At 43.7% G+C, this 72,089-nt stretch overlaps 1 protein-coding gene across 2 annotated transcripts; it reads right to left on the bottom strand.

Annotated features, from left to right (window-relative positions):
• Nucleotides 1–7,198: 7,198 nt before the first annotated feature.
• Nucleotides 7,199–42,704, bottom strand: LOC141098890 (cathepsin J-like). 2 transcript variants are annotated; one of them, XM_073586857.1, is made up of 8 exons: nucleotides 42,606–42,704; nucleotides 42,310–42,413; nucleotides 38,358–38,500; nucleotides 30,968–31,147; nucleotides 30,703–30,885; nucleotides 15,058–15,217; nucleotides 12,401–12,515; nucleotides 7,199–7,418 (listed from the first exon to the last, which is right to left on the bottom strand). In XM_073586857.1, the coding sequence occupies exons 2-8, from the start codon at nucleotides 42,410–42,412 to the stop codon at nucleotides 7,316–7,318; spliced, it is 987 nt and encodes a 328-aa protein (XP_073442958.1). In that variant the 5' UTR covers nucleotide 42,413; nucleotides 42,606–42,704; the 3' UTR covers nucleotides 7,199–7,315. The 2 variants fall into 2 exon arrangements, with proteins under 2 accessions (XP_073442958.1, XP_073442957.1); XM_073586856.1 differs by lacking the exon at nucleotides 42,606–42,704 and having other exon boundaries at nucleotides 42,310–42,427.
• Nucleotides 42,705–72,089: the final 29,385 nt, after the last annotated feature.

Consider the following 72,089-nt stretch of genomic DNA (forward strand, 5'->3'; position numbering starts at 1 on the left):
CTAATTCTAAAATAGAGAAAAAAACAAACATACATAAATAAATAGAAAAGAAATTAATAAGAATAAAAAATGAAAATTAAAAAATAAATAAAAAAAAAGAAATAAACTAATTTTGCTGAAACAAATTCAACACAAGGAGAACCTAGAGACAAATGGAATGGAACAAAGGGCTTCACAAAAAGGAGGCAAAGCTCAATTTTTCATTTAGCCCATAGAGGGCCATGGAATCCAAGTCAACAATCCACTTACATTCGGTTTGCGCCAATAACCATTTGATATTACCCCCCCTACTACCGCCATGTATGTGATCAATCCCTATGACTCGTAGACCAGTAGGGTCACAATTATGCAGTATCCGAAAATTTTTCGGAAGGGTTTTGAGGGTGCTCAATTATTCTATTTTTCGAGTGTTAGTGATGTCCCTCACATGTTCCCTTACTTGAATGCGGAGTTGATGTGAAGTCAACCACATGTAAATTCTGGAACAAGGACATGTGGCCACATATGACATATGTACTACTACAATTTAGATGATGCCGAATCCTAAATGTCTTTTTACCATTAGATGACATACATTGTGTACTTCTAATAAAAATTTTTTGTACACACGCCAGGCAGTCACCACAAGGATAAAATCCCCATGTTGGATGTCTGTTATTAGGATTTAAAGGATTATTAACTTTAGCCACATAGTGGCTCTTGACTAAATGGTCCTTGATACTTTTACCCCGTTTTACTGTAAAGTACGGTTTTTCAGGGATATTCTGAGCCAAAATAGGGTCCGTCAAAAGGACCGACCAATGTTTGCCAATAAACCCACTGTGTCTGCACACATCCATCACCCTCACTCCCCGTACTCTGTCCACATACATTTTTCACATCACTACTCATACTGTGTCCACATACATTCCCCCGTTCGCTCCCCATACTGTCTGCACCCATCCCCACTCACCATACTGTGCCTGCACCCATCCTCCTATACTGTTCCTCATACATGCCCCCATTCCGCCATACTGTTTCCCCATACATGTGTTAGGAGTCAGGTTCCTGCGTCTGCTCTGCAGGAATCCAGACCCTTACATCCTGCGGTCTCTTGCTCTTTATCTACCACAGAGGAGATTGCCTTGCAGCAAATCTCTCCAGGGGCTAAGTCCCTCTGTCCTCCTACTGAGCATGCTCATGAGACGGTTTCCCATTGGAGATCGGGAGTCTTGTGCTCAGGTCCTGCTCCAGATCTAATTGGTCCATTTTGGAGATCTGGAAGCTTCCGGAAGGTCCCGGCTGCTATAAAAAGCGTGCATGGCCGTTCCGCCATGCGCTAGTATAGCCTATACTGCTATGTGTGAATGGTGACGGATGTATGATTCTGGTGACTGACTTATTATGAAACCCCTTCCCTTTGATATTACACATGTGGTTAGGGAATTAGTTCAGTAGTCTGCGCCAGTCTGTGGCAAGCCTTAGGCCACTGTGCACACAGCACCTCTACACTAGCATCCGACATAGCGCCTGCTTTGTAGCTGTGTCATCCAGCGGCAGTGTCCTGCGCCACGCTGCAGTTGCAGCCCTTCTTGGCGCTCTCAGTAGCGATGCCGCACACACGGTAGGTCTAGACGGATGCAGCCCCTCTGTTTTAGTTCCTGCTCCTGTGACCTTATACCGTGTGTGCATTTACCTGAGGCCTGTGACTCTAACAGGCTCAGCCTTTTTGTATGTTTATGTTGCGGTGCCTCTGTGTGTGAACAGAGCCCGCTCTGCGCACTTCGGGTGAAGTTGAACCCGTGCGCCTTATATCGCCATATTGCTCGTCTGCCATTACTGAGCAGCGGTTGTAACACCTACTGCACGGTGGACCCCGAGCGGCGAGCGCACTTTATTATTATTTTTATTTAGTGCGTTCCACCGTTCCTAACATTATACTAGCGCCAGAGTCTGGCTAGTGATGGCAGATCAGCAGCAACTCCTTCAGTGCATTCGCCAGCTAGAGGGCCAGTTGGCTACTCTTGAAAGTGTTATCGCAGCGGCGAAGTCTTTGGAGGCTGCTGTACAGGCGATCGCAGAGGCAGTTTCTCGTATGTCCACGTCCTCCCAGGCACCAACTGTTACCCGCCTCCCGTTGCCCGATAAATTTTCTGGCGATGGCGCCTCCTGTAGGGTTTTCGTCAGCCAGTGCTCTATCCAGCTGGAGTTACTGGCTGCGCGATTCACTACGGAGCGGGCCAAGGTGGGGTTTATTGTTTCCCTTCTGTCGGGCAAGGCGTTGGAGTGGGCTACGCCACTATGGGAGCATGGAGACCCAGAGGTTCGGACCACTGCTCAGTTTTTAAAAGCTATTAAGCAGGTCTTCCTGGGACCACGGGTCACGCATGACACCTCTCTACAGCTACTGGCTTTGACTCAGGTATCCCTCTCGGTTAGTCAGTATGCCGTTCATTTTCGGACACTGGCTTCCGAGCTGGAGTGGTCTGACAAAGCCCTCATCCCTGTGTTTTGGAGAGGTTTAGCTGAGCAAGTTAAGGATGCTCTTTCTACCAGAGAGGTTCCTGCAAGTCTGGAGGAGCTGATTGCCATTGCCACCCATATTGATCTCCGGTTTTCAGAGCGCGGGCTGGAGTGTGCTCAATCCAGACGGAAGGTTACTCCGGCTCCCAACCTCTTTGAACCTCTGGAATCACCCGAGCCAGAGTGTTCACTCCCAGAGCCCATGGAGGTATCTTGCGCCAGTCTCGAGGCGCGTCCGACACTAAGTTCCACTTGCGTCTGCCACTGTCAGCACTCTGTTCACCAGGATAACAGGGCCCTGCAATGGCCAAACTCTGTGCCGCCGGGCAAGACCTTTGTCCCCCCTCGTCTTCGGCCGAAGGTCCTCGCGTGGGCCTACGCGTCCAGGGCGGGTGGTCACTGTGGCTACATGCAGGCCACAAAGCTCCTGGCAGGGTCGTATTGGTGGCCGCACAGGGCTTGGGACATTAAGAAATATATTCAGCCATGCGCCTCGTGTGCTCGGGTAAACTTCCTTAAACAGCGAGTGGAGGCGTTCTCTGACACACCGCGGCGTCCCACTTCAACTTATGCTCCAGGCGGTTTTGCTGCTCCTGTTGTCTCCCACGTGTCCCTTCTTAAACCTGGTGATCTTGGTGCCTCTGATACCTTCCATGTGTCCCGGTTTTCCGTGTCACCTACCGGGACATCAGACTTGCCTTCGGACGAGTCTGAGGCCTATGCCTCTGATGGGCACAGGGTGGTGGATTGGAAGGCTCAGAGAGGAGGGGGCCCTAGGAGGGGGGTAATGTTAGGAGTCAGGTTCCTGCTTCTGCTCTGCAGGAATCCAGACCCTTAAACTCTGCGGTCTCTTGCTCTTTATCTACTGCAGAGGAGATTGCCTTGCAGCAAATCTCTCCAGGGGCTAAGTCCCTCTGTCCTCCTACTGAGCATGCTCATAAGATGGTTTCCCATTGGAGATCGTGAGTCATGTGCTCAGGTCCTGCTCCAGATCTCATTGGTCCATTTCGGAGATCTGGAAGCTTCCGGAAGGTCCCGGCTGCTATAAAAAGCGTGCATGGCCATTCCGCCATGCGCTAGTATAGACTATACTGCTATGTGTGAATGGTGACGGATGTATGATTCTGGTGACTGACTTATTATGAAACACCTTCCCTCTGATATTACGCATGTGATTAGGGAATTAGTTCAGTAGTCTGCGCCAGTCTATGGCAAGCCTTAGGCCACTGTGCACACCGCACCTCTGCACTAGCGTCCGACATAGCGCCTGCTTTGTAGCTGTGTCGTCCAGCGGCAGTGTCCTGCGCTGCGCTGCAGTTGCAGCCCTTCTTGGCGTTCGCAGTAGCGGCGCCGCACACATGGTAGGTCTAGATAGACGCAGCCCCTCTGTCTTAGTTCCTGCTCCTGTGACCTTATACCATGTGTGCATTTACCTGAGGCCTGTGACTCTAACAGGCTCAGCCTTTTTGTATGTTTATGTTGCGGCGCCTCTGTGTGTGAACAAAGCCCGCTCTGCGCACTTCGGGTGAAGTTGAACCCGTGCGCATTATATCGCCATATTGCTCATCTGCCATTACTCAGCAGCGGTTGTAACACCTACTGCATGGTGGACCCCGAGCGGCGAACGCACTTTATTATTATTTTTATTTAGTGTGTTCCGCCATTCCTAACAACTTGTCCTGCATCTCCCCCTTTGCTCATTTTGTGTCCTCAAATCTCCCCCACACACATTTAATCCCCCCATTCTCCACACAGCCTATCATCACCCCCACATCACTCCTTCTCCACACAGCCCCTCATTACCCCCAATTCCCCACACAGCACCTCATCATCCCCCTAATCCCCACACAGCACCTCATCATCCTCCTAATCCCCACACAGCACCTCATCATCCTCCTAATCCCCACACAGCACCTCATGGTCCTCCTAATCCCCACACAGCACCTCATGATCCTCCTAATCCCCACACAGCACCTCATCATCCCCCTAATCCCCACACAGCACCTCATCATCCTCCTAATCTACACACAGCACCTCATCATCCTCCTCATAACCCTTTCTCCACACAGCTCCTCATCACCCAATTCTCCATACAGACCCTCATCATCCCCCTAATCCCCACACAGTACCTCATCATAATCTTCCCTATGCAGCCCCACTCAAGTAAGAGCAACCCCTTTCCAAAATCCATCCTCAGAGTACTCACACTGAGTCTTGGGTCCACATTCCCATTTGTACAAGGGGCCATGGTGCAGCCCCTCGATCTTCTCCTCACACAGTTCCAGCCCCCTTGGTCTTCTCCTCATGCAGCTCCATGATGTAGCCCCCTCATTTCCTGCTTCTCCAGCAGCCTCAGCACAGCTCAGCTTCCTGCTATCAGAGCTTCACTGCACTGAAGGAGGCCCCGCCCCGTCCGGTGACATCATCGCAAGCAAAAATTAACTTCGTTCTGGGAGCTGACAGGCTGCAGCTTTCTGTGGGCAGAGAATGGCCGACTCCCGGTCGGGGGGGCGGCAGTTGGCCAGACTGCGCCCCCCTGCTGGCTGTGCCCGGGGCAAATGCCCCACTTCCCCCCCAGATACGCCTCTGGTGCCTACAGGTTTATAATAGTTGATATTGGGGCCTATGGAAGAACTGGAGACTCCAGAGTTCACTTATGCAGTGCTTTGCATTTGATTTACCTATGCAGCTTCTAATTAGCAATCTTATGCATATACGCTGATATTATCAGGTCATATGTTTGCAACTTTGCACATAGGCACTTTACATTTTATACTTTATCGTGTTGCTGCTGGTTATAATCTCTGCATTGTTTTCCCATCCCTTTTTGGTGCATCGTATTTTTTCCCTCTGGTGTTTTTCTCCACCTTTACCTCACTTGTGTTACCCATATAAGATATAAAGTAATAAATAAAATATCCTTTTAAACATCATATTTTGGACATTTTACTCCGGGTTTTCCTCTGTTTTCCGTCATATTTTTTTATTGTTTTATTTTGAATGGGGCAAAAGGGGGGTGTTTTGAACATTTATTTTTTTTTAAATTTTTTTATATTTTTAAAAACTATTTTTTACTTTTGGCATGCTTCAATAATCTCCATGGGAGACTAGAAGCTGCCACAACCTGATCAGCTCTGCCACATAGAGGAGATGATCAGATCGCCTATATGTAGCTGAATTACTGACTTGCTATAAACGCCGACCACTGGGTGGCGCTCACAGCAAGCCGGGACTGACAATCATAGAGGTCATGCCAACAAATCGGTGAGCTGAAATCATGTGACGGGGGTCACCGGTGGGCGGGTTTCCGGCCCGAAGGGTGGGTTTCCAGCCCGATGGCCGGAAGCGCGAGTTAAATGCCGCTGTCAGCATTTAACAGCGGCATTTAGCTAGCTATTAGCTGCAGGTGGATCGCGATTCCACCCGTGGTCCTTCTCGGCACATATCAGCTGTTCAAAATAGCTGACATATTTCAGGAAAGATGTGGGCTCAGCCCCTGAGCCAACATCAAAGGGAGGGAGTCCGAAGTTGACGTACTATTATGCCTGACATTGGAAAGGGGTTAAACCATTATCTCTTGAACATTAAACTTCAAATTTCTACCATATCTTCTTTGATGGGCTTAGTTTAAAAATGAACAAATCTCTTGAAATACAACAGCGACATTTTACCAAATTTACTCCAAAAATGTAATTAGCAATGGCCATATTGCCCCACATAAAATAATAGCAGCCTTATTCTCACCTCCAGTGCTGGTGCCATTCCAGTGACACCATAGCCAAAGCTCTCATGTGATGTTATGTTAAGTGAGCCCTGCAGCCTGTTAGTGGCCGCTTTGCACAAAACTGACATCCAGAAGGAGTAAGAACAGCTCCTGCTTTCTGACAAGTGCCATATTTCAGGTTTGTATGAAGTACCGTAAGTGAGAGGGAATGGGTCAAATAGCAGCCATTGATTGACTACAGTGCTCCTTCGTCATAAGACCATCATGCAAACCCTAGAAGAACCAGCATCAATATCCCTGGAACAGCGCTGGCACTGGAGGTGAATACACGTTGTTATCTTACATGGGAGAATATGGTGAAGAAGGGGGTGTCCAATTAGTGAGCAACACCTTTAACGCATACACAAGCTTAGTAATGGCAAATTAACCTCTTCTTTACTGCTGTTTCTTTTATAATACAGTTTCTTCAGTGTTTTATGGTTACGGTATATCTTCCTATTTGTATGGCTAAGCTGTAAGCTATAATGTACTCTCACTACCCAGATTCACCACAAACTGGCTGATACATTCTCTGCCTCTGCTTTCATACAGGCTATGATAGTTCCTTCTGATTGGCTGTGCTATAACATGATATGTTAGCTGTAAGGCATTATGGGGAACCTGGCCACGCCCGAGGTCCTGTGATCCTTCTTTGGATGACACAATTACGAAATGCCTACAAATTCTTTGCGGTTGAGCTTGAAAGCACTGCACTGAGGCTGGCCAGGATCGCTGCAGTCTAGTGTTGGCTCCGTATCCCGGCCAGCTTTAGTTCCACAGTTTGGACCAGCGGTGTAGGATAGTCTGGTACATTTGTGATCCAGTTCAACGTTGAAGGATTCTCAGTTTATTGTAACTCTGGTATAGGTACCAGGCTTCTGAGAACAGTTAAAAAAGTATAATATAAAAAGCAAGAACCAAAACACAATACAGTAAAAGAGAATTGATGCTTTCCTTTATTTATACACATAAGCAGTTTTAATAATATCAGTAAAATTCTACCACATTCACATCTACATAAATATAGAATGGAATATTGACTCTTAATAATTACTCCAAGAAGTCAAAACTAGCTGCATATTTTGAAATGAAGCACTTATTGATACTTCGCTGGATTTTTGCAAAGCCTTTATCTCCCCATTCTTCACCCCAGCTGTGAAAAGAAATGAAAATACTGATTATGAGGTGACAGTATCTGTGAATATAAAATCACTGAAAATCTGAATTCAGTGTAAAATGTATAAAATCCACACTTAGAAAGCTAGCACAATGGCAAAGTAGGTGAGTGGGGTATAACAACTGTATGTGGTAGAAGTCCGGCTCAACCGTATAAAATCTTCAAGATTATTTGTATATTATAAAACCATCTCCACTACATCCATCGTTAGTCCATGGATCGGAACATCCCCGTGTTTCGCAGGACCCTTACTCATGATGGTCAATATAATTTTAAACCTAGTGAGAACTATGCTTTCAGAGGTATTTCTAGGAACATTCAATACATTTGCTATCATTTTGTATCATATGACATTTTTGTGCAGTGCAATGATCTTTTACCTTTTGAACCTCTCTCTGGGCTCAGCCATGTTTCTAACATGCAATCAAATATCGCAGTCAGCAAAAACCTATACAGGCTGGATATTTTGTGGGGGGTTTTTTCACATGATTAGTTACTCTCTGGAATAGAAAAAATTATCCACTACTTGGACCATTCTTAATCTACCCCACGATTGGCCCCCATAAAATAAAAAAGCTTATACTCGCCACCCGTGCCAGCGGCACGCCCGCTGTCCACGGGGCTCTCTTGTGGTTGTTGTGACACATGATGTCCAGCACCCAATCAGTGCTGGTGTCACTACTCCCCGCCTTTGGACAAAAAACATGAAGACAAAGTCAGAGATCAGCTGTAGCCCAGACTTCTCCTTCATGTTCAATTCGACAAAAAGGTGAAGACAGTGATGCCGGGCTGATTGGGAGCCGGGCTCACGTGTAACAACAACTGCACGAAAGCCCCGGGACTTCGAGGGCCGACACTGCTGGAAAGGCACCGGAACGTGAAGTGACTATAGGCTTTTTTATTTTATCGCGGCCAAACATTTAGATCAAGAAGAAGTTGTCCTAGTAGTGGACAACCCCTTTAATTGCATTATGAGTTTATAAGACCACTTCTGATTTGTAAATGCGTGTTTTCACGATGGAATCTGAGCAGGAGTTTGAATAAATGGCATTCAGTCTTGAGTTTAGAGAAACAGTTTGTTGTATTAGCTGTATTGAGGTATATAAATTGTTTTTGATTGGTTTATTGCAAACAGCAGAAAGTTTGAAAATTTTGCTATTAAACCTGACCTACAATGGTATAATTATGACTGCAACTATATAATGTGTGTGTGTAACTGTATAAAAAATGTTATAATCAGTACAAGTATAATACATATTACCATATATACTCGAGTATAAGCTGAGTTTTTCGCACATTTTTTATGCTGAAAAAATTCCCTTCGGCTTAGACGCAAGTCAGGGTCCCACGGAGGGGGAGCCACAGCGTTGGAACAGCGGGTCACAGGAGACAGAAGCCGGCTGCTAAAGAGAAATGAATATTTACTGCGTTCACAGTGAATATTAATTTCTCTTTAATAGCGGGCACATTAGTCACAGGCGCCAGCGTCCTGCAGCGGCCAGGGAAACACGTGTGCCCACTACTTAAGGGAATGAATATTCACTGTACTTCACTCCCATGGGTGTGGAGAGCAGTGAATATTCATTCCTTTAGTAGCAGACACTTGCATCTGCTGGTGTCGGAATAAGACGCTGCGAGAAAGCGCAAGAAAGCTAAGTAGGATGGTTTATTTTTTTAATGTTTTTCAGATAGGGGCCATGCAAACCAGGATAGGGATGAGAAAACATGTATACCACATGTATACCAGTATAGGTCTGAGGGGGCCATGAGTGGGGAGGTTGACCTGACAGAGGCACTGAGAAGAAGAGAAAAGGGTGCCGTACTGAGAGTGACCATTAGAGGGCAGTGAGGAGCTCAGGAGAGAGTGGTTGCATAACTGCCAGGGGTCAAGGTCACCGTGATTGGTCAGAGGTCTCTGTCAGGTGATAGTGGGTGGAGCTACCTGGGCTGATAGTATAAAGGCTGAGGGAAGTTTCCAGAAGCTTCAGTCAGCCAGAGGAGCTCACTAGAAAGGAGGGTCTGCTGCTAGGAGAATGTCAGCAGAGAGCCCTCAGACAGAGCCTGACAGTGAAGACGGTCACGGCGGTGACCCAAAGGACGGTGGCAGCAGACGGTGACACCCTGAGAGTGATGACAATGGTGTACTCTGAACGGTGAAGCGCTGTGGTGGAAGTGCCTAGGGCAGCCACAGTGAGGAGAACCGCAGGGGATACCACGACGGTGACACAGAGAGAAAAAGAAGGTACCCGGGTCTGCTTAAAAAGCAATTGCCAAAAGTCCTGTCAGGGTTTGTGGAAGTTGTCAAGGAAGTCGATGAATAAAACACGGACCTGTTGAATACGCTTTCCTGTCTCAGTCTCCAGTCTGTCTGCGCTAAGAAGTGGGTCACCCCCCCAGTTCTGTGGGATCAGCACATCTCCCCCGCCTATCATCACCAGCATCACCTCCTAATTTACCCATCCTCAGCCACCCCTACACATGCATACCAGGATAAGGATGAGGAGCCATGCATACTAGTATAGGGATGAGGGAGCCATGCATATCAGGATGGCGATGAGGAGGCCATGCATACCAGGATAGGGATGAGGAACCATGCATACCAGTATGAGGATGAGGAGGCCATACATACCAGGATGGGGATGAGGAGGCCATGCATACAAGGACAGGGATGAGGCGGCCATGCATAAAAGAATGGGGATGAGGAGGCCATGCATACAAGGACAGGGATGAGGAGGCCATGCATAAAAGGACAGGGTTGAGGAGGCCATGCATTCACAGATGGGTATGAGGAGACCATGAAAACCAGGATAAGAATGCGGGGACAATGCATACCAGGCTTATACTCGAGTCAATAAGTTTTCCCATTTTTTTTGTGGTAAAATTAGGTGCCTCGGCATATGATGGGCAGCAGGGTCTATTAATCCTTCCTGGCCTGGTTTTCTCTGTGGCCCTCAGTCAGTCCAGGTGTTTTGGTTGATTCATTACTGGGTTTAGAACCATATGCAGTCTGTGAAGTTTATTTGTGTGAAAAGTAGTTGAAGGGACAGAAGGTCTCTGTTCAAGAGACTCTTATGGAGGATTATTAGTGCTATTATTGTTTTTTAATTCTTACAGGTGGTCGATAGTCAGACACCTGTGTAGTCAGGGGAGCTGATGTCTTGTTAGTGCTCATCAGGGGTTACTTTGTGTTTTGTGCCTGGATGTAAAGGCTTAGAATTAATTGTTTACACCAACAATAAAGAACAGAAGAAGCAGTGTTTGTATTGAGCTTCTCTGTCACTGTCTCTGACTGCATTGACCCCATTTTGTCTCCTGCAATGCAGCTGATCTTTCAAGATATTCATTAATGAAGTATCATGCTTGACTTTCGCAATTTTAATACATGAGCCCTATTAATTATCTTTAAAAGGAAAAGAAACAACCTTTTTTTATTTGTGTCCTATCTATTTATCTATCTATCTATCATAAGAAATGTTTAAATGTCCATAAATGACATACGTTAATGGAAGCAAATTCTGTTGGGATATCTAGTTTGGATTACTATTATGTGGTAGTAAATATGATTTGAATGCCATCTCCCACAGCAGGAAAGTAACTCTGCCATACCCGGGAAAAAGTCAGTGTGCCAACATAAATGCAAATTGTATATCAGAAATTCAAATATTTAAAAGCGTAATGAAGTCATATGGACAAGACTTAGGCAAATGTTATGGATATGATCTTAGTACCTCTGTAGGTTGAGTCGCTGTAGTGGTTCTTTTACCAAAGATCATAAGCAAATAAAACTCACCACTTCATTTGACTTACAGCTGAATCCAGAAGTTTACATACACTATATCAAAAGACACATATGTATGCTTTTCTCAATATCTGACATGAAATCCGAATAAACCTTTCCCGTTTTCGGCCAATTAGGATTACCATAATTATTAATATTTGCCTAATGCCAGAATAATGAGAGAGAGAATGTTTTAAGGCACTTTTATTGCTTACTGCAAAGTCAAAAGTTTACATACACTAATTCTGTTTTTTTTCCAGGTAATCCTAACTGACCTAAAACGGGAAAGGTTTATTCTGACTTCTTGTCAGATATTGCGAAAAACATGCATATGTGTCTTTTTATATAGTGTATGTAAACTTCTGGTTTCAACTGTAATTGCAGGGATGACAGTGTGGGAGCGGTATCCAATTTTCTCGATATATAGTATAATATTTGCTTATTTTCTATCCAGCAAATTTAGGGGATTTTGAAGAAAGGCAAATTTACTAGCACACAGTACTCTGCAGTTCTAAAGCCCCCGTCACACACAGCGATCTCACTAGAGAGATCGCTGCTGAGTCACAAGTTTTGTGATGCAACAGCGATCTCACCAGCGAGATCGCTGTGTGTGACACTGACCAGCGACCGCCCCCCTGCCGGTATCGCTGATTGTCCAGCAATGGCCAGGACATTTTTTTGATCGCTGGACTCCCGCTGGCCAGCACGCATCGCTGCGTGTGAGAGGCGGGAGACCAGCGATCAGCGAGCTGGCGCTGGTAACTAAGGTACACATCAGGTTTCTAAGCAGCGGGTAACGCTTAGAAACCTGATGTGTACCTTAGAGAGGTGGTAACCAAGGTACACTTCGGGTTTCGGGGTTCAGGCACAAATTAAAATCACCAAGTACTATTTAGTAAGTGCTGTGAAATTATTTTTAAATTTTATTACAGTATTACGTGTTAACAGTATGGTAATATTATCTGAGCTCTTTTGTTATTGAGGTGGCACATATTATCCAATTGCTGTAAAGGGGTATACTGTATGGAAAGTGTACGGTATTGTTGTCTTTGTTCTGTGGCCATGTCACATTGCTTGTTGCCCAAAGTATATGTCTCCTGATATATAGCCTCTATAATGTTAGCTCCTTAGATGTATCCACTCATTGTAGTTGGTTATGGAAGGTGTATTCTTTACTCACCTATTCTTTATTATCCAGTATGGTTGTTCCTCACCATCTTCATTTTTTTCGCTGCCAAAACCCATAGCAATAATGGCGTGATTCGCGTCTTCTGCACATTCCCCATCAAATATTCCTTGTGTTAAAAAAAAACATGATCTAAGTTTGTGTAGAGATAAGAAATCTGTAATAAGAAGACAAAATCCTGCTGACCCGTCACTGACCGGTAGCATACTGCTAAGCTACTGTTCTTGCTCTACTTAGGCTTGGTCCATTGCCATTTTTCTTTCGCTCTTAAACCCTTCCCAGTGCTGACAACTTATGATTTTCATTTTTGTTTCTTCCTCCCTTTCTTCCAAGTGCCATTGTTTTTTTTTTCTTAATTTTTCTGTCCATATAGACACATAAAGGCCTGTTTTTTGCAGGATAAGGCCGGTTTCACATTTGTGCTTTATAGCGCAGCGACGGCCCGCGCACAGCTGCCGCTAAGCCCTGCCCCCTGCCGGCTCCCTGCCCGCCCCTTCCGGTCATCGCCACCTACTAGTGCACATGGACGCTTGCGATCTGCGCACCCTATCTTTAGCATAAGGTGCGCAGATCATGCACTGGCCGCACGCTAGCAGGATTTTGCCATGCGCTGCGCACTTTTGAAGGTGCGCCCATGTGCGCCGAATGCAGCATGTTGCATTTCGGCGCGCATGGCGCACCTTCAAAAGTGCGCAGCGCCCAGCAAAATCCTGCTGGCGCTCGGCCAGCGCACGATCTGCACACCCTATGCTAAAGATAGGGTGCGCAGATCACAAGCGTCCATGTGCGCTAGTAGCCGGCGATGACCGGAAGAGGCGGGCAGGGAGCCGGCAGGGGGCGGGGCTTAGCGGCGGCCGTGCGCAGGCCGTCGCTGCGCTATAAAGCGCAAATGTGAAACTGGCCTTAGTTGCACTTTTGAGTGACATCATCCATTTTATCACATACTGTACTGGAAATTGTGGAAAAAAAATTCAAGTGTGAAGAAATTGTGGAAAAAATTCAATTGTGAGATGAATTTTTGGGAATGGTTTTTGCGGCGTACTTTGTGTGATAACAATGTCTTTGGGTTATGATTCTCCTCATCAGTACGATTATGGCGGTACAAAACTGGTCTAGTTTTATATTATTCTAGTGGTGAAAAGAAACATAACTTTGGAAAAAAAACAATTCTTTTTAATGATTCCATTTTGGAATAATGAAATTTTGGTCACTTCTTACGGTATTTTTTGTGGTATTGCAACGACCCAAAAAATACAATTTGGGCGTCTTTGATTTTTTTTTCTGTTTGCGATGTTTATTATTTGGGATAATTACTTTTCAATTTTTATATATCTGACCTTTATGGACATGGTGATGATACTATATACAGTATGTGAATTTTTTAAATTATGTTTATTTTGAGGAGGGATCAGGGGTTTGATTTAAGCTTATGGTCTTATTTTATTTAAGAATTTTTAAAAAAAATTTTTACTTTTCATTGTAGTTATTATTTCTCTTAGTGGCCTTAATCCTGCTGTTTCTTGATTGCTTTTACTATATACGGCAATTCCATAGTATTGCTGCGTATAGTTAAAATCACAGTCTCCTTTGAAGCCTGGCCACAGGCTGGGTTTCAAGGGAACTCCATAATGACAAGGACAGAGGTCTTCAAGAGACCCTGGCAGTTTTAGGGACCTATCAGTGCCCCGCAATTAAGTCATGGGTGCGCCAATGGGCGCATAGAATGACACACTTCATGCTCGCGCTTTGTTAATGCTGCCGTCAGAGATTGACAGTGACATTTAACATGAAGTAAAAGAACAGAATAATCCAGCTCACCGCACTGCCTTGCTGGTAGGATCCAAATCCTGCGCACGGATTTGACTAGGCAGTCAATCAATAGTAGAAAAAAGGGAAGAAAGTTCCAGCGCCAGGAATGGAAAATTAAAAATCCATTTTATTGTGCCAATGCATATTAAAATTCCAGCAGGTACAGCATATCAGTCGGATGACTGCAGAACAACGCGTTTCGACGCCTCAGGTCTTAATCATGTTCTCCTACTGAACATGATTAAGACCTGAGGCGTCGAAACGCGTTGTTCTGCATTCATCCGACTGATATGCTGTACCTGCTGGAATTTTAATATGCATTGGCACAATAAAATGGATTTTTAATTTTCCATTCCTGGCGCTGGAACTTTCTTCCCTTTTTTCTGACATTTAACATGTTAACAATGGGCAGCGCTTTGCTGCACCCTTGAATAGGTTCTGTCTGTAACACACAGCCATTACCTGCTGAGAATGGAGCAAGCTCACACCGTGAGCGCACTCCATACACCCGCTGTGAACTTGCACCGTACATGTATAGCGGATGTCGGTAGGAGGTTGAAGGTTTTTATAGTGAAGAATTCTCATTAATTTCTGTAGGATTTTAGTGCCATCAAATGGCTTTAGTTTTCGATTGCTTTCAATTACACAATATTGTAGGGCGCAATGTGACTGACCCACATGAGGCAGCAACTTAACCGCACAGATTTTTTCTCTTTTCCATTCATTTAGATAGATCTCTCCTTTTAAAACTATTGCAAACAGAGGAGCATTTTATGATGACTGATGAACTTTAGGAAGAAAAAACATTAATTCACTGTAGAAAAAAACTATTGCTATCTTACCATGGCTATACATATAGAAGTCATGGTTAACTGCAAACCCAACAGCCACGGGTCCTTCTAGTGCCACTGAAAACACGATGCTTTCTTCATCGGGAAAGTTGTAGTATTTGGTTACATTCAGCATTATTGCTTTATTTTCATCATATGCACAATCACTTTGCTATTTTAAACAAAAAAAAGAATCATTAATAATATTTACCCACAGCATTATAGCAGTATTTTCCAACTAGGGTCTGATCACATGAATCTTATCCGTTGCGGAATTGCACAACGGCAAAGTTCTTTGTAGAATCTTCTTAGAAGATTCTTTGAAGGTTCTTTGAAGATTCTTAGAAGTTTCTTTGTAGAATCTCTACAGATTAATATGAATCTCAAATAAGGAGTGGTGCTCCATTTACCCCGCAGGTTTTCCCTGCAGTATGTGGATGAGCTTTCAGAAAATCTCATCCATAATACTTTTACTCCACGCAGCAGATATCTCCGGATAGAGTGCACATGCCCCATGCTCAAATACTGGTGGAGTTTTTTCACACACACAGTAAAATCTAAGGTTGTAGTAAAAAAAATTTTTCAGGGTGCGTTTTCCCAGGGCAACTTTGGCGGCGTCTTTGTCATTGTCCTTAGTTCATACTGTAAAACATGTGAGCGGTAAGCTTCAAAGCGAAAGCCACCCGAAGAATGAGCATGTTCCTTCCTTTAACCATTTAAGAGTTTCCGGACCCTGAAGTAGGTAAAAGAATTGACATAAGACAGAACATGCGCACAGCAATGTTGTTTTGTCATTGCTGTGCACTATGTTCACTTTATGGGACACTTTTGCAGCACTTTTTCAGGTGGATTCTGGGCATAATCCACCTGAAAAAGAATAAATGGCACAATAATAATAAATAATAATAATAATAATACGTACTGGTTGAGTAGATTTTTTTTTACTTTGTAACATTTGTAATTTGCATTCATTGTAAAAGTTTTTTTTAAGTTCTATTGAATTTGTAGAATAATGCTGTATTGTCTTAATAATAATAATGATGCCACTGATCTATAAAACTTCTAGAAGAATATCAAAAAACAAAACTACATAAGTAGACTTTAGAAATTAAACAGTGAGTAAGCGATGTGTGTGACTCGGGCATAAAAGTAGAATAAGTTTTGGCAACTTTCACACTTATTACTTATGAATTGCAGAATTTGTTGCAAGCAATTTTTATTTTCCCCCTCTTCTTTACTCGTCAAATTTTACATCTGAATGCACCACCCTGATACAGCTCCCGTGTTATTTTAGAGAAGAGGGTTTAATTTTGTTGCAAAAACTGAAAAAGAATGTTTGCATTTGCCTTTGCATGTCTGTTTTTGCAAACTTATTTTATTAGTCTACTATTTAACCACGCACGTCACACCTATAATGTGGTCTGCTGTCGCATTTTACTTTCTGTACATGTACCTACCTAGTATTTCTTGATACGTCCTTTTTGGCAAAGGTTAAATAATTGGAATATATGGCACATATCTACTTTCAATTACAACAGAATTATGTTACCATTAACGGTGACACTGTCAGTTTCAGTCGGTGTTCTGCACAGAACAACCTGATCATAAATGACTAATAAGGAATAAGTGCCCTGTATTATTAAATGGGCTGTTAGTTACTACTGGGTTTTAAGATTTGTTTCTATGGTAAGGTAATTTTATCATTACCAAGACTGTTATGAATGAGTCACCGTAGGAGGCAAAAACAGAAATACTAGCTAAGTCCAGAAAACCAGAGAAGTTGGTAGCTATCGGATTGCAGACCCCTGAACCTAACAACAACAACTAGCAGTAGCCGTGGGGGGTTCCTACAGTGCCCTAGACCCCTCGATCACAGCCGGAGAACTACATAGCCTAAAGACAGAAAGGGAAATCTAAACTGCCCCAGAGCAGACCCCAAAGCAATAGGCAGCCCCCAACATATAATGACGGTGAAGCAAGATGAAAAAACACTCACACAGATAGAAAGATAGGCTGAGCAAATGATGGGGCCCAAGCTAACTAAATAGGACAGAATAGAAAAGCTGCTGTCTGCAATCCACCAAAACCCTCTCAAAAACAAGAGCCAACAGACTGATAGGGAAAAAAGCCCTGAAGACGCTAGGCTTCAAAAAGACTATATCAGTACTCAGGTATTATCTGAAGACAGAGCAAAAAGGAATTCAGCTAACCCAGCAGGGAAAGGCAGAAATCCAGAAAAACAAGGCAAAACAAAACCAAAACACAAATGCAAAAAAGTAGAGCAGAAAACTTAGCTTTTGAGGAGCAGGAATCAGACTGGTCTCCAAGAATCCCTCAGAGTAATCACCCGCAAGGCAGAAGGGCGTCGGCTGCCTTATATCCAGTCAGCAATCCCAGTCACCCAGTCATCATCACTCAGCTCAGGGGCTTTGTAATCAGCCTCACTACCTTCCTTCACCAGAAGAGGGAGTTCATCAGACCTCAATGGTGAAGGGGAAAATGAACTCACAACAGTACCTCCCCCTTGAGGAGGGGTCACCGAACCCTCATCCACGCCACCAAGGCGATCAGGGTGGGCCCGATGAAAGGCACGCTCCAATCTTTTGGCATGAATATCAGAGGCAGAGACCCAGGAATTATCCTCCTGACCATAACCCTTCCACTTAACCAAATACTGGAGTCTTCGTCTAGCCAGACAGGAATCCAGTATCTTCTCTACCTCATATTCCATGTTACCTTCAACTAATACAGGGTCTGGAGGTGCCACCCCAGGAACAACTAGTTCAACAAACCTCTTCAACAAGAACTTATGAAACACATTTAGAATTTTAAATGTGACCGGAAGAGCCAAACGAAAAGAGACCGGATTAATAAGCTCCAAAATCTTGTAAGGTCCAATAAATCTAGGCTTAAACTTAGGAGAAGCCACCTTCATAGTGATATTTTTTGATGATAACCAAACCATATCACCAACCTTAACCTGGGGACTAATGTGTCATGGTCACGTGTGTCAGGACGCAGATGTTTCCGCAAGGCGAACCCATGTGACACACGTGACCCTGGATACACCGCCTCCAGTGGGGCGCATTTAAATAATAGTACGTGCAGTTGGATACGCCGCCTCCACCTGGCGAATTTGGGTATTACACGTTATATACATAAAATCTGGAAACCCTGCCTCCAGTACGGCGAATTTAAATAATAAAGGGGGAACCTGGGAAACTTTAACAATGGTGGGCCCTGCGATAGGGAATGGGGGACGTGGAGACCTCCTAAGCTCCCCTGAGCCAGTGTCCCTACAATCCTGACATTCCCTATGCCGGTTTCGCACCGGGCGCCGCACGCGTACCTCAACGCCCTAGCTCGCCCTGACCCTAAACCCTCACTAGGGAATAGGTCAGTGCGGAAACTAATCCCACCACTGCACTAATAACACACATGAGGAAAGAGACAATACAGGGGAAACACCACTTAGCTTTGCTCTGCTGCGTGCGCTCCCAGCAACAGAGCCCACCACCTGCGTGCGTCTTCTCCTCCACCCGGATCCATCACCATAACAGGATCCTTCACCTTAGTGCAGCCTTGGAGCAGAGTCCACCACCAGTTGCAGCTGCTTAGAACCAGAGTCCCAAGGAAGTGTTCAGCTTCTGCTACGAAGTCAAGCATGTTTGAGTCCAGCTCAGCAACCAAGTCCCACATGGTGAGTGCCACTCTCCATAGTAGCCACTCCACCAGCCCATGCAGACACTTCCCGCTGACACCATCACTGCGACTCCACCACGCCATGCGAGCCCTTCGTCCAGACACCATAGCTGCAACACGTCCCCCCTGGCTAAGCTGCGCAGGACTCCTCACCAGCTCCATCCTTCCTCCAGGCTCTCAAACTCAAAGTGAGAACAAACTCACAATATCACAGGCAGTGAGTGAACACCCTGAGCACACCTTTATAGGGTGTCACACCTGATCCATAATTAAGTGCAAAAAACCCTAACGTGCAATACCACTCACCACCACCGGGGACAGTCAAGACACCTTGGAACTTTCCAAAGTAAAAAAAGTTCACCCAGTGCAATTTAAAACTGTCAGATCACTTCAGATCATGACAGTCCCCTCTCCTTAATGAGGGGCCTCTGGACCCTCAAGACCACCCCTCATTAGGGAAACACCTACAGCGGGGACGCCCAGACCCTGAGTTCACCCCACCATTCCCTGACACTTCAGGTTTATGACAAACACCGCTGATATTGGCAATATATGTTCCTTTTGGAGGCACCACTCATCTCCACAGCGCCGACCTGGGGAACGAGTTAATGTATGTGTAGGTTTGTTTGTTATGAGCTGATCAGGCTCCACAACACACTTCCACAAGATTTTTTATGGTGGCACACATACACGCTCGTTCACACACAGGTCCGGACCTGAACGTTTATTACACACATTCGTTTGTCAAAAAATTGGTGAACTCATTCAGGACCTGATCACAGAGGCGTCACCCTGTGTCACCACACTCACACCCCCACTATTCACCAAGGGATCATCACCCTCCAACCCTCTTCACCATGAGGGCTGCGCCTCCTAGGGTTGGTTAATGGAGAGGGTAGAGATTTGTCCCTACTCCCCCGCAGCACACCTGCTGCACACACCAGGAGGAGAAGGAGACCGGGAAATGGAGGAAGTATACTCTCGCTGGTCACCTCCACACGGCCAGGAGGGCGGCTTCTTCGATGGTATGAAGATTTGGCATAAAACCCCACGGACTATCACACCAGTCAGCTCACCACAGGGGCGTACCCCTTCACCTCGGGGAATACCTGGCAGCTCCGTGGGGCACCATTCCTCCCACCTGCCTGGGTGCGCCCACCTGCATGAACCAGTCCTGCTCCCCAGCAGCGACTCTAGGGGGTTTTAGTACCATAGCCGCAGGAATATGGAGGAAAATATATATACTCGCTGGTCGCCTCCACACGACCAGGAGGGGCGGCATCGAAGATTTGGCATGAGCCCCGCGGACTATTCACCAATCTGCTCACTACAGGGACGTACCCCTTCACCTCGGGGAATACCAGGCAGCTCCGTGGGGCACCATTCCTCCCACCTGCCTGGGTGCGTCCCCTGTAAGAGCAAGTCCCGCTCCCCAGCAGCGACTACACACCTAGTCTGCTCACCACAGGGATGTACCCCTTCACCTCAGGGAATACCAGGCAGCTCCGTGGGGCACCATTCCTCCCACCTGCCTGGGTACCTCCCCGTGCGAGAGCAAGTCCCGCTCCCCAGCAGCGACTCTAGGGGCTTTAGCCAGACCGCAGCCGCCATTTTTGTTTCTCTGGTTATCTGAGCAGAGGCCCCAGACCGTGATAACTGCTGCTGCAGCGGCTCTAAACACCTTGCCGCTCCCCACTCACATCAGTGAGGCCCGGCAGCAATTACTCAGTGGTCTCCACATGGCCAAAGCTCACCAGAAAAAAAAAACTGTAGGGCCTGTGATAATGTCATGGTCACGTGTGTCAGGACGCAGATGTTTCCGCAAGGTGAACCCATGTGACACACGTGACCCTGGATACACCACCTCCAGTGGGGCGCATTTAAATAATAGTACGTGCAGGTGGATACGCCGCCTACACCTGGCGAATTTGGGTATTAAACGTTATATACATAAAATCTGGAAACCCCGCCTCCAGTACGGCAAATTTAAATAATAAAGGGGGAACCTGGGAAACTTTAACAATGGTGGGCCCTGCGATAGGGAATGGGGGACGTGGAGACCTCTTAAGCTCCCCTGAGCCAGTGTCCCTGCAATCCTGACATTCCCTATGCCGGTTTCGCACCGGGCGCCGCACGCGTACCTCAACGCCCTAGCTCGCCCTGACCCTAAACCCTCACTAGGGAATAGGTCGGTGCGGAAACTAATCCCACCACTGCACTAATAACACACATGAGGAAAGAGACAATACAGGGGAAACACCACTTAGCTTTGCTCTGCTGCGTGCGCTCCCAGCAACAGAGCCCACCACCTGCGTGCGTCTTCTCCTCCACCCGGATCCATCACCATAACAGGATCCTTCAACTTAGTGCAGCCTTGGAGCAGAGTCCACCACCAGTTGCAGCTGCTTAGAACCAGAGTCCCAAGGAAGTGTTCAGCTTCTGCCACGAAGTCAAGCATGTTTGAGTCCAGCTCAGCAACCAAGTCCCACATGGTGAGTGCCACTCTCCATAGTAGCCACTCCACCAGCCCATGCAGACACTTCCCGCTGACACCATCACTGCGACTCCACCACGCCATGCGAGCCCTTCATCCAGACACCATAGCTGCAACACGTCCCCCCTGGCTAAGCTGCGCAGGACTCCTCACCAGCTCCATCCTTCCTCCAGGCTCTCAAACTCAAAGTGAGAACAAACTCACAATATCACAGGCCTGTGAGTGAACACCCTGAGCACACCTTTATAGGGTGTCACACCTGATCCATAATTAAGTGCAAAAAACCCTAAAGTGCAATACCACTCACCACCACCGGGGACAGTCAAGACACCTTGGAACTTTCCAAAGTAAAAAAAGTTCACCCAGTGCAATTTAAAACTGTCAGATCACTTCAGATCATGACAGTCCCCTCTCCTTAATGAGGGGCCTCTGGACCCTCAAGACCACCCCTCATTAGGGAAACACCTACAGCGGGGACGCCCAGACCCTGAGTTCACCCCACCATTCCCTGACACTTCAGGTTTATGACAAACACCGCTGATATTGGCAATATATGTTCCTTTTGGAGGCACTACTCATCCCCACAGCGCCGACCTGGGGAACGAGTTAATGTATGTGTAGGTTTGTTTGTTATGAGCTGATCAGGCTCCACAACACACTTCCACAAGATTTTTTATGGTGGCACACATACACGCTCGTTCACACACAGGTCCGGACCTGAACGTTTATTACACACATTAGTTTGTCAAAAAATTGGTGAACTCATTCAGGACCTGATCACAGAGGCGTCCCCCTGTGTCACCACACTCACACCCCCACTATTCACCAAGGGATCACCACCCTCCAACCCTCTTCACCATGAGGGCTGCGCCTCCTAGGGTTGGTTAATGGAGAGGGTAGAGATTTATCCCTACTCCCCCGCAGCACACCTGCTGCACACACCAGGAGGAGAAGGAGACCGGGAAATGGAGGAAGTATACTCTCGCTGGTCACCTCCACATGACCAGGAGGGCGGCTTCTTCGATGGTATGAAGATTTAGCGTAAAACCCCACGGACTATCACACCAGTCAGCTCACCACAGGGGCGTACCCCTTCACCTCGGGGAATACCAGGCAGCTCCATGGGGCACCATTCCTCCCACCTGCCTGGGTGCGCCCGCCTGCATGAACCAGTCCTGCTCCCCAGCAGCGACTCTAGGGGGTTTTAGTACCATAGCCGCAGGAATATGGAGGAAAATATATATACTCGCTGGTCGCCTCCACACGACCAGGAGGGGCGGCATCGAAGATTTGGCATGAGCCCCGCGGACTATTCACCAATCTGCTCACTACAGGGACGTACCCCTTCACCTCGGGGAATACCAGGCAGCTCCGTGGGGCACCATTCCTCCCACCTGCCTGGGTGCGTCCCCTGTAAGAGCAAGTCCCGCTCCCCAGCAGTGGCTACACACCTAGTCTGCTCACCACAGGGATGTACCCCTTCACCTCGGGGAATACCAGGCAGCTCCGTCGGGCACCATTCCTCCCACCTGCCTGGGTACCTCCCCGTGCGAGAGCAAGTCCCGCTCCCCAGCAGCAACTCTAGGGGCTTTAGCCAGACCGCAGCCGCCATTTTTGTTTCTCTGGTTATCTGAGCAGAAGCCCCAGACCGTGATAACTTCTGCTGCAGCGGCTCTAAACACCTTGCCGCTCCCCACTCACATCAGTGAGGCCCGGCAGCAATTACTCAGCGGTCTCCACATGGCCAAAGCTCACCAGAAAAAAAAAACTGTAGGGCCTGTGATAATGTCATGGTCACGTGTGTCAGGACGCAGATGTTTCCGCAAGGCGAACCCATGTGACACACGTGACCCTGGATACACCGCCTCCAGTGGGGCGCATTTAAATAATAGTACGTGCAGGTGGATACGCCGCCTACACCTGGCGAATTTGGGTATTACACGTTATATACATAAAATCTGGAAACCCCGCCTCCAGTACGGCGAATTTAAATAATAAAGGGGGAACCTGGGAAACTTTAACGATGGTGGGCCCTGCGATAGGGAATGGGGGACGTGGAGACCTCCTAAGCTCCCCTGAGCCAGTGTCCCTGCAATACTGACATCCCCTATGCCGGTTTCACACTGGGCGCCGCACGCGTACCTCAACGCCCTAGCTCGCCCTGACCCTAAACCCTCACTAGGGAATAGGTCGGTGAGGAAACTAATCCCACCACTTCACTAATAACACACATGAGGAAAGAGACAATACAGGGGAAACACCACTTAGCTTTGCTCTGCTGCGTGCGCTCCCAGCAACAGAGCCCACCACCTGCGTGCGTCTTCTCCTCCACCCGGATCCATCACCATAACAGGATCCTTCACCTTAGTGCAGCCTTGGAGCAGAGTCCACCACCAGTTGCAGCTGCTTAGAACCAGAGTCCCAAGGAAGTGTTCAGCTTCTGCCACGAAGTCAAGCATGTTTTAGTCCAGCTCAGCAACCAAGTCCCACATGGTGAGTGCCACTCTCCATAGTAGCCACTCCACCAGCCCATACAGACACTTCCCGCTGACACCATCACTGCGACTCCACCACGCCATGCGAGCCCTTCGTCCAGACACCATAGCTGCAACACGTCCCCCCTGGCTAAGCTGCGCAGGACTCCTCACCAGCTCCATCCTTCCTCCAGGCTCTCAAACTCAAAGTGAGAACAAACTCACAATATCACAGGCAGTGAGTGAACACCCTGAGCACACCTTTATAGGGTGTCACACCTGATCCATAATTAAGTGCAAAAAACCCTAAAGTGCAATACCACTCACCACCACCGGGGACAGTCAAGACACTTTGGAACTTTCCAAAGTAAAAAAGTTCACCCAGTGCAATTTAAAACTGTCAGATCACTTCAGATCATGACACAATGGTCCTATGTCGGTTGAAAAACCGCTGGGCCTTTTCCTGGGAGAGAGATAACTTATCCACCACTTGGTCCCAGATCTGGTGCATTCTCTCCACCACAGTGTCAACACCTGGGCAGGCAGAAGGCTCCACCTGCCCTGAAGAAAATCGAGGATGAAACCCAAAGTTACAAAAAAAAGGTGACATCAAAGTGGCAGAACTAGCTCTATTATTTAAAGCAAATTCGGCCAAGGGCAAAAATGAAACCCAATCATCCTGATCAGCGGAAATAAAACATCTCAAATACGACTCCAAAGTCTGGTTTGTTTTCTCTGTCTGCCCATTGGTCTGAGGGTGAAAAGCAGAGGAGAAGGACAACTGAATTCCCGGAACAGAAAATCCTCCAAAATCTAGACACAAATTGAACTCCTCTGTCAGATACAATGTTCTCAGGAATCCCGGGCAAGCGAACCACCTGTTGCAAAAACAGGGGCACCAACTCAGAGGAAGATGGCAACTTAGGGAGTGGTACAAGATGAACCATCTTAGAGAACCTATCACAAATCACCCAAATAACAGTCATTCTCTGAGAGACAGGCATATCAGAGATGAAATCCATTGAAATATGGGTCCATGGCCTCCTGGGGACCGGCAAAGGCATCAACAACCCACTAGAGCGAGAACAAGGTTTAGACCGGGAGCAAGTCCCACAGGACTGCACAAAATTCCTGACATCACGAGACAAGGCGGGCCACCAAAATGACCGACTCACCAGATCTCTAGTACCAAAAATACCTGGATGACCAGCCAATGCAGACCATTGAACCTCAGACATCACTCTCTTCTTCCACTGGTCAGGAACATACAACTTTCCACTGGGACAACTCTCAGGTTTGTCCTCCTGGAACTCTTCCAGAGCACGTCTCAAATCGGGCGAGATGGCAGAAAGAACTACCCCTTCGCCTAAGATGGTAGCAGGCTTGGTCACCACAGGAGAATCAGCAAAGAAGCTCCAAGAGAGGGCGTCTGCCTTGTCATTCTTAGTGCCAGGAAGAAAAGAGACCACAAAATCAAAACGTGTAAAAAACAAGGCCCACCTAGCCTGTCTAGGGTTCAAGCGTTTGGCCGACTCCAGGTAAATCAAATTCTTGTGGTCAGTGAGGACCACGACTTGGTGTTTAGCTCCCTCCAACCAATGTCTCCACTCCTCAAATGCCCATTTCATGGCTAACAGTTCCCGATTCCCCACATCATAGTTACGTTCAGATGGAGAGAACTTTCGGGAAAAGAAAGCACAGGGATTCATTTTAGATGTTACAGGATCCTTTTGGGACAAAACAGCTCCTGCACCAATCTCAGAAGCGTCCACCTCTACCTGGAACGGGAGTGAGACATCAGGTTGCCGCAAAACCGGGGCAGAAGTGAATCTTCGCTTCAGCTCCTGAAAGGAAGAAACAGCCTCCGGAGACCAATTCAACACATCAGCACCCTTTTTAGTCAGATCAGTCAATGGCTTGGCAATACTAGAAAATTTTGCTATAAATTTCCGATAAAAATTAGCAAAACCCAAAAACTTCTGGAGGGCCTACAAAGAAGTGGGCTGAACCCAATCATAAATGGCCTGTACCTTGGCCGGGTCCATTTCAATAGTTGACGGAGACAAAATAAATCCCAAAAATGAAATCCTCTGTACCCCAAAAAGGCATTTCGATCATTTGACATACAGGGAATTCTCCCTCAAGATCCGGAACACAGTCCGAACATTTTCCACATGAGAATCCCAATCCTTGGAGAAAATCAAAATATCATCCAGATAGATAATCAAAAATTTATCCACAAAATCTCGGAAAATGTCGTTCATGAAGCACTGGAAGACAGAAGGGGCATTAGTGAGCCCAAAAGGCATCACCAGGTACTCAAAATGTCCCTCCAGAGTATTAAATGCCGTCTTCCATTCATCCCCATGCTTAATGCGGATAAGATTATACGCCCCCCTGAGGTCAAGCTTGGTAAACCAGCAAGCACCTTTAACTCTGGAGAATAGATCCGAAATCAGGGATACTGATATTTAATAGTAATTTTGTTGAGGACACGATAATCAATACAAGGCGTTAATGAACCATCCTTTTTGGCCACGAAAAAAAACCCGGCACCTAAGGGTGAAGAGGATGGTCTAATAAGACCCTTCTCCAACGCCTCCTTAATATAGGATCGCATAGCCTCGTGCTCGGGTACGGATAAATTGAAGAGCCGACCCTTGGGAAATTTACACCCCGGGCTCAGTTCAATTGCACAGTCATAACTCCTATGAAGAGGCAAAGACGCAGACTCATTCTCACTAAATACATCATAAAAATCCGCCAAATAGTCAGGAACATCATGCGACTGAGGAGAGGTGGAAAAAACTGGAGCCTCACTAAGGGCACACCAACAACCCCAACTCACCACAGACACAGATTTCCAATCCAAAACTGGATTATGAATTTGCAACCAGGGAAACCCCCGAACAATGGTATCATGCAAATTATGCAACACCAAAAATCTGCAATTTTTTTGATGGTCTGGGGCGACCCGCATTACCACCTGGGTCCAAAACTGAGGTTTATTTTTTGCCAAAGGAGTAGCATCAATCCCCCTCAAAGGGATAGGCGTCCGCAGAGGTGTCATCGGAAATCCACAACGTTTAGCAAAATCCAAGTCCATTAGATGCAGGGCTGCTCTCGAATCCACAAAAGCCTTGGCGGAAAATGTGGACAGGGAGCAGATCAGAGTAATTGCCAGAAGAAACTTAGGTTGAACACCACCCACAGAAAACGTATGTGCAAAATGTTTCTCTCGTTTAGGGCAGACAGAAATAATATGCGAGGCATCTCCACAAAAAAAAAACAGCTTATTACGCCTTCTGAACTCCTGACGTTGCTCCCTGGACAAAACTCTATCACATTACATAGGTTCAGACACTTGTTCAACAGGTGGAAACACCTCCCGTGCAGTCCTGCATTCACGCAAATGCCAATCAACCTGTATGGCTAATGACATAGAATCGTCAAGACCAGAGGGAACAGGAAATCCCACCATAGTATCTTTTACGGCTTCTGACAAACCCTTCCGAAAGAGAGCAGCCAAGGCATTATCATTCCAGGTAGTAAGGACCGCCCACTTTCGGAATTTTTGACAGTACAATTCTGCAGAATCTCGACCCTGGCTCAATGCCAACAGGGTCTTTTCAGCCTGATCAATAGCATTAGGTTCGTCATACAACAACCCCAAGGCTTGAAAAAATGCGTTCACATTAGTCAGAATAGGATCATCTGGTTTCAAAGAAAACGCCCAATCCTGGGGATCGCCACGCAGCAGAGAGATGACAATTTTAAACTGCTGCGCGGAGCTCCCTGACGAGTTAGGCTTCAAGGCAAAAAATAATTTACAATTATTTTTGAAATTCAAAAATTTAGACCGATCCCTAAAAAACACATCAGGAGTAGGGATCTTTGGTTCAGCAGCATGTGAATGAGCAAGGTAGGCGGAAATTCCCTGCACTTCCGCAGCGAGCTGCTCCACACGATCAGACAATTGCTTTCTCTCCATTGAGAGAAAAAAAAATTCCCCCTACGGCCTCAGAGATATAGAGGAAAAAATATACACACTTTTTTTTTTTTTACAATTCTTTCCTGCTATTGAGTACCCTAGGATCTGCGGTATGGCGGGTGATTCTGTTATGAATGAGTCACCGTAGGAGGCAAAAACAGAAATACTAGCTAAGTCCAGAAAACCAGAGAAGTTGGCAGCTATCGGATTGCAGACCCCTGAACCTAACAACAACAACTAGCAGTAGCCATGGGGGGTTCCTACAGTGCCCTAGACCCCTCGATCACAGCCGGAGAACTACATAGCCTAAAGACAGAAAAGGAAATCTAAACTGCCCCAGAGCAGACCCCAAAGCAATAGGCAGCCCCCAACATATAATGACGGTGAAGCAAGATGAAAAAACACTCACACAGATAGAAAGATAGGCTGAGCAAATGATGGGGCCCCAAGCTAACTAAATAGGACAGAATAGAAAAGCTGCTGTCTGCAATCCACCAAAACCCTCTCAAAAACAAGAGCCAACAGACTGATAGGGAAAAAAGCCCTGAAGACGCTAGGCTTCAAAAAGACTATATCAGTACTCAGGTATTATCTGAAGACAGAGCAAAAAGGAATTCAGCTAACCCAGCAGGGAAAGGCAGAAATCCAGAAAAACAAGGCAAAACAAAACCAAAACACAAATGCAAAAAAGGAGAGCAGAAAACTTAGCTTTTGAGGAGCAGGAATCAGACTGGTCTCCAAGAATCCCTCAGCGTAATCACCCGCAAGGCAGAAGGGCGTCGACTGCCTTATATCCAGTCAGCAATCCCAGTCACCCAGTCATCATCATTCTGCTCAGGTGCTTTGTAATCAGCCTCACTACCTTCCTTCACCAGAAGAGGGAGTTCATCAGACCTCAATGGTGAAGGGGAAAATGAACTCACAACACAAGACCATGTTTATGTTAAAGAGGGTGAATACAGCCTTTAAAGACACGTTTATCCAGAGCATTCCTTATTGACTGTATCCTTGTGCACATTGTAATCTGTCTGACTGATGAAGGTCATTATATGACCCAAACATCTTTATTTTTGGATTGCCTGCACACAATAAAATTATTGTCTTACAACACTTACCTGAATGCCAAGTTTTCTACAAGATTTACATGGGATAGAATTCTACTTGGGCATCATCTACAGGAGTGCCGTGATTATTATTTTGTTTAGACATACAATGGGTGCGGAAAGTACTCAGGCCCCTTTAAATTTTTCACTTTTTGTTTCATTGCATCCATTTGGTAAATTCAAAAAAGTTCATTTTTTTCTCATTAATGTACACTCTGCACCCCATCTTGACTGAAAAAAACAGAAATGTAGACATTTTTGCAGAATTTTTAAAAAAGAAAAACTGAACTATCACATGGTCATAAGTATTCAGACCCTTTTCTCAGACACTCATTTTTAAGTCACATGCTGTCCATTTCCTTGCGATCCTCCTTCAGATGGTTTTACTCCTTCATTGGAGTCCAGCTGTGTTTAATAAAAATGAGAGGACTTGATTTGTAAAGGCACACACTTGTCTATATAAGACCTCACAGCTCACAGTGCATGTCAGACCAAATGAGAATCAGGAGGTCAAAGGAACTGACCAAGGAGCTCAGAGTCAGAAATGTGGCAAGGCACAGATCTGGCCAAGGTTACAAGAGAATTTCTGCAATACTCAAGGTTCCTAAGAGCACAGTGGCCTCCAAAGTCCTTAAATGGAAGAAGTTTTGGACCACCAGAAGTCTTCTTAGACCTGGCCGTCCAGCCAAACTACGCAATTGTGGGAGAAGAGCCTTTGTGAGAGAGATGAAGAAGAAACCCAAGATCACTGTGGCTGAGCTCCAGAGATGCAGAAGTTAGATGGGAGAAAGTTCCACAAAGTCAACTATCACTGCAGCCCTCCACAAGTTGTACCTCTATGGCAGACTGGCCTGATAGAAGTCTCTCCTCAGTGCAATACATATGAAAGCCCACATAGAGTTTGCTAAAAAACACACGAAGGACTCTCAGACTATAAGAAATAAGATTTTCTGGTCTGACAAGATGAAGATAGAACTTTTTGGTAATAAGTCTAAGCAGTATGTGTGGAGAAAACCAAGCACTGCTCATCACCTGCCCAATACAATCCCAACAGTGAAACATGGTGGTGGCAGCATCATGCTATGGGGATGTTTTTCAGCTGCAGGGACTGCAGGGACAATACGACTGGTTGCAATTGAAGGAAACATGAATGTGGCCAAGTACAGAGATATCCTGGATGAAAACCTCTTCCAGAGTGCTCTGGACCTCAGACTTGGCCGAAAGTTCACCTTCCAACAAGACAACGACCCTAAGCACATAGCTAAAATAACAAAGGGGTGGCTTCAGAACAACTCTGTGACCATTCTTGAGTGGCCCAGCCAGAGCCCTAACTTAAACCCAAATGAGCATCTCTGGAGAGACCTGAAAATGGCTGTCCACCAATGTTCACCATCTAACCTGACGGAACTGGAGAGGATCTGCCAGGAAGAAAGGCAGAGGATCCCCAAATCCACGTGTGAAAAACTTGTGGCATCATTCCCAAGAAGACTCATGGCTGTACTAGCTCAAAAGGGTGCTTCTACTTAATACTGAGCAAAGGGTCTGAATACGTATAACCATGTGATATTTCAGTTTTTCCTTTTTAATAAATTTGCAAAAATTTCTGCATTTCTGTTTTTCCAGTCAAGATGGGGTGCAGAGTGTACATTAATGAGAAAAAAGTAAACTTTTTTGAATTTACCAAAAGGCTGTAATGAAACAAAGAGTGAAAAATTTAAAGGGGTCTGAATACTTTCCATACCCACTATAGGTATAAATGGTCCATTGTTCTGCTTGCAGCTAACCCATAATGTCAAGACTAGACTGATTGACAAGTTTATGTTAGAAGGTTACACTTTATTTAGCTGCCTTGGAAGAATTAAGAATTAAAAGAATGAAAATAAAAAGATGTACCTTTCCTTCATATTCATAGTCTTGAGATTTCATGAGTCCGGTGTGTGTTGCATACGTTAATGCGTGAATTGGGAGCCCTCCACAACATGCACTATCAGTACTATCACAGTCCACCAGCTGTTGCTCACTCAGGGTCATCAGGTTATGGTTCTTTATGCATAATCGGGATTCAACCACACCCACCTAATATGACAGAGACATTCTTGTAACTCTAACTATTCCATGTATGTGACAAAAATATTGAAAATAAATAAAGAACACCTACTGTTGCAAAAGCCCAACAGGATCCACACAACCCTTGATTCTTAGCAGGTGTTACACATTTGGACTCTCTCCAGTCAACATGATCAGGTAGACCTTCTTTTAATCCGTAGGAGAAAGTAGGAGCCTGAGTTTCAGGCCCATTTGTCTTTAAGCAGCTCTTCCTCTTGACTTCTTCAGATGACTAGTATACATTTAGAAACCAATTACAAACATGCATAGTTGACTCTTTAAACCCTTTCCAACATCGGGCGAACATTTACGCAGATATCGGACTCCTTCCTTCGATGTGGACTCTGGCGGTAAGCCCATATCTTTCCTGACACATGTCACCTCTTTTGAACAGCTAACAAGTGCCTGGAACAGCTGCAGGTCGAATTAGTGATCGGCGCTCATATCAAGTAAGTAATTCAGCTACATATAGGTGATGGGAACATCACGTATATGTAGGTGAGCCGATAGGGCTATGGCAGCTTCTAATCTCCCATGGAGACTATTGAAGCATGCCAAAAGTAAGCTAAAAATATTAAAAAAATAAAAATATTAAAAGTTCAAATCACCCCCCTTTCGCCCCATTCAAAATAAAACATTAAAAAAAATCAAACATACATATATTTGGTATTGCCAGGTTCAGAATTGCCCAATCTGTCAATAAAAAAAGATTAACCTGATCGCTAAACGACGTAGCGAGAAAAAAAGAGAAAAAGCCAGAATTGCTTTTTTTTGGCCGCCGCGACATTGCATTAAAATGCAATAACGGGCGATCAAAAGATCGTGTCTGCCCCAAAATGGTATCATTAACCCCTTCACCCCCAAGGGTGGTTTGCACGTTCATGACCGGGCCAATTTTTACAATTCTGACCACTGTACCTTTATGAGGTCATAACTCTGGAACGCTTCCATGGATCCCGGTGATTCTGACATTGTTTTCTCGTGACATATTGTACTTCATGTTAGTGGTAAAATTTCATTCAAATAACTTGCGTTTATTTGTGAGAAAAACGGAAATTTGGCGAAAATTTTGAGAATTTCGCAATTTTCCAACTTTGAATTTTTATGCCCTTAAATCACAGAGATACAGCACACAAAAAACTTGATAACTAACATTTCCCACATGTTTACTTTACATCAGCACAATTTTGGAACCAAAATTTTTTTTTGTTAGGAAGTTATAAGGGTTAAAAGTTGACCAGCGATTTCTCATTTTTACAACACCATTTTATTTTTATGACCACATCACATTTGAAGCCACTTTGAGGGGTCTATATGATAGAAAATACCCAAAAGTGACACCATTCTAAAAACTGCACCCCTTAAGGTGCTCAAAACCACATTCAAGAAGTTTATTAACCCTTTAGGTGCGTCACAGGAATTTTTTTGAATATTTAAAAAAAAATGAACATCTAACTTTTTTTCATAAAAAAATTAATTCAGGTTCAATTTTTTTTATTTTACCAAGGGTAACAGGAGAAATTGGACTACAAAAGTTATTGTGCAATTTGTCCTGAGTACGCGGATACCTGATATGTGGGGGGGAACGACTCTTTCGGCGCATGGCAGAGCTCAGAATGGAAGGAGCGCCGTTTGACTTTTTCAATGCAAAATTGGCTGGAATTCAGATTGGACGCCATGTCACGTTTGGAGAGTCCCTGATGTACCTAAACAGTGGAAACCCCCTACAAGTGACCCCATTTTGGAAACTAGACCCCCCAAGGAACTTATCTAGATATGTGGTGAGAACTTTGAACCCACAAGGGCTTTACAAAAGTTTATAACGTACAGCGGTACAATTAAAAAATGATATTTTTTCCACAAAAATGATCTTTTCACCCCAATTTTTATTTTCCCAAGGGTAACAGGACCCTAAAAGTTATTGTGCAATTTGTCCTGAGTACGCTGATACCCCACATGTGGGGGTAAACCACTATTTGGGCGCATGGCAGAGCTCGGAAGGGAAGCAGCGCCATTTGACGTTTTTGGCTGGAATTGAGATCGGACACCATGTCGCGTTTGGAAAACCCCTGATGTACCAAAACAGTGGAAACCCCCCACAAATGACACCATTTTGGAAACTAGACCCCCTAAGGAACTTATCTAGATGTGTGGTGAGAACTTTGAACCCCCATGGGCTTCACAGAAGTTTATAACATAAAGCCATACAATTAAAAAATCATATTTTTTCCACAAAAATGATCTTTTCACCCTCAATTCTTATTTTTCCAAGGGTAACAGGACCCTAAAAGTTATTGTGCAATTTGTCCTGAGTACGCTGATACCCCACATGTGGGGGTAAACCACTATTTGGGCGCATGGCAGCGCCATTTGACGTTTTTGGCTGGAATTGAGATCGGACACCATGTCGCGTTTGGAAAACTCCTGATGTACCAAAACAGTGGAAACCCCCCACAAATGACACCATTTTGGAAACTAGACCCCCTAAGGAACTTATCTAGATGTGTGGTGAGCACTTTGACCCCCCCAGTGCTTCACAGAAGTTTATAACGCCCGGGCGTGAAAATAAAAAATTCGTATTTTTTCCACAAACATGATCTTTTAGTCACCATTTTTTTATTTTCCCAAGGGTACCAGGAGAAATTGGACCCCAAAAGTTGTTGTCCAATTTGTCCTGAGTATGCTGATACCCCATATGTGGGAGAAAACTACTGTATGGGCACACGTCGGGGCTCGGAAGGGAAGTAGTGACGTTTTGGAATGCAGACTTTGATGGAATGGTCTGCGGGTGTCATGTTGCCTTTGGAGAGCCCCTAATGTACCTAAACAGTGGAAACCCCCCACAAATGACACCATTTTGTAAACTAGACCCCCCAAGGAACTTATCTAGATGTGTGGTGAGCACTTTGAACCCCCCAGTGCTTCACAGAAGTTTATAACGCCCGGGCGTGAAAATAAAAAATTCGTATTTTTTCCACAAACATGATCTTTTAGTCACCATTTTTTTATTTTCCCAAGGGTACCAGGAGAAATTGGACCTTAAAAGTTGTTGTCCAATTTGTCCTGAGTATGCTGATACCCCATATGTGGGAGAAAACTACTGTATGGGCACACGTCGGGGCTCGGAAGGGAAGTAGTGACATTTTGGAATGCAGACTTTGATGGAATGGTCTGCGGGTGTCATGTGCATTTGGAGAGCCCCTGATGTACCTAAACTATTGAAACTCCCCACAAGTGACCCCATTTTGGACACTAGACCCCCCACGGAACTTATCTAGATGTGCGGTGAGCACTTTGAACCCCCAAGTGCTTCACAGAAGTTTATAACACTCGGACGTGAAAATAAAAAAATCATTTTTTTCCACAAAAATGATATTTTTCCCCCAATTTTTTATTTTTCTAAGGGTAACAGGAGAAATTGGACCCCAAAAATTGTTTTGCAATTTGTCCTGAGTAGGCTGATACCCTACATGTGGGGGTAAAACACTGTTTGGGCGCATGGCAGAGCTTGGAAGGGAAGGAGCACCATTTGACTTTTTCAACTCAGAATTGGCTGGAATTGAGATCAGACGCCATGTTGCATTTGGAGAGCCCCTGATGTGCCCAAACAGTGGAAACCCCCAATTCTAACTCCAACCCGAACCCCAACATGCCCCTAGCCCTAACCCTAACCCTAGCCCTAACCCTAACCCTAGCCCTAACCCTAACCCTAGCCCTAACCCTACCCCAACACACCCCTAGCCCTAACCCTAGCCCTAACCCTAATGGAAAAATGGAAATAAATACATTTTTTTTATTTTATTATTTTTCCCTAACTAAGGGGGTGATAACGGGGGGTTTGATTTACTATTTATGGCGGTTTTTATTTTTGGCAGCTGTCGCACGCTAAAAGACGCTTTTTATTGTAAAAATAGTTTTTGCATCACCACATATTGAGAGCTATAATTTTTCCGTATTTTGACACACCGGGTCATGTGAGGTCTTATTTTTTGCGGGACAAGTTGACGTTTTTATTGGTACCATTTTTGGGCACGTGAAATTTTTTGATCGCTTTTTATTCCGATTTTTGGGATGCAGAATGAAGAAAAACCAGCGTTTCATTAATTTCTTTTGGGGGGGTGCGTTTACACCGTTCCGCGTGCGGTAAAATTGATAAAGCGGTTTTATTCTTCGGGTCAGTACGGTTACAGCGATACCTCATTTAGGTCGTTTTTTTATGTTTTTGTCGGTTTTATGCAATGAAAACTATTTTATATAAAAAATAATTATTTTTGCATTGCTTTATTCTACGAGCTATAACTTTTTTATTTTTTCGCTGATGATGCTGTGTGGTGGCTCGTTTTTTGCGGGATAAGATGACGTTTTCAGCGGTACCATGGATATTTATATGCGTCTTTTTGATCGCGCGTTATTACACTTTTTGTTTGGCAGTATGATAATAAATCATTATTTTTTGCTTCGTTTTTTTATTTTTATTTTTTAAGGGGTTCGCTAAAGGGGTTAACTAATGGGACAGTTTTATAGGGCGGGTCATTACGGATGTGGCGATACCTAATATGTGCACTTTTATTGTTTTTTTTTTTATTATTTCCAAAAAATGGATTTATTGGGGGAATATTTTTTTTTTTTTTTCTAATTTATTTGGCGATTTTTTTAAAATTATTTTTACACTTTTTTTTATTTTTTTTTACTTTATTAAATAGTCCCAGGTGGGACATCACTGTCCTGTGACAGATCGCTGATCTATCACATCACAGATCACTGTGACAGATCAGCGATCTGACACAGGCACTGCAGAAGGCTTCCTCATGCCTGCGCTTTGCAGGCACTGAGGAAGCCAGCTTCCTCAGGCCCCCGAAGGCCCCTGTCGCCATCTTGGATTCGGGGGCCTGGAGGAAAGGAGTCCCCCGCAGCAGCGCTGCACATTGCGCTGCCGTGGGGGGCTCAGGGAAGCACGGAGGGAGCCCCCTCCCTGCCGATGCTTCCCTTTAACTCCCGGTACACCGCGATCATGTTTGATCGCGGTGTGCAAGGGGTTAACGTGTCGGGGGCGGTCCGTGACCGCCCCTGACACATTGTGCCAGGTGTCAGCTGTGATAATCAGCTGACACCCAACCGCGATCAGTGGCGCTCACCACGTGGGCGCCGCTGATCGCGCCCGACGTACTATCCCGTCCATGGGCATAGGGGCCCAGGTCCCATGGACGGGATATACCGTCGGATGTCAGGAAGGGGTTAAAAATGTCAGCTCGGCACGCAAACAATAAGCCCTTACCCAACCAGAGATCATGAAAAATGGACACGCTATGGGTATCAGAAAATAACGCAATTTGTCTATGAACTCGTAATGATCTGGAGAATCATAATAGCAGGTCAGTTTTGGCATTTAATGAACCTAGTAAAAAAAACAAACAAAAAACAACTGTGGGATTGCACTTTTATTGCAATTTCACCGCACTTGGATTTTTTTTCCCATTTTCTAGTAAACTACATGGTAAAACCAATGGTGTCGCTGAAAAGTAGAACTCATCCCGCAAAAAATATGAAGACAAGCCCTCACATGGCCATATGGATGGAAAAATAAAAAAGTTATGGCTCTGTGAAGAACGGGAGTGAAAAATGAAAACGCAAAAATGAAAATACCTCCGGGGGTTAAGGGGTTAAAGTCAGTGAATTGAAACAGTCTGCGTTACATCTATGTGCTTAAAACCTGTGAACCATAGGTAGAACCCCATCAATTGTTTCTCAGATTTTCCTTTTATAGAGAATGTTTCCATTCACTAAAAGAAAACAGAGATCTTGAATATAGTAGGGAATTGGAGCAAAACATAAGTATATTACAGTTATAGAATGTTAAATAACGACTGTGATTTATTTACAAAAGATACAAAATCCCCTTTCACCTTACACTTTCACCCTTTTAAGTGTTATCGCAAGAGCAGCGTTCATTTTAACCAATAGATCCTGGAATAATAATAAGTTCCACATTTGGATGTGTTTAAAAAAATGTTCCTGTGCTGAGATAATCTTATAAATGTGCCCCTGCTGTGTACTGTGTAATGGCTGTGTCTGACCGTACAGGGACATGGTCTGTTCATACCACAGCTCCTGGGCAGGGGAGGAAGTAAGAGAGAGGACAGCATGGGTTTGCAGCTATCTGGGCTAGCACCTAGTGTCTGAGGTTCTGGGGGGCCCATGGCTAGATTACCCTCATCATAGTCATTGGCAGTGGGCACCACTGAGAAGGGAAAAGATAAAAAGGTGTTGCAGAGATCGTCTGGAGGGGTAAGTGATTCCCATGATATGAGTGGGATGGCGCTGGGAGAGAGGACATGTAATTAAAGTTAATTTGGGGTAGGAGAGAGGACATGTCAATGCAATGAATTGAGGAAGGGTTGGAAAGACAACATGGAATTTTAATAAACTCGATGGAGAAGTGAAAGAGAGGATATTGAATTCCGAGAGACGTGGGGCAGAGACATGGAATTGTAATGATCGAGAAGTGAGAGAGAGGACATGAATGAATCTAATGAATTGGTGGGTCATTGAACTGCAATGAATTGGGGTTAGGGAGGACATGAAATTGCAATAAATTGGGTATGAGAACATAGAATTGAAATGACTTGGAGGAGGGAGCAAGAAGACAGGGAATTGAAATTAATTAGTGGGGAGAAAGGATATGGAATTGCAATTAATTGGGATGGGAAATGAGGGATTATGTAATTGAAATTAATTGGTGGAGGGCATGAAGTAACATCGAATTGGAGGGAAGAAGGCATGTAATAGTGAGTGAGATAGAGGACATGAAATTGCAATGAATTAGGGGTGAGAGTCACAGTGCTTAATTCATTTACAATTTTATTAGTCAGGGGAAAAGTGGCTAATTATAGTTAATGGAGGACACAATGCTGGCTTATCAATCTATATTTTGAATGGTGTATTGCACATTGGCGCAAATTATATATTAACAGTGTGGGGCATATCTGTATTCAGGGGTGCAGTATGGGGGACATAGAGGCAGCTTTGTTTTCTAAGGCTCCGATCACACCTGTGTAGGAAGCTTCCGCACAGGTTCCGTAATTTTTATTGGTGGACGCATGGTGCTGCACTATTTTTCGTTAAAAAGGCGGCCACCCAAACAGAAACCAACCAAAACCTATTATAGTCTGGTGCCTTTTGTTTTTCTCATAGGATGGATGCGTTTTTGCAGAAGTTCCCTTTTTCTGTTCCTATAGTACTACAGCAAAATGAAAATTCTAACACCAGTGTGAATGTAGCCTGATCCTGCACAACGACTTATTATAGAAGATCAACTCAGGACAAGGCATATATATATATTTTTTTAAATAAATAAACTTAAAAATCAACTTTCACCCATCATCATAATTGGGTGGAAAATTTTAAGGCAACTGCAGTCTTCTCACATATATGGATGAACTTACTATGTCCGCAAAATGATTCATTGCCATCCAGTATGTGGAGCGGCCTTCGTCAGCAAGCTTATTATGTTCCTGTACCTTATGCCAAGTGTCTTCCCAGATTTTTCTCCGGCGTACCTCCTCTCTGGTGGATGAATATTTTTTATCTGGTATAAAATATTTGGAAATGATTGTCACTGGCAGAAAAGGTCAGCTATTCTTAGACTATGTGCTACTTTCATTTTATATAAAATGTATTATTTATAAACTACCTTATAGATTGTAAGCTCTTCTGAGAAATGACCTCACTCCTCTTGTTTGAATTTCTGAACCATAATCCTATAAGTTTCCAACTATTAGATCAGTAATATTTGTCATTACTATTAATTAATTATTATTTACTATTTCACATCATCCCTTCCAAATCTACACTTGAAATATGTAGTTGTGATACCAGAGGCGTTTTTAAAAATACATTATTAAATGGGTGTTTTACCTCTGATTATCATACGGCCTTCACTTGTCTGAAAAATATCCTAAAATGTCTGGTTTACAACCGTAATATGGCAGGATGTTATGTCCTCAGTACCTGGCCTAACCATACTTGCATCACCACAGAATTTTATAAAGCTCAGTTTTATCACAATTGAAAGGTATTATGGTCACTATTAGCTAAAGGACATGTCTCATTAAAAAAAATACCTACTGTTTAAATTAGATTTTTATGTTAAATGTGTTTTTTTTTTAAATATGGTATTTTTTTTCATATGATCTACATTATGAAAAAAAAAGTGCGAAATCTAGCAATTTTTATACTGGCTATTAGGGCTATTTTAAGCTCAAACTTCTGATTGTCTATAGATAACTCTCCAGGAGTCTCATTATCATAACATATGGATTACAATGAGAGGCTACACCCCTGTGAGTAACTGAAAGCACAGGATCCATCAATCACAATAGCCGATATCACAGCTCTCCCCTCTCTTCAAAATGACCGTTGCACATGCTCATTAGATGCATCAATATGAAAGATAGAGTCTGAGTCAGTCTACTGCTGCTGCTGTATAGGTGGCTTTCCAGAAAGAATAGCAAGCAAAAGTCTAGAATACAGTCATTGATGAATATGAAATTTACAGAATTTCTATTTATTTTTATATAGATCGTAATATGAAGAATAAAAAATACTAACAATTTTTAAAATATTCATGTTACATCGGATGCCGTACGCTGGTGTGATTCCGGCCTAATGGCGGAAAGCTGAGGTCTGAATCTAGAAGGCCTTATTCCGTATTGAAAAGCACGTGATGCTTTTATATGAGTGAGCATGGGGAGTAAAGCTTTTTTCCTATCCTATTAACACAAAGGTGGGTGGCTGTACTTTATCACCTTTATGAAAACTTAGGATTTAGGACTACTTTGGAGGCGTATTATGAAAGATCTAAAGTGGTAGCCCTGTAAGAATCTATCCAAGTTGGGTTATACCTAGAGATGAGCAAATTTAAGTTTTAGAATTTTGCTAAACTCGACAAATTCAAATAATTTGTAATCGGTTTCTCTTAGAAAAAATGGACATACTGTCCATTTTCACACTGCGGAATGCTGCATCAGTCAGAGAAGATGGATAGACGGGCTTGCAGACGCTGATCCAAAAAACGTCTCCATCTTCTTCATTCAGTCTGTCTGTGAAAATCGAAACGCACAAATCTGAGTGTGGTCTGATTTTTTTTACAGACCCATGGACTTGAATGGGCAAATACGTTCCGATCACATGAGGCAAATCATGCATGCTGTAATTTTTTTTGTTCCTTAGACCACTCTGTCCAAGGAAACAATCGAACAAGTGCATGGTCTCACTTAATAATATGGGGTTCAGTGCTATCTGTCAAAAGGACGGATAACCCTCGTCCGATTTTTTGGGTCATGTGTGCAAGCTCTAATGGTTATGAATGTGCTGGCTTCCCCATAATGCCTTACAGTTATGTGTCACAGCACAGCAATGAAGATTAGTGGGTGAGGAAAAGAGAATAGTGACATATATGTCTTTTAAGAACAATTGGAGGTTTTGGAGTGCATTTGATTTGCCGTCAATCAATTCACCACAAACCGAATCTCGCAAGAAAACTTGGTGAAGCTGGCAAACTTGAATTTGAAAAGATTTTCTAATCTCTAATTATACCATTTTCCCTCATAGGTCATGTTCACACGTTCAGTATTTGGTCAGTATTTTACCTCAGTATCTGTAAGACAAAACCAGGAGTGGGTGATAAATACAGAAGTGGTGACGGGTTTCTATTATATTTTTCCTCTGATTGTTCCACTCCTGGTTTTGGATTACAAATACTGGGGTAAAATTCTGACCAAATACTGAAGGTGTGGCTATACTCTGATTGTAAGAGGTAAAGGTGTTGAATGAAGCAGTCGGTATCAAGACTGCTTATTTAAATTAGGCCGGGGTCACACTAGTGTATGGCATCAGAAGCGCTATGCTAATGGCACTCAGATAAAACTCTGCTGCGAGTCTGAGCCGAGTGTCAGTGCGCTATGCTCCAATCCTGTTGCATGAGAGAATCATAGCACAGGTGTGTAAAAGACGTAAAAAGTAATTTCTCCATCTCCTTTATTGCCAGCGACAATGCCAATCACACTGCACTCCGAATCAGCATGAGAAAATAGTCACAGATCTGGGCTGACCCGAGAATAATACTGGTCCGAGTGCTATGCCACACCATCAAATATGTGCATTTTTTACAAGAATTTTGTATGCATTATCCCCATTCATTAGAATAGGTGAAAAGCGCTTTAAAAACACTGAAAGAATGGACATACTGCAGATATGAAACTGCTTCAAATCTGCAAGGAAAAAATAAGCAGCCTGTGCATAAGACTTCAGAACAGAAATCTCATTCACTTTGCTGACACTAGGAAATCCTTTAGTTCTTGTGACTAATCTGTGCTGAAAAATTGTGACAAAAACGCAGCAAATACTTATCGTGTGCACATGCTCTTGGCTTGGGAGTGTCCCCTGCTCCTCTTCACTAAATTGCAATGTAGGGGATAAGTTTGAATGGATCAGCCATCAATCACCCGCCCTGCTTCTCCATCCAGTGTCTATGGGGCTGCTCCTTACCCCAGTTTTGCAGTGAGGAGGGGTGGCAGACCTCAGTTCTATAATCTTTGGGAGTCAAGTGGTGGCACCTCCAGTAATCAGTCGTTTATTAACTATCCTCTGAAAAATGTTAATTTAATAAATATGAAGGATGTATAATTTGGTCATATATTTGGAAAACCTTTGGCTTGGAGGAAACCTAAAGAGAATGTACATGGAGTATGTTCACATAAAATATGTAGAAAAAACAGCGAAGAAGTCCAATACAAAATTAGCAAATTTATAAACAATATTGTTCAAGTATATCAGGATTATCGAAAAAAGGGGAGAAGTGAGACAATGATGACCATAAGAGGTACATGGGCAAAAACAACAGGGCACACAGTGGTACATGGACATGGGAATGTACATAAAATTACAAATGTATCATACAAAGTTGAAATATACACCATAATCCCATATATAAAAAATTACCAGTCACAGTATCCCTTAATCAAGGCCGGACAGCACTACCATAGGCTGTGGAACCAGCCACCACTCATGGTATGTGCTAAAACGGAAGTAAACTCAAAATATTCACACAACATCATATTACCTTCAGACTGGTCTGTGAAGTAAGTCCACCCAAGTGTGCCCGCCCCAACGCACGTTTCGGCTAAATGGCCTTCATCAAGGTTGCCTTCTAGGTCCAGATAAATTGTACCCATTTGGTTGGTAATACTATACATAAGTGTATTTTTTTTACTATTTATTAATGGGTCATCTTTCCATGATAATATTATGGAGTATGTTCATGCAGTGTTTATTATATGGCAAAATTATTCTCAACTTATAGATTATGCTCACATATCGTTTTATCATGTTACTTACTGTATTTTGTCTTCCACGTGCTCCATTCTTGATCGAAAAAGGTCGAAGCCCAAGTACAGAAGAGGAAAGTGGCAAAAATACACAAACTTCTATTCAAATGCATTCTGAAAAATGACATAAATGTATAACTCACTAGTGCATTTAATACATGTAATACATTCTCATACTAATGTAAGCATGACCTTAAATACATCATGAATGGTTTAATTGCCAGATAAAGTAAAACTAATGGGAAATAAGTATTATCGTTAGTAATATTCATTCAACTAGGTTCTGCTGTACCATATTTCACTAACCTGAAAGCTGTGCACTGGCATATGAGTGTAATACCCCAGTCACACCAGTCAATATATATACTTATCTATGCGTGTGTTTTACAAGTCATTTAAAGTTATCAGATTCATTTAACTGAATATCACCACCACTTTCAGCCTGTCACAATCTGATTACTGGAAACAGTTAAGTGCGATAAGATTATCAAATTGTACTTCAAGGCTTTTTTTGTTGAACGTTTTTACTGGTTTATTATAAGAATTCATTCTACATTGTGGAATAAATGTGTTTCATTTTTTCCACTTCTTAGAGTATAATAATTTTCCAGCATGCAGAGATCTTGAAAATGGGGAGGAATAGAAACACAAGGAATAGTATTAGGCTCTTTTATTTTACAGCTATTACATAGTGTCCCAGGAAGAGAGACATAACTACTAGAAGGGGCTCAGGATTTAGAACATTATACCAGGAAGGGGCCCAGGTTGGGGGACATTATACCAGGAAGTGGCCCACAGTGAGGAATATTATTACGGGTAGGAGTAAAGGATTGGGCATTATTACTGGAAGGATCCCATTTTGGGGGACACTATACCAGGAAAAGACCCAGGATGGGGGGCATTATACCAGGAAGGGTAGCATGTGGGGGGCATTATTACAAGAGAGGGTCCAGGATGGGGAACAAAATTACAAGAAGGAGCCCCCGAATGGGAAACATCATTACTGGAAGGGGGCTAAATAGGAAACATTATTACAGGATGGGGACATTATTACAGGACATCACCCAGGATAGGGGGCATTATTATAGGAAGGAACCAGGATGGGAACCTTAAGAATGGAAGGAGTCAGGATCTTGAGATTATTATAGGATGGGGACATTATTACAGGATGGGGCAATATTTGATGAAGGAATTCAACACATATATCTTTATAGGATCTAGAATGCTACGAAAAGGCCTATAAATGTAGGTGGAGGACCAGGTCCAATTTTTGCACTTGGGCTCATTAGACTCTAGTTATGTCACTGTTTATAATCATCCTATTATTTGATCAGACAACCCTTTTATCAACAACAGCCTGCTCTGTCTGTAGACAGGTCCTGTTTTTGTGTAATAGATGTTAGTGCAACAACATCAAACTTCTTTCTAATTTTGAATAAATTTACACAAAAACATATGAGTATAGGTTTGCTATTACCCATGACTATTTCAACAAATATGCCAAGAAATGGGCGAAGTGGCTGGAAACATATCCAACGCACTGAACTAGTTTATTTATGTGCACCAAACCGATTTCAAACCATCTGATTACGTTTGTATGATTGTATGACTATATGATTATATGTTTAATGTAGACACTATATAGAGCCTGTTCGGACCTTGTGGTCCTCTCCTTGTTATTACCCTTCCCCCTTCCTCCTCCCCTCTTCCCCCTTCCCCCGTCCCACTCCCCTCATTTCTTATTTGTATTTAAATGTGCAATAAAAATTATTGGAAAAGAAAAAGTAAAACAGTTGAAAAAATGTGATGTGAACTTAAAATTCTTAGAGAGCCTTTATCTAATAATTGCCTTGTGACCTCAACTAAAACTGATGTGGTCCTAAACCTAAGGCACCATAGACATAGCATAGCTATGCTTGAGACCACATCTGATTTGCAAATGTCTGCTCTTATTATATTATTCATGAGGGTTGAATAATTCTGAGATTGCAATAGTCAACAAAAGTGGCATTTTGTGATGAATTTGGATTAAATATTTATTATAATAGTTGTGCTGAGTTATTTAAATTGTTTTGCTTGATTGTTTTTTTTTTACAAACAGCAGAATTGTTAAACATTTTGCTAATGACCTTGTTTTCAATGGGGTGGAAAAATTTTGATTGTAAGTGTATATATGCTGATTGAGTATTGCTACATTTCCCCCAGATTGTTATCACAGATGACTTCCATGTATCATCAGTGTGATACATATCGGCGCCTAGGATTTAGATATTCTGTTATTGCTGTTTCCCAGAGCCGGGTGCTGAAGACAGCTCGCATCATTTTCCCTGATAGCGCTGCGATCAGCGCTAGCAGAGGACAAGATTGAGATATTTAGCTGATAACAGCTAGAGCAGGCGACAGATGAAAGTATTCATCAGCCTCTGCCTGTGCTATAAATAAATAATAAAAAAAGACTTGGAGTTCCCCTGTATTTTTGATAACCAGCCAGGCAAAACTGACAGCTGCAAGCTGCAACCCTCAGATGTCAGGTTTAGCAAGGTTGGTTATCAAGAATCTATTAGATATGCCAATACTGGTGCTTTGCCCTGCTATTCCCACTTGCCCTGTGGCAGTGACAAGTGGGGTTCATATCTGTGGGGTTGATGTCACCTTTGTATTGTCTAGTGACATAAAACATGGCTTGGTAATAGAAAGGCGTCTATAAGACACCTATCCATTGCTAATCCTATAGTTGTGTTGTAAATAAACACACAGCCAGAATAAAGTCCTTTATTTGAAATAAAAAAAAACACATTTTTCCTTTTTTATTTAAAATTAACAATAACAGTTATACTCACCTAAGCGCAGTCTCCAATGAAGGAAACCACCTATGCCAAAACATGGTATCCATCCACAGACAGCTGTTTCGGGGTATTGCCCTTCCCGTGGCATACATGTTTTTGCATATTTCCCATAAGGGATGGGGGCATTGCTCTAGAATCACTGCGTTGAGAAACATGTGATGGTGTCTCCGCAGTGTTGGATGTTGATCTCCATGAGGTCACTCATCCTCATTTTCATAGTCTTTTACTAGGCATTGCTCCTACTAGCCAGTTTCCTACTCCACACTGATGAGGGGCAATACCCCGAAACAGCTGTCTGTGGATGGATACCATGTTTTGGCATAGGTGGTTTCCTTCATTGGAGACTGCCCTTCCCGTCGTTGTTCCTTCCCGGTGAAAGACCTGGCTAGTCATTGCTTGCATTGAGAAACATGTGATGGTGTCTCTGCGGCTGATTGATTTACATGTTTTTGCATATTTCCCATAAGGGATGAGGGCATTGCTCTAGAATCACTGCGTTGAGAAACATGTGATGGTGTCTCCGCAGTGTTGGATGTTGATCTCCATGAGGTCACTCATCCTCATTTTCATAGTCTTTTACTAGGCATTGCTCCTACTAGCCAGTTTCCTACTCCACACTGATGAGGGGCAATACCCCGAAACAGCTGTCTGTGGATGGATACCATGTTTTGGCATAGGTGGTTTCCTTCATTGGAGACTGCCCTTCCCGTGGTTGTTCCTTCCCGGTGAAAGACCTGGCTAGTCCTTGCTTGCGTTGAGAAACATGTGATGGTGTCTCCACGGCTTGTGTTTTGCATGTTTTTGCATATTTCCCATAAGGGATGGGGGCATTGCTCTAGAATCACTGCGTTGAGAAACATGTGATGGTGTCTCCGCAGTGTTGGATGTTGATCTCCATGAGGTCACTCATCCTCATTTTCATAGTCTTTTACTAGGCATTGCTCCTACTAGCCAGTTTCCTACTCCACACTGATGAGGGGCAATACCCCGAAACAGCTGTCTGTGGATGGATACCATGTTTTGGCATAGGTGGTTTCCTTCATTGGAGACTGCCCTTCCCGTGGTTGTTCCTTCCCAGTGAAAGACCTGGCTAGTCATTGCTTGCGTTGAGAAACATGTGATGGTGTCTCCGCGGCTGATTGATTTACATGTTCTTACATTTTAATAGTCTCCACCCTAGGTCTAAGAAATCCTCTATACCGAGATCTCAGTTCCAGAGGGCAAATCATATTGTGACAGATAACGGCATACGAACACGAGTAAAGGAAATGCACTCTAAGTTTCGAGAAAGAGGCTATCCTGAACATATACTTGTTGAGTCCCTTAAAACTTGTACCACACCACGTCTTGATTTCAGCAAACAAATCCCTTTCGTTCATTCATTCCATCCATTTGCCTATAGATTACACAGGACCATTCGCCAACATTGGCAAATACTTCAGGAGGCACATCCAGATATCCTGGAATTCATTAAACCATTTCTTCCTTGTTTCAAACGTGTGGCCAACTTGAGAGATAAACTAGTTAGGGCTGATATAGGCAAATCCATCACCTCACAGACACAATGGTTTTTACAAAAACCTAAGTCCGGTACCTTCCCTTGTCTGAGATGTAATCAATGTAATAATGTGATAAAAGGTGAAATCATCCATCATCCCCATTTGGGCAAATCTTTCAGGATTAAGGATTTCTCTACCTGTGACACGTCATACATTATATACCTCATAAAATGCCCCTGTGGTTTAATGTATATAGGAGAAATCACACAACCTGTGAAGGATCGGATCTCCAAACATAAATCCACAATTAGATGCAAGAACCTACTACTGCCCATTCCTCACCATTTCATCACTCAAAACCACAAGATCTCTCAACTTCGTTTTCAGGTGATAGAGCACATATCCAACCAAAGACGGGGTAGTAACCATATTAAATTATTGAAACAAAGAGAAGCATACTGGATACACACATATTAGGTACCCTAGCACTTAAGGGCCTCAATAGGGAATACAACTTGCTATCTTTCTTTTAATTTGATACCTTATCTCCTTAATTACAGGTGCTATATATTATTTTCCATGTGTTTGTTTTTATAATTCCTCTTTTCTAGAAAAACATACTGTATGCCATCATGTTGATTATTACCTCTGTTTTTTATTATCACCATACATCATCTGCTATAATAGTCTTGTGATATCGAATGCATCTGTATATTATTCAATGCCACTAATACTTTTGTATCCTTTTTGCAGTCGTTTGTATTGATTCCTCAAAACCCTCCTGGATCCTTGTCCTTGCGCTATACCTGCCAGTGATATCTCTCTTCCTTTCATAAGCCACTACCACACTTTCCTGCTGCTTGGAACGCAATCTGGCACCGTGAACGCATAATAAAATGGCAGCTGTAATGCAATTGGAACGCACGTCCATCACACGTTCACTTCCACTAGGCACTGATAGGTTGTTCTTCTGAGAAAGTCCCATCCCTTCCATTTTTCTTCCGAGACACCAAGCTTCCCTGCACAGCTGACGACCGGAGGATACCATGTCGCTGCAGGACGTATATACACACACAGTCTTTTCTTTCAGGTGAGCCACACTCTCCCTCATCCCCCCATTTTTTGCCTCATATGCAAGGATCTTTTCCTCATGTTCTCTGCCACACAGGCTACAGAGGCAGAAGAGATCTTTGGACATGGATAGTCCCATTGCACTGTGCCCACTTAAACAGGTAGGCTATGTTTATACAGTATATCTATTAGTCTATTGATCCATTAGTCACTATATTTTACCACCTTGTTTATAGATATATTACCACCTCCGACTCACTTATTGAACGAGACCACACATATTCAAAGCAGTCTGGTAGGTTTCAATACCTCCTTCCTTGCGCTCTCCTCTCTAACATGGTATCTACTGTATATTGTATATGCCATTCAGTAATCTCTAATTTCTTTGGAGCAATGCTTATTTGGATTTCACTGCATTGATACACATGCTAAATTGTCTAATGACATACACACTATTTTTGGCTATTGTATATACTTTATTTTTGATTCAGTTTAATGGATTCTGTTTTTGTAACAGTGTATTGTAGAATTTTATTTTGTAGTAACTGATGAAGGCCAAATTGGGCTGAAACATTTTATTTTTTTTGATTGCATTAAAATATGAGAAATCATCCCAAGTTGAGTGCCAAGTTTTCTTTGTAATTTACTTACGGTGTGGGAACCTACTTGAGCACCTCCTTTAGTAGTGCATACAGTGTTTTTCTTCCCTTTACAAATCAAGTCCTATCAGTTTAATAAAACAGGGCTGGACTCTAATGAAGGAGTAGAACCATCTCAAGGAGGATCACAAGGAAATGGACAGCATGTGACTTAAATATGAGTGTCTGAGCAAAGGGTCTGAATACTTATGACCATGTGATATTTCTGTTTTTCTTTTTTAATAAATCTGCAAACCTTTCTACATTTCTCTTTTATATGTCAAGATGGGATGCAGAGTGTACATTAATAAGAAAAAAATTAACTTTTTTGAATTTACCAAATGGCTGCTATGAAACAAAGAGTGAAAGAATTAAAGGGATCTGAATACTTTCCGGACCCACTGTACATGTGGTAACTGTGTGCCGCATCAGTAGCATATGCATTGGCACCTGAGAATCAGTGGGACTGTTAATGCTGTTCCCTGGTGCCGGATTCTGAAGAAATGTCTCATCATTCTCCCCTGCTCCCGCTGCAGTTTGCACCAGCAGGGGAGAATGTTGAGAGTTTTAATCAACTGATGAAATTGAGAGCAGCCGGCTGATGGGAGTATTTATCAGCTACTGTCTGCACTATAAATACAGGTGAGCTTCTCACTAAATTAGAATATCACCAAAAAGTTCATTTATTTCAGTTCTTCAACACAAAAAGTGAGTCTCATATATTATATAGAGTCAATACAAACAGAGTGATATATTTCAAGTTTTTTTTCTGTTAATGTTGATGATTATGACTTACATCCAATGAAAACCCAAAAGTCATTATCTCACTAAATTAGAATTAACAAAAAACACCTGCAAAGGCTTCATCAGCATTTAAAAAGGTCCCTTAGTCTGTTTCAGTAGGCTCCACAATCATGGGGAAGACTGCTGAATTGACAGATGTCCAGAAGGCAGTTATTGACACAAAAAAAAAAGTGTGGTAGAAAAAGGTGCACAAGCAACCGGGATAATTGCAGCCTTGAATGGATTCTTAAGAAAAGCCATTCAAAAATTTAGGGGAGATTCACAAGGAGTGGACTGCTGCTGGAGTCATTGCTTCAAGAACCACACACAGACGTATCCAGGACATGTGCTACAAGTGTTGCATTCCTTGTTTCAAGCCACTCATGGCCAATAGACAACGCCAGAAGCATCTTACCTGGGCCAAGGAGAAGTAAACACAACAGTAACACATCACGGTACTTCTACTTTTATAACAAGATAAATGAATATCTATAGTGAATAACCGCAGTTCTCTGTAAAGAAATGGAAACCCCTAAGAGAGAAGGAACCAGCCAAAATACCCCAGAACAATGGAAAGCCAAGAAACAACCAAAGAATATGCAATAAAAAGACATATTTATATCAGAAATAGAACAAATTGTATATAAAATAATATGTCAAGCACTACTTCAAATAAAAAAATATAAAAATTGTGCATATTTTTAATATTTTTAATATTATATTTTGCATACTTAATAAATAATTGACAAATAAAGAAATTTTATATACTATTTTTTCTATTGTCTTTAAATGCACAATTTTTTATAGGATCTCATCTTAATAAAAAGATATATCTTTATTCAATATAATGGCAAAAAAGTGGTACTGTATAGAGAAATGTGCACGTATCAGGACCAAATATACTGTACATGGCTAGCATTAAAAAGAAGGAAAATTTAATTACATATATAAAAAACAATAATACAAATGGCAGACTCAAGGTAATATTGACGTGATACAATCAAAGGACACATAAAATATCAATAAAGTTATATATGTGGATACCCAAAGAAATCATTTAAATTACCTCCAATAAATACTGTAAAAAAATAAACAAAAAACTAAAATAATAATATTATGAAAAAATATATTTATTAAATTATTCTGTATATATATATATACCCATAAAAATGCTGATAAAAAATAAATAGTAAATAATTAAACAGAAAGGGACTCTCAAGTGAGAGCAAAAATTAGAGCAAAAATAAGGTGAGGTGTATAACTGTCAAGGTAAACAGCGAAACTCAGTAACACACTTATAGTGCATGGTGAAAAAGTGACAGTATGGTAAAATTAGAGGAGTAATGTACCTTTAAGAGCTGCCAGGTCTTGATAACACGCACAACCAGACGTGCATTTCGGAAAAAGATTCCTTCGTCACTGAGCTGAACTGCCGTGAACAGACTGACTTTTTCCCAAATTACTGAGATCACCACAGTTCAGGCAAGCTGGGAACGCAGCCTCAATAACCCGCGATAACCTCGATAAGGTTACCACTGTTTACTGAAACTGCACTCGCAGCAACTCAGTCACCAGTGGTTCTCAGCCTGGATGGTTGCTTCTTGGCACTGTCCAGGTTGAAAGTTATTTATCCCCCAGACATGGATATGTGACAAAACAATGAAGAGGTGATTTATATGGTTGTTTATTATTTTTGTTTTATTATAGGAGACAAGGGATTCAAAGGAATTAGGCGTTAGGAGGCGTTGTAGATGAGGGAGAGTGTGGCTCACCTGAAAGAAAAGACTGTGTATTTACGTCCTGCAGCGACGTGGTATCCTCCGGTCGTCAGCTGTGCAGGGAAGCTTGGTGTCTCGGAAGAAAAATGGAAGGGATGGGACTTTCTCAGAAGAACAACCTATCAGTGCCTAGTGGAAGTGAACGTGTGATGGACGTGCGTTCCAATTGCATTACAGCTGCCATTTTATTATGCGTTCACGGTGCCAGATTGCGTTCCAAGCAGCAGGAAGTGTGGTAGTGGCTTATGAAAGGAAGAGAGATATCACTGGCAGGTATAGCGCAAGGACAAGGATCCAGGAGGGTTTTGAGGAATCAATACAAACGACTGCAAAAAGGATACAAAAGTATTAGTGGCATTGAATACAGATGCATTCGATATCACAAGACTATTATAGCAGATGATGTATGGTGATAATAAAAAACAGAGGTAATAATCAACATGATGGCATACAGTATGTTTTTCTAGAAAAGAGGAATTATAAAAACAAACACATGGAAAATAATATATAGCACCTGTAATTAAGGAGATAAGGTATCAAATTAAAAGAAAGATAGCAAGTTGTATTCCCTATTGAGGCCCTTAAGTGCTAGGGTACCTAATATGTGTGTATCCAGTATGCTTCTCTTTGTTTCAATAATTTAATATGGTTACTACCCCGTCTTTGGTTGGATATGTGCTCTATCACCTGAAAACGAAGTTGAGAGATCTTGTGGTTTTGAGTGATGAAATGGTGAGGAATGGGCAGTAGTAGGTTCTTGCATCTAATTGTGGATTTATGTTTGGAGATCCGATCCTTCACAGGTTGTGTGATTTCTCCTATATACATTAAACCACAGGGGCATTTTATGAGGTATATAATGTATGATGTGTCACAGGTAGAGAAATCCTTAATCCTGAAAGATTTGCCCAAATGGGGATGATGGATGATTTCACCTTTTATCACATTATTACATTGATTACATCTCAGACAAGGGAAGGTACCGGACTTAGGTTTTTGTAAAAACCATTGTGTCTGTGAGGTGATGGATTTGCCTATATCAGCCCTAACTAGTTTATCTCTCAAGTTGGTCACACGTTTGAAACAAGGAAGAAATGGTTTATTGAATTCCAGGATATCTGGATGTGCCTCCTGAAGTATTTGCCAATGTTGGCGAATGGTCCTGTGTAATCTATAGGCAAATGGATTGAATGAATGAACGAAAGGGATTTGTTTGCTGAAATCATGACGTGGTGTGCTACGAGTTTTAAGGGACTCAACAAGTATATGTTCAGGATAGCCTCTTTCTCGAAACTTAGAGTGCATTTCCTTTACTCGTGTTCGTATGCCGTTATCTGTCACAATATGATTTACCCTCTGGAACTGAGATCTCAGTATAGAGGATTTCTTAGACCTAGGGTGGAGACTATTAAAATGTAAGAACATGTAAATCAATCAGCCGCGGAGACACCATCACATGTTTCTCAACGCAAGCAATGACTAGCCAGGTCTTTCACCGGGAAGGAACAACCACGGGAAGGGCAGTCTCCAATGAAGGAAACCACCTATGCCAAAACATGGTATCCATCCACAGACAGCTGTTTCGGGGTATTGCCCCTCATCAGTGTGGAGTAGGAAACTGGCTAGTAGGAGCAATGCCTAGTAAAAGACTATGAAAATGAGGATGAGTGACCTCATGGAGATCAACATCCAACACTGCGGAGACACCATCACATGTTTCTCAACGCAGTGATTCTAGAGCAATGCCCCCATCCCTTATGGGAAATATGCAAAAACATGTAAATCAATCAGCCGCGGAGACACCATCACATGTTTCTCAACGCAAGCAATGACTAGCCAGGTCTTTCACCGGGAAGGAACAACCACGGGAAGGGCAGTCTCCAATGAAGGAAACCACCTATGCCAAAACATGGTATCCATCCACAGACAGCTGTTTCGGGGTATTGCCCCTCATCAGTGTGGAGTAGGAAACTGGCTAGTAGGAGCAATGCCTAGTAAAAGACTATGAAAATGAGGATGAGTGACCTCATGGAGATCAACATCCAACACTGCGGAGACACCATCACATGTTTCTCAACGCAGTGATTCTAGAGCAATGCCCCCATCCCTTATGGGAAATATGCAAAAACATGTAAATCAATCAGCCGCGGAGACACCATCACATGTTTCTCAACGCAAGCAATGACTAGCCAGGTCTTTCACCGGGAAGGAACAACCACGGGAAGGGCAGTCTCCAATGAAGGAAACCACCTATGCCAAAACATGGTATCCATCCACAGACAGCTGTTTCGGGGTATTGCCCCTCATCAGTGTGGAGTAGGAAACTGGCTAGTAGGAGCAATGCCTAGTAAAAGACTATGAAAATGAGGATGAGTGACCTCATGGAGATCAACATCCAACACTGCGGAGACACCATCACATGTTTCTCAACGCAGTGATTCTAGAGCAATGCCCCCATCCCTTATGGGAAATATGCAAAAACATGTATGCCACGGGAAGGGCAATACCCCGAAACAGCTGTCTGTGGATGGATTCTGGAACATGAAAAAATTGGAAGTTAAAACTAAGGTTAATAAGTCAATGCAAAGATTGACCTGATCTTGGTCCATATTAGAAGATGATAGTAATCGATTGATTGAGTCTATACCCTCTTTGTGTTGTATGCAGGTGTATAAATCTTTTGCACGTGCACCTCATGTCTGTTGTGCTGCATGACCCCTGGAGCAGTGTGCATGCGCACCTCATGACTGTTATGCTGCATGACCCCTGGAGCAGTGTGCACGCGCACCTCATGACTGTTATGCTGCATGACCCCTGGAGCAGTGTGCACGCGCACCTCATCTCATGGCTGCCTGCCATTGCTGGTGCGCACTCGTGCTCTACCTCATGGCTATACGCCATTGCTTGTGCGAACAGGTGCTACCTCTCATGGCTGTGCACCATCGCTAGTGTGCACGCGTACCTTATTATGGCTGCATGCCGTTGCTGTGTGCGCGCCCTCATTGCTCTGCCTGCTGTGGTCCTCTCTGTGGTCCTGGAGGGCTGAATCCAGCCATCCTCTCTATGGTCCTGGAGGACCCGACCATGCGATCCTCTCTATGATCCTGGAGGACTCGACCCGGAAGTCCTCCCCTGTCCTGACCCAGAAGTTCAGGTGCTAATACCCTATATCAGACCGCCCCTTCCTATGGTCGGGGCCTGAGTATCGTGTTGCTTCCCTGCTAGGCTGTTTGGTCTGGTTGGTTGATCCCTGTATTCTGTGCCCCTGCACTCTGCCCTGTTGTGCTTCACTGCACACGCTCTGTGCTTGTACTCTGTCTATTGTCCTGTGCCATGTCTTGTGTTGTCTTTTGCGCCATGTTTTGTCTTTGCTATTCTTAGCGTTGTAGTAATTCCTATGTTCTCTGTCTTTGCCCGACTCTGTGCTTCAGCCTACGTTCCGTTCTTTAGCTTTTGTACCTTGCCTGTGCTCCTAGCGCACTTCCTTTCTAGTTTCATTTTTCGTGTGCACTTGCACATCCACCTTTTGTACCAGGCTTCGCCATGTGGTCTTGCACTCGCCTTAGTTCTGTACCTTTGCTTAGTCCTGCCTTGTGGCTTCATGCCCCTTGCACGCGCCTGGTCGTACCCGTGCCCGCCTACTTGTTCCTCAGCCCTGCTCGCCGGCCAGTGCTCTAGTGGTTTCCGCCTGTCTGTGCCTCAGCTTTGCCGCCTCTGTCGTGTCTGCCTGTCTGTGCCTCAGCTGGTACCGCCTGCTCAGTCGTGTTTTCTGTGCTCCCTTGCACTCACGCTGTTTCTCGCACTGTGCGTTTTATGTGCTTCCTTAGCACAAGTCTTTTGCTATCTTTGCTGTCCTGAACCTTGTCTCTCTGTCGTGTTCTGAGTTCTATGACTTGTCTTGAACCTTTATGTCTTGTCCTTACCCAGCTCTGTGCTACTGCTACGTTCTGCTCTTTGTCTTGAACCCTGCCCCTGTCGTGTCTCTCTGCACGTGCAGGACCATGTCTTGAACTCTGACCTTGGTGTGCCCCTCAGCACATGCAGGACCCTGTCCTGAACCTCAAAGACTGGCATGTTCCTTAGCACGCGCAGGACCTGCCATGAGCCATGAACCCTGGCGTGCCTCCTAGCATGGCCAGGACCATTCTTTGTACCGTGGCCCTAGCGTGCCTCTAGCATGCGCAGGACCTTGTATCTTGAATCCTGGCAGCTCCTCTAGCATGCACAGGACCTTGGACCTTGAACTCTGGCATGTCCCCTAAACATGCACCATGCCTAGTATCTTGAACCTTGGTGTTTTCCCTTAGCATGCACCCTGACTTGGACCCTGGTGTGCCCCCTAGCACACACCCTGCCTTGCACCATGTCTTGAACTCTGGCGTGCCTCCTTGCCTGAACCCTGCCTTGCCTGCCGTATGCCCGGAGCCTGCCGATCGCTGCCATAGGTCCGGAGCCTGATGACTGCGGCCTGATGTCCGGAGCTGATGTCCGCAGCCTGATGTCTGGAGCCTGTCGATCGTTGCCAGATGTCCGGAGTCCGATGCCATCTAGCACTTACCGGAACCCTGGCGTGCCACCTAGCACGTAGCATGCCTTGGACCTTGGCGTGCCCTTGCACGCACCTTGCTGTGTATCACTTTGTCCTCGTAATTATGTTTTGTACCTGATGTTACCCTGAGACCATGCTTTAATGAAGATACCCTGAGTCCATGCTTTTTCTTGTCTTGTATCCTGCACTTTCCCTGTTGCCAGACACTCACAATTGTGTCTCCCTTGAGCCGGCTGTCTGGTTCCAGCAGTCGTGGTGACTCACCCCCTTGGTCTTGCCCCTGGCACACCCTGTATAGGGGGTGATTCCTCACAAGGTCTGCTCGTCCTAGGTGGGTGGGTGCCATGACCCAAAGGGTCCACTCAAAAATTCGATTCAGAAGAAGCTGACTCCGTCACATCTTTCACGTCAAATGACACCAGAAGTGCTTGTTTGGGTACCGGGCAGGTTGTTTAAGCGCATCAAGAAAAGCTCCTGTGTCAAGTAAAAAGGATGGAGTGAGTTTAATGAGTGGGGTGAGAATCTTTTCCAGAAAAAATGGATAGCGGTGACAGAATTGAGTCTGTGGAGGCCACTATGGGTCTCCCTGGAGGGTTATGTAGATTTTTATGGATCTTTGGGAGGATGTAAAAAACAGGAGTTTTTGGATGGCTTTTGGTTAAGAAATCACAGGTCTTTGTATCAATTATCCCTAGGTTTGTATATGTTTTTAGGATTACATCAATTTGTCTGCGGATGTTGAAAATAGGGTCACTAGGTAGCTCGGTATAAACTGAACTATCAAGTTGTCTATAAACTTCTGAGATGTAATAAGTGGAGTCCATGACGACAGTGGCACCACCTTGGTCTGCAGGTTTAATGATCAGGGTATGATCATCCTGTAGAGAACGGAGGGCCTGTCGGTCAAGGGATGAAAGATTCGGCGCTGTGGTTTAAGTACCATTAACTACCGCCGTTAAAAGGCATATCAGCGGTCGTTAAGAGGTTAAGTGTTCCCTTTATTCTTTTGAGCAGTATATAAATAGATATACATATATTGTACCCATAAATATGTATTTTATTTAAAAATAAATAAGTATATATATATATATATATATATATATATATATTGTACCCATAAATTTGTATTTTTATGTAAAAAGAAATAAGAAAAAAGTACACTTTTGGCATCCCCTGAGAGAGCACCGTAAAAAAAGAGAAAAAAATGATGTAAAAAACTATGATTTCATCATATCATCAAAGAAAAAATGGAATAAAATGCGATCAAAAAGACAAATGTAAATAAAAATGGTATAGCTGAAATTGTCATCTTGTCTCGCAAAAACACAAGCAGCATACAGCTCCATCAGCAGAAAAATAAAAAAGCTGTAGCTCTCAGAATAAAGTGATGCAAAAATATATATTTTTTCCATTAAACAATTCTTATTGTGTAAAACTGCCAAAACATAAAAAAGCTAAAAATTTGGTATTGCTGTAATTGCACTGATCTGAAGAATAAAGCTGCCTTATTAGTTTTACCGCACATGAAATGGTATAAAAAAAACATAAAAATAATTCCTGAATTGCTGTTTTTTGTTCATTCTGCCTCCCAAAAATTGGAATAGAAAGCGATCAAAAAATGTTATGCGACTGAAAATCATATCAATGAAAAGGTAAACTTGTCCTGCAAAAAAACTAACTCTCATATGACTCTGTCAGCTGAAATATAGGAAAATTATAGTTCTCAAAATATGGCGATGCAAAAACTAGTTTATAATACATTTTTTATCACTGTAATTGCACCGACCTGAACAATAAAGTTGTATAATCTGTGAGACAGTGACCGATGTGGCAGCCCAAGAGTTCAGTTACCACAATGGCCTTGCTTCCCTCCAGGGGGGAGTGATGTCATGCCTGGAAGCAAAGAAGGAATCCCCTTACCAGGTAGTTCCAGCATACAACACAGTTCCTGCTCCAGGCCAGCAGAGGGAGCTCTAAACCCGATTACAGGGGAGCTGCTCTCACTGGTCAGGAGGAGGAAGTTAGTGAAGAGAGTTAGAGCCTGAACAAGGTTGAGAGAGGACATGTGGAGAGGAGCTGGGGATAGGAGCTCCATCTGAGTTCACCCCAGGCTTGAGCACCAGTGACCACGCACCGGAGCCTGAGGCTGTGTGGGTACTAATGCCCCAGCAGCAGAATCCAGATGGCAGAAGACTGCTGATCCTCTGTCCCCTACTGATACTCGATGACACAGCAGCACGTGTGAGCCAAAGATGTCAGACAGGAGTGACCCCTGGCAGGCTCCAGCTGCCTGTCATGCGAGTGGAGTTCTACCTAAGCATCAGACAGAAAGAGGGACCTGAATAGAGCTTACAGCAGCAAGTACCTCAGAGAATAGCGCTAGAAAGGAGGCCTCTTAACCGACTTGACAAAGGAAATTTACAAATTGCTTCCAGGCTGACCGGCTCCAGAACCATCTGTTACCTGAGCCCTGGACTGTTCCTGCACTGCTCAGTAAAAGGTAATGGAAACTGCACACTGCTGTGTCTTCTGAATCATTCCTGTGTCACCTGCCCTTCACCACACTCATCACCAACAACACCTTTATCATCCTAACTGCCATGGAATACAGCTATACCCATGGAGAGCTTAACCATCTTTGCTGCCCTATCATCACACCAGAGGATCTGCATTGCAGCGTCAGTCCGCTGACCAAATACCACGGGTGGTGTCACAAACACTTTTTTACAAACTTTATTATCCATTTTTCACTATCCCTTTTATCTGACGCCCAGGGCCACAGACCGGGTCACTGCTGCTGTGACACTTCCCCTGTAAGAAGTGGCCCGGTACTGAGAATCCCCACGGCCCAGGCGGGTGATCCACCGGCATTATTCTGAGTGACCAGTATGTGTCATAGAGGTGGAGGTACTCTGCGCTGTAAGACTGGAATGTTTCTCTGGAACCTGTAGTTCCATGAGCCTTACATACTTTATGTGGGCTGGGTTTGCAGGGTTAGCCAGAGAGCTGAGCGGGTCTGGCTAACCACACCCCTCCCATCAATGGGTCTGTCTCATGGGATATGATTAGACTGTTGTTTGGTCACATGGTCTCTGTGTTGATAGGTGCTGGAAGAGAACAGGTTTTCCTGGATAGCAAATGGAGGAGGTCATGTGCCTGCAGAGTTTGTGATGGCTACCTGATTTGGGGAAAGCTACCTTCCTTCTGAGGGTCTGGAACTGACAGAATTGAGCTTGGTGAGCAACTCATAGTATGGGTCAGTGATCTCAGTAAGAGGCAGCTTCCCTGGTAGTCAGAACTGACAAAAAGTCAGCATGTGGAGCGCAGCTCCTGGAAGTGAAATGGACTGTACTTTAAGCGGTTTATGTTGTGTAAATAAACCAGAAGGACTGTTTGAGTGGAAAATCGTTCCTGTGTGCCTTAATCCCGCTGCCAAGTGAGTGTCCCCCAACACATTCAGTGAGCGCTATCTTACAATCACTTATTCCGATGAGGAGCGGCTTAAAAAATAAATAAAACCCATTGTTGATCTGCTGTTGCTTTGTTCATTCTGCCTCCCAAAGATCACAATAAGGCTTGACTCACATTTCTATTGTGCTCTACAATTATGCAAATTCTGCAATTCTTAATTCAAATGCCCCTCTCCCTTCTGAGCCCCAATGTGCCTAAACCACATTTAGCATCCACATGTTTGGCATTTCTACAGTGATGAGAGCTTGCTTAATTTGCGTGTGCATATCTCTAGAAGCATGAGTTGGGTATAATGTTCTGGGCACTACAACATACTCCCACTACAATAGCAGATTTGCAATTTTTACTCAGCAACATCCACTGCTGCTCGTCTCTGGAAAACACCCAAGGAGTCAAATCATCACTACACCTGTAGATAAATTCTCAAAGGAGTTTTATTTCCAAAAAGGGGTCACTTGAGGGGGATCCTGCTCTTCTAACACTTAGTGGCTCTGTATATGGAGTCCACAAGCAATTCTAGGAAAATCAGTACTCCAGGAGGCAAATCTACCTCCTGTGCCAATGCCTTTCCAGCACTGTTGGCATTAGTATTAATATTAGTAGTAAACAAGAAGAAGTGAACTGCCATCTGCAGCTCTCACTTCCTCTTGATTACGTTTAAATCCGAAGGCAGGGACTGTGATGCCAGCACTGACAGGGCACAGGGATCATGTGTCAAAACAACCTCATGTGAGCCCCAGGAATGCGAGTGCCAACAGTGCTGGAATGGCGCTGGCGAGGTGTTAGGTGTCAGGTTCCTGCTGCTGCACAGCGGGCATCCCAAGCCTTACTTCCGGCAGTCTCCCATTCTTCTCCAGCCGCAGAGGAGGTTGCTCAGCAAACTCGTCAGTCCCGGCGCTCTGCCCAAACCAGCTCCGTGGGTTTGCTTGCTGCTGCCACCTCTGGCTCAGCTATGGCAATACATGCTGCTCAGCAGTGAGATTAACCAGGGACTAAGTCCTCATGTCGGGCCACTGAGCATGCCCGTGGAGTGATTTCCCTTTGGAGATCGAAGGTCACGTGCTCAGGTCCTGCTCCTGTTAGGTTTGGCCCATCCGAGAAGCCGGGAAGGTCCCAGACACTCGCGGCTATAAAAGGGTCGCATGGCCGCTCGGCCATGCGCTAGGATAGACTGTATTTTCAGATTATAAGGACTGAGTGATGTATGCACATATGAATGTCTCTGGTGACTGACTCATTATGAAACCCTTCCCTTGGTACGCATGTGTTGTGCAGCCTAGCCTGCTAGCGCCCAGGCTTAGGCGTAGGTAGGTCAGAGTCTGAGTCAGGCATTTGTCTTCATCAGTGACTCGGCATGCCTCAGTGCAAGTGCTCCACACTCCATAGCCAGTGTCTATAGCGGCGTTTGTGGCAGCGATACCGCGCGCTCAGTGGGCCTAGAGGGACTCTAACCCCATGTCCTTGGGGTGGAGTTCTGTGGCCGTTTGCTGTGCGCTCTTTGGCCGGGCTCTGTGAGCTAAACAGGCTCTGGCATCCACGTTCAGCGGTTGTGCGGCTCTGTGAATTAACAGAGTCTGCTCCTGTTCACACTGGGTGACGTAACCCACGCGTGACTGCTTTCACGCCGCTCTATTCTTCCGCCATTGTCTAGCAGCAGTCTACCACCTCTGCACGGTAGACCCCGGGCTGCGACCACACCTACTACTACTTTATAATTTGGTGCGTTCCGCCAGCCCTAACAAGAGGAGTGTAAGTGTTTTTATTTTCACAGGGAAAGCATTCAGATCAAGAAGGGGATGTCTTTATAGTGGACAAATCCTTTAAGGTATACCTCTTTGTATGCTTGTCTTATTGTTGTGATGCCAGCACTGACAGGGCACAGGGATCATGTGTCAAAACAACCTCATGTGAGCCCTGGGAATGCAAGTGCCAACAGTGCTGGAATGGCGCTGGCACAGGAGAGGAATGTAAGTGTTTTTATTTTCACAGGGAAAGCATTCAGATCAAGAAGATGTCTTTATAGTGGACAAATCCTTTAAGTTATACCACTTTGTATGCTTGTCTTATTGCTCTTTGCAAAGCACTGACAAGTTACATGGGCCTTTTGATGGAAAGTAAATTGAACATCTTCACACTTGTGCAAGCTGCATATAGGCTTTACTTTAAAGGGAATCTGTCACCTAATTTTCTGCATATAAGCTGCGGCCACTGCCATTAGGGGCTTATCTATGGCACTCTGTAGTACTGTAGATAAGCCCCCAATGTAACCGGAAAGATAACAAAAACAAGTTAGATTATACTCAACCAGGGGCGGTCCGGTGCGATCCGAGTCTGATGGGTGTTGCAGGTCCGGGTCCGGCGCCTCCCATCTTCATGCAATGACGTCCTCTTCCTTGCTTCTGTCGCGGCTCCTGTACAGGCGTAATTATCTGCCCTGTTGAGGGCAGAGTACTGCAGTGTGCAGATGCCAGGAAGGGTCAGAGATGTCCGGCGCATGCGCATTGCAGTACTTTACTCTTCCCTTAACAGGGCAAATCAGTACATCTGCGCAGGAGCCGTGACAGAAGCAAGGAGAAGGACGTCATCACATGAAGATGGGAGGACCCTGACCCGTGACACCCATCGGACTGGATCGCCCCCTCCGGACAGTATAATCTAACGTGTTTTTCTTATCTTTCAGGTTACATTGGGGGCTTATCTACAGCATTATAGAATGCTGCAGATAAGCCCCTAATGGTGGTGGCCACAGCTTATATGCAAAAAATAAGGTGACAGATTCCCATTAAGATGCCATAATTGTTCTTTTCTAATCTCTGTTAGGAGTAATGGAAGCTAAAATATTCAATGATTATAAGGTTGTTCTAATGTCGTTAACAGGATGTATGACTAAAAAAGATAACATTTATCTCTCAAGATAAGGATAAGAGTCAGATGTCATCTGCTAGTTATGTCAGAATTTTTTATAAATGTAAATGCTCAATATTGACAAAGATCAGACCACACAAAAACCGTTCTTCACACACTTTCACCATTGACAATATTAATATTTGATGTGATTGATATATTAAATAGTAACAATCTGTTATAGCATGCTGGCATTACATGTCTAAGCTTGATATCCATCAGAAAATCAAATTTGAAGACATGTTTGCCAAAACCATTATGCAATATCTATTACATGAATAGACAACTACTTTTATAAGTACATGATTGTGGTAAGCAGATAGAATTACATAGTTCATGTTATGAACCTCCTTTAAAGAAAACCTATTACAAGGTCAAAAGTAGCCAATATTTGTTCTTTTTTTATTCCCACCACTCCCCTGAGTTTTCTGGGGGGTTTGTTTGTTTGTTTTTACCTCCCATATATATGGGCTTCTGCTCTTCAGTACAAATTTGTATGGTCTTTAGAAAGGGGGCATTGCTCACTGGGTAATGATGCAGGTAAGCCTAAAGACACTCTCCAAGTAATTATGGGAGCCATGCCTTTTTGATAAAGATCATATAAATTAACACTAAACAAAATGGCCCATATTTCTGGAACCATATAGCTGATTTAAAAAATATCTGAATAGCCAGTGGAGCAGCAACATCAAAATAAGAACATAAACTAGTATCATAGTAACATAGTATGCAAGGCTGAAAAAATACAATTGTCCATCCAGTTCAGCCTGTATTCCGTCAGAATAAATCCCCTGATCTACGTCCTTCTAAAGAACCTAATAACTGTAAGATACAATATTGTTATGCTCCAGGAAGACATCCAGGCCTCTCTTGAACCCCTAGAGTTTGCCATCACCACCTCCTCGGGCAAGGAATTCCAGATTTTCACTGCCCTAACAGTAAAGAATCCTTTTCTATGTTGGTGGAAAAACCTTTTCTCCAGACGCAGAGAATGCCCCCTTGTGACCGTCACCTTCCTTGGTATAAACAGATCCTCAGAGAGATATTTGTATTGTCCCCTTATATACTTATACATGGTTATTAGATCGTCCCTCAGTCGTCTTTTTTTTGACTAAATAATCCTAATTTTGCTAATCTCTCTGGGTATTGTAGTTCCTCCATCCCCTTTATTAATTTTATTGCCCTCCTTTGCACTCGCTCTAATTCCATTATATCCTTCCTGAGCGCTGGTGCCCAAAACTGTACACAGTACTCCATGTACTAGTCACTTTTTCCCTGGACGTGGTGACTAATCCTATTTAAATGCTTCCCTATGTTAAAAGAGAACTATACTTTCAGGTAACTTTTCAGAATAAGCTATCATGTGTGTGTAAGGGGTAAGATATAATGTCTTTCATGCCTCCCTTCCCCTCTAATTGTCTTCCGTTCTTAATATTTACAGATCTGTTTTTATGATTATTGCTACTACTACATTTATAATTATGCATTACCGCTCATTGCTTATGGTATTGCCACTCGAATGTGTTACCATTATGTAGAAAACTGTATATATTGCCTTGTGTTCCTGTATGATAATATTGCATATATATTTTGTGTTCTTTGTGTATGTATAGTCAGGGAAAGTTAGTTCATGCCTTCTTGGGACATTAGAGGAGGGCACACTTAGTACATAGTTCCCCAATAGACCGGGTAGTTGTAATTATGTTGCGGGCCACTAGATGGGGGTACACTAGTGGGGTCTGATAGGAGGTTCATAGAGGGTTAATTATAGGAGGGGCTACTGAGAGATAAGGTTAGGTGCTGAAAGGTGGTTTGGTCAGACGGGGCCAGGGCGCCCAAGCGTCCACATGGGCTTTAGACCTGGACAGCTTGGCAGTCACATAATGTTAATTCGTTATTGCCCACGTTACCCACGGTCACTGCAGGTCTTAGCAGTGGTTCATAACAGGAAAAGGAAGATGTCGCGTCTTACCACCTGAGCCATTGCTTTTAGGGCAGAAGTTGGCTGGACTAAAGGAGATGAAAGGAGTTGGAGCTTCGATGAGATCGGTAGAGACGGGCCAGATGCTTCACCGGCGGTCATCAAGTGTAGTGATTGATGAATTTATGTCTGGGGTGAAACAGACTGATGGAAATGTCATTATAGTGAGGTCAGACTTGGAAGAAACTGGGAAGCAGTCTAAGATGGTCTAGTCCGGGCGTGTACTGCACATAAGTGGCAACAAGCAAGGGAAAGACCAGGAAGCAAGCAAATGTTATGATGTACCAACTGTGGATATAATGTGCGAAATCCCAAGTAAAGAAATTGTTAAAGTCGTCTCGGACTGTTTCTCCATTGATGGGGGTTGCCTAGAAGAGAGACTGTTGTGGCCTGGGAAGTGCCCGAGTGAAGATGAATCTGGAGATGCAGGTATGCCGAGGAGCATAGTATATGCAGGGGAAAGGCTGGATGCAGCTGAATACAGGTCACCACTACAGTCCTGTCTCTCCCTGTGCATGAACAATAAAACCATTGTTGGTCTTCATATGACTTCATTTTTCATTAGATTTTCCCATCTGCTGACTCTGTTTCTAATTAGCAATTGACATTCAGCTAGCTTCTATGATATTTCTAATGCGCTAAACATATAGAAAGAAGGAAGCTTGTTTTTTTGCCTTTGGTAGTGCACAGTCAGAAGCAGCAGACGTATGGGAGTCAATAAACAGTACTACTGAACAGTGTAGCTGTGAATACAACACTGGGTTAAAATGCTAGCTACAATCTGCACAATTTGTTTCCCTGAGTCTCATTCTTCTTGTAATCTGACACATAAGGGTACTAGCAGTCTGTCTTTTCTTGAGGTAGAAGGATATGAACGAAGGATAACGAAAGAAGCAAGTTTCTTATATCCACTAGCAGTATATATTTTAGCAAAGTTTGTTGAAAGTACAGTTCCAATGTAAATATTCATAACCTACTCATTTCAATAAAATGTTGAGCACACATAAAAATGTTAAAAAATATAACAAGTATTTTACTTGTATACTTTATTAATGGAGTATGCAGGCCGGGTACATGTATGAAAGAATTGAGTCTTACATGTTTACTTTTGTGATCTACATTAATGTCAAGACATATCTAATTGTTATGTGTGTAATTTTGGATTTCTTGAGATGGAGAAAAAAGTAAACATAATAAATAAGCTTGTAATGGTAGAAAAACTAAACATATTGCTTACGATGGCTATTCATTTGCGGAAACTAGCAATGTCAAACAATTCAGATATTGCTTTCAAAAGATTATCAGTCTGGACTATCTAAATAATTACAAAAAAAAGATGAAAAAAAAGAATTGACACTACATTGGATCCTGTTGACTTCTATTAGTCATTGAAGATTATGTTCCCTGTGATCTGGATGCGCTGCCTTAGACCATGAGGAGATGCTCAGCCATTAAGAAAGTATACCAAACTTTCATATTGAGTGTAAAGGATTTGAAGTGGCTTTCTTCACATATGGTAAAATATCTTCTGCATTACGTCAAAAACGAGCTTACAGGCAAGGAGAAAAATGCAATAAATGTGCTGGACTATCTACGTCAACTATATATTGTACCACCAAATTTTGGAATTTAAGTCATGACAGATTACTTGGATATGCTATCACCTTGTAGATGTTAACCTTATAGGACCAATCCTGAGAAAATTTCCCTGGTGTAGAGTGACCTGAAGGTCGGTCGGTGGCTATAGCCTTGCAGAGCAGGAAAAAGTGAAATAAGTGCTGGAAAGAGTGTTGTGATCCCTTTACTCTCCACATCTGTGAAGGTTCTGTAGCTCATAGCTATAAGATGTCCATCTTATTTATATAATGTCACATATGTTAGAAAGATCCTTTAAAGAGAAACTTTTAGTGCAATTTTGTAACGTAAAGATATGGTGGTAATGGCACTGTAACCCAGATTAAATTGATTCCTTAGGTCAGTGATGGCAAACATTTTAGAGACGTGCCCAAACTGCACAAATAAAATATTCAGTAGTATGCTAATATACCCCTTCATAACACAAATGTGGGATAAATTAGTGGAAGCTACTGACTACCTGGATGATCAGATTTTCCAGGTTCTTGAGGTTCTTAATGAGACTAATACAATACAGAGACAATTAATCATAGTTACTAACCAACATACTATAGTACTAGATTACCTGACAGTAAAAGTTATATTGACCCCACTGGTAATCTCCAGGTCAGGGCCAGCATAGACAAAATAGGTGAACTTAGAGACCAGTGGTTACAGTAACACAGTGCAAACAGAGACTCCTCGTGGGGTAACACATTCTCCTTTTTAAATCCAGCCAACTGGTTAAGTGGCCTAGCAGGATGGATTTCTGGTATTACACAGACTTGAATGCAGATTTATTGTTTTGTTTATTGCTCTATTTAGCCGTAAAAGTGCTGGTATATGTATTGACTAAGCTATTGAAAAATGTACATGTAAAAAAAGAATCTAAGGCTGAACCTTCCATAGTGTATCATAGACCCCAGATAACCACTGCTGACCAATGAGACAGTAGCTCCTTAATGCACACCAACTGACCCTGTGGTGAAAGGTTATACCATTTACAAAAGGGGGAAATTGATACAGAAGAGTTAATGTTTTTTCTTCTTTTGCTAGAACTTGTTATTATATTGTTGTACCCTTATTGTCTTCGATTCAAGGATTTTATACTTATCTCATATGAAATATTTTCGAGAGTCTGCAAACAAAGGTCATCATGACCTGGGTAACAAGGGGGGCTACATGAGTTACACTGAGTTACATTGCTGTAAATTATATAAAATACTGCCTCTTGTGTGAATAAACTAGAAAAGTGACTTGCTCACAACCAGTGTGCATTCTTTTCTCCGAGCGCTTGTTACCTATGGGCATAATATCAGCATTACTGGTGATCCAGCTTATCTGACTACGACAGCTACGACAGGGGTATATATGCCACCATCCTGGTATATGTTCCTAATCCTGGAATATCCTCCCTCATCCTTGTAAATGTCACCTCATCATTGTATATGCACCCCCATGCTGGTATATGTCACCTCATCCTTGTAACTGTCAACCCATCATTATATATGCCCACAAAATCCTGGTATATGTCCCTCATCATTGTATATGTGCCCTCATCCTAGTATATGTCCCCCATCATAGTGTATGCACCCTCATCCTGATATATGTCTCTGTCAGGACTCTGAACATTTTTACCTTTTTGCATTACTGCCCTTTTCCAAGATGGTGTCCTTGGTCTCATGTGCATTGTGTCCTCCTGCTATAAAACTCCACCCCAGCCTTCAGTCTGTGCTTGAGTATTCTGCCTTGCATCCAGCTCCTGACCTCTGATTGCTCCCTGGCTATATACCGGCTCCTGTGAACCTGTGTGGTGATCCTGCTGCTCTGCTCTGAGTTCCTGCTGCATACTCCAGTTTCCAGAACTCTTCTTCCTCTGCTGCTCGTGTTTCACTTCCATCTGCATTTGCTGGACATGTAAGCTGTTCCTGCTCTGCAAGAGCCTGAGACTATTTTCCTGGTCAAGCTAAGATAAGATTTGAACTGCCTTTTAAGCTTACCTATCTGTGTCTGGACTAAGACAAGGATTTATTCATGCCAAGTATCCTCAAGAAATAACTGTGCTTCATAGACTTTTTGCTTGATTGCATCTTCCTCTAAAGTTCCTATAGACTGCTAAGCTGCTTCTTATATTTTCTCCAAGTGTTATGGACTTGAGTTTCTTTCTGCATCTGTTGTATCACTGTGTGTTAATATAGACTTTATCACTTATAAAGCTGTGTCCTGTAGTCATCTTGTTCCATGCACAGAGACTCCTGAGTTATCCCCTATAATTATTACAGGATACTCAAGCCATATAAAAAGGAGACTGCTGGAACAATGACTGCAGAAAGCAGACTAGAGCAGGTGTTTTCCATAATTAGATCACTGCAGAAAGATGTGGAAGGTCTACAAAAAAAGTTTGAAAGCTTTGAACAACAAGTGTTTGGACAGACTTTGCAGGACTTAAGCAACCGCATGGCAGCCCAGGAAAACAAACTTGCTGGCATAGAGTCCCAGTATGGACGGGCTTTTCAGGACATAAGCACGCAAATAGCTGCACAAGTAACTTTACCCGCTGGGCAACCGCCACCAGTTAGCCCACCCAATTTGCCCCCATTCAGATTTAATGGTGATCGCGACAAATTTCGTGGCTTTGTGAATCAATGTATGCTATATTTTGATGTGCATGCCGACCGTTTTCCTACTGATCGATCCAAGGTATTGTGTGTAATAATGCTACTGACCTCACGAGCGCTCGCCTGGGCGAATCCAATGATTGAGTCTCGTGACCCACGGTTAAATAACTTGGATGATTTCTTGGCCGCTATGGCATTAATGTTTGATGACCCTAATCGCTGTGCAACCGCCGAATCTGCTTTGTTGTCTTTACGCCAGGCTAAACGTTCTGTTATGGAGTATGCCACTGAATTCAGGAGATTAGCGGTAGATACCAATTGGGACAGTTATGCACAATTGCCTATTTTTAAGAGGGGTCTGTCTAGTGTTGTAAAGGATGAACTAGCTCGCTCTGAGTCACCACAAGAGCTAGAGACATTTATACAGCATTGTGTGCGCATAGACATTCGCCTTACTGAGCGTAGGCAGGAGAAATTTGCTGCATATAACCGTATTTCTAACTTTTCCCTTCCTTCCAAAGAGCCTGCAGGTAAAACCTCTCGGGAGGGGGAGGAGGTGCCCATGCAAATTGATTCCGTTCAGAGGCGCGAGAGTAATGAGCGCCGGGAGCATCGCCTTCGTGAGAGTCTGTTTCTACTGCGGTCAGTCTGACCACTTTTTAATCAACTGTCCCAAGTGTCCCAAGCGGCCTAATAAGGTGCTAGCAGCAGTAGGAGAATATGACAACTGTGATGATGAATCTGACATCTCTGAATGTAGCCTGCCTCTAAACGCTGTATTTCATTCACATTCTATGACTTCACCCCCCAAGGAGCTGAAGGAGAAGAACTCTCACTGTTCTCTCCCTATTAAGATCCTGTGTTCAGGAGAGTGGATTTCCAGTGCAGCTATGATTGACTCTGGTGCAGGTGGCAATTTCATGGATATCGCATTTGCCAAGGAACATGGTATTAAAATTCAGCAAAGAGCCTCTCCACTTACCATGGAAACAGTGGATGGGTCACCTTTAATCTCTGGGCCTGTGGATCAGGAGACCGTACCCCTTGAAATTTTGTTGGAGCCTAGTCATCAGGAGCAACTTTCTTTCTTGCTAATTTCTTCTCCTCATTTTCCTGTGATTTTAGGCATTCCTTGGTTGCGTTCTCAGAACCCAAGTATCAACTGGGAAACCAAGGAGATCATCTTTCCAACAAGGAGCAACGCAGCATTAGCAGAAGCTGTCCCTGAGTCCATAGCCATAGAACCACATGTACAGGTATTTACTTTACCTTCAGCATATAAAGAGTTCTCTGACATCTGTGACAAGAAGAATGCAGATCAGGTTCCTCCACACAGGCATTATGACTGTCCCATTGAGCTGCTTCCTGGGGCAGCTATTCCTTTTGGTAACGTATACCCTTTGGCGGCACCTGAGCTTCAAGCCTTAAAGGAGTATATTGATGAAAATCTGGCCAAAGGCTTCATACATCCTTCTTCCTCACCAGCAGGGGCACCTATATTTTTTGTAAAGAAGAAGGATGGGACCCTGAGACCCTGTGTTGACTATCGGGAACTTAATAAGGTAACCATACGAAATCGTTACCCTTTGCCTCTGATTCCCGAATTACTGGTAAGAGTCCGCCATGCTAAAGTGTTCTCTAAACTAGATCTTCGTGGGGCTTATAATTTGGTGCGTATTCGTCCAGGGGATGAGTGGAAGACAGCATTCAGATGCCGGTATGGACACTTTGAATATCTTGTGATGCCCTTCGGGCTTTGTAATGCCCCTGCAACGTTTCAACACCTTGCTAACGACATTTTCAGAGATTTGTTGGACCAGTTTGTGGTGATCTATTTGGACGATATACTAATCTTTTCTGACTCTCTACAGGAACATGAAATACATGTCAAGACTGTTTTAAGACGTCTGAAAGAGAACCATCTGTATATTAAGCCGGAGAAATGCGAGTTCCATCGTTCTGAGATACAGTTCTTAGGGTATATCATCTCTCCCCAGGGGCTGAACATGGAATCCGGTAAGATTCAGGCTATCCTTGACTGGCCGGTACCCAAGAACGTTAAGGAGGTCCAATGTTTTATTGGTTTTGCAAATTTCTACAGACGCTTTATTCGAAATTTTTCTGATATTGTCCGTCCCATTACTTCCTTGACAAAGAAGGAAAAGCCCTTTAAGTGGTCATCACAGGCTCAAGAAGCTTTCGATCGGCTTAAGATCTGTTTCACCTCAGCACCACTGTTGATACACCCAGATCCAACATTTTCTTTCATTGTGGAGGTGGACGCTTCCGATAATGCTTTGGGGGCGATTCTCTCCCAAAGGACTGGAGAGAAGGGTCTGCTACATCCTTGTGCTTTCTTTTCCCGTAGACTAACCTCAGCAGAGAAGAATTACGACATGGGAGACAAGGAATTGCTGGCCATTATTGCGGCTTTCAAAGAATGGAGACATCATCTGCAAGGAGCTGCACAACAGATCATAGTGCTAACTGACCATCGCAATTTAGAGTTCCTTAGATCCGCTAGATGTCTTTCTCCTCGTCAGGCTCGTTGGAACTTATTTTTAAACCAATTTAACTTTGTTATCTCGTACCGTCTAGGTTCTCGTAATGGGAAGGCTGATGCTTTATCCCGAATCCATGCTGCGGATTCCGTACCTGGAGCCCCGCCCAAGACCATTCTATCGGATGCCAATTTCATCGGAGTTATCCACGACCAGGACTTGTGGAAGGAGTGCAGGGAGGCTTATGACGGTGATGTATTTCTGGCCAACCCACCAGTGGATATTAATCTTGTCTTTAAGGGTGGCATGTGGTTCAGAGATCGACGTATTTACGTCCCTGAGGTCGTCCGTCTGCAGATCCTCAAGTTGGTACATGACTCCAAGTTGGCTGGTCACAGGGGGGTACAGAAGACACAAGAATTCCTGAGCCGATTCTTCTGGTGGCCAATGTGCCTGAAGGATACCAAGGACTATGTGCTCACTTGCGAGGTATGTGCTCGTTACAAGACTCCTCATGTGGCACCTACGGGTCTTCTACAACCATTACCTGTTCCATCTCGCCCTTGGGGGTCTATATCAATGGACTTTATCGTGGAGCTGCCCACATCGGGGGGCATGACTACAATCATGGTGGTAGTTGATCGCCTGACCAAAGCTGCCCATTTTGTTCCGTGCACCGGCCTACCCTCAGCTAAAGATACAGTGAACTTGGTTATACAGAATGTCTTTCGGTTACATGGGGTCCCGGATGAGATCATCTCTGACCGGGGAGTACAGTTCACTTCAAGATTCTGGAAGGGGTTTTGCTCTGCACTCAATATTAAGGTCTGTCTCTCTTCCGCTTACCATCCCCAGACTAATGATCAGACTGAACGGACCAACCAGACGCTGGAACAATATCTAAGAGGCTATGTCAGCCATCTCCAGGATGACTGGTTGGAGTTGCTGCCATTAGCTGAATTTTCATATAACAATTCTCAGAATGCCTCCACTAAATTTACACCTTTCTTTGCCAATCTGGGTTATCATCCGTGTATCTTACCTAGGTCGCCAATTAATTCTCCGGTTCCGGCAGTGGAGGAAAATACTGACTGCGTTGAGGAAAAATCTGGAAGTTCTGAAGGAATCCCTGACCACAGCTCAAGAACGTTATAAGAAATCGGCTGATAGATTCCGTAAACCTGCACCCATGTTCAAGGTAGGAGATTCCGTGTGGTTAGCAACTAAGAATCTGAAGTTAAACGTTCCTTCACAGAAACTTGGACAGAAATTCATTGTCCCTTTCAAGATCAACGGTATTGTGAGCTCTGTGGCCTGCCGGCTTAAGCTGCCTAGGACTATGAAGGTACACCCAGTTTTTCATGTATCTTTACTAAAGCCTGTATCTCCTAATACCTTCCAGGGACGTGTTGTGCCACCTCCGCAGCCTGTGGTGATTGATGACCAAGAACAATTTGTGGTGGAGGAAATTATTGATTCCAGGATTCGCAGGAATCGGCTCCAATATCTGATAAGATGGCAGGGATATTCCCCTGAG

Source organism: Dendrobates tinctorius, unplaced genomic scaffold (assembly GCF_039654945.1).
Source record: "Dendrobates tinctorius isolate UK_male_01 unplaced genomic scaffold, ASM3965494v1 ptg000097l, whole genome shotgun sequence".
Classification (NCBI taxonomy): Eukaryota; Metazoa; Chordata; class Amphibia; order Anura; family Dendrobatidae; genus Dendrobates; species Dendrobates tinctorius.

What these genes read in the sequence shown, in the direction of transcription:
- LOC141098890 (XM_073586856.1), bottom strand. Translation starts at nt 42,427, where the DNA reads ATGTCATTTTTCAGAATGCATTTGAATAGAAGTTTGTGTATTTTTGCC. An exon ending in CTTCTATATGTATAGCCATG is followed by an intron (nt 12,516 to 15,057) that starts GTAAGATAGCAA and finishes TTTTAACACAAG; the next exon opens with GAATATTTGATGGGGAATGT. An exon ending in TACTGGATAATAAAGAATAG is followed by an intron (nt 7,419 to 12,400) that starts GTGAGTAAAGAA and finishes TTCTTTTCACAG; the next exon opens with CTGGGGTGAAGAATGGGGAG.